General features: G+C 40.4%; 2 protein-coding genes across 3 annotated transcripts; both read right to left on the reverse strand.

The window, feature by feature from the left end:
• Positions 1-245: 245 nt before the first annotated feature.
• SGCA (sarcoglycan alpha) lies at positions 246-34,877 on the reverse strand. 2 transcript variants are annotated; one of them, XM_060780816.2, is made up of 10 exons: positions 34,824-34,877; positions 20,672-20,806; positions 19,384-19,538; positions 18,664-18,736; positions 17,829-18,027; positions 17,428-17,590; positions 17,139-17,341; positions 15,043-15,069; positions 3,896-4,112; positions 246-3,169 (listed from the first exon to the last, which is right to left on the reverse strand). In XM_060780816.2, exons 1-9 carry the CDS (start codon positions 34,861-34,863, stop codon positions 3,920-3,922), a joined length of 1,188 nt encoding a protein of 395 aa, XP_060636799.2. In that variant the 5' UTR covers positions 34,864-34,877; the 3' UTR covers positions 246-3,169; positions 3,896-3,919. The 2 variants fall into 2 exon arrangements, with proteins under 2 accessions (XP_060636799.2, XP_060636800.2); XM_060780817.2 differs by lacking the exon at positions 34,824-34,877 and adding an exon at positions 21,058-21,376.
• LOC132778143 (histone H1t-like) lies at positions 12,013-13,487 on the reverse strand. The gene has a single exon (XM_060780818.2). It carries the CDS (start codon positions 12,797-12,799, stop codon positions 12,128-12,130), a length of 672 nt encoding a protein of 223 aa, XP_060636801.2. The 5' UTR covers positions 12,800-13,487; the 3' UTR covers positions 12,013-12,127.
• Positions 34,878-59,244: the final 24,367 nt, after the last annotated feature.

Genomic DNA, 59,244 nt, shown 5'->3' on the forward strand with positions numbered 1-59,244 from the left:
GCCTCGGCTCAAGCCAGAGAAGCCAGTTTTAAACCAGAGAAGGAAGGGATTTCCTCCACTTGCTTTTCCCTGCTTCTGGAGTAAAACAATACTTTCAAAGTAAAGACCACCCAATGAAACAGGAAATAACACTTTCAAATCCATTAACAAAAGGATTCGGAAGTCTCAGAAGTTTCGAAAAGTTTTGAACATGTTTTTCTGTGAAAATAGGAATTGACTTTAGAATCGAACCACTACATCCAAAATTAGTTTTGAACTTTTTTTATTTTTATCAACCAAGCCTACAGACTCCTCCATTGTTGCCTTCACCTTCTTCCACAAAGGGATCTTCCTGTATAAGAGAAACCATATAACATGAACTTTTGTAATACGAGGGGTATTTTTTAAGTAAGGTCTGTTTTGTTGTAGACACTAGTAGTTTGTGCGCATACCACAACGAGCGCGTGCGTCGTGTACCGGCATGCCTCGGGAACAACTGTGCTCAGTTTCTGCTCTGTAGCTAACCTGTACGGTTCTGTTCTGTGCTTTAAAAATGTTTAAGACTATCAACTCACCCTCCGCATGTGAGGTTCGCTCAGTGATATGGTTTTTGTCAGCAAGGAACCTGCCTGCTGCAGAAATTCATTGACAGATTTGTGAAGTGTACGGTGATACTGTTATGAGTGAAAGCAAAGTGCGTAAGTGGGCACGACAATTCAAAGATGGCCGTGACAATGTCCATGATGAGGACCGCTCCGGTCGCCCTTCTTTGATTACAGACAATTTGGTGGCTTTTGGTGGTGCCAAGTTTTTATGAAGAGGGTATTTTAAAATTGGTTCAGAGGTATGATAAGGGTTTGAACAAACTTGGCAACTATGTCGAAAAATAGAGTGAAGTATGTACTTTTTGAAAATAAATTTACTTTTTTGAAATAAACTTTCGTTGTGTACTTATGTTCAAACGGACCTTACTTTAAAAATACCCCTCATACATAGGTCTACCTTATAACATTATGATAAGGCCCAAAGAGTTCTATGAAATGTTAAAACCTACTTACACAGATCAAAGTTTCTCCATTCAGTCCAAAACAATGATGCACGTCAAATTACTATAGATATTCAAGAATACAATTTTTTTTATTTGACAGTAGAAGCTGACCCGATCTAAACTTTGTAAGCAGCCAACATTCATAACACAATTATACATGAGATTTTTCACATTTCTGAAAGCTGCTTTAAATTTTACCAAAAGGACTCATAGAAATGGGTGCTTTGAAAATAAGTTTTAGAATGCACATGGTGAAAAACATTAAAATATGAATTCAGACATGTCTGCAATTTCAAATGTATATGTGGTTTTTCAAAAATGTAGATTAATGCAAAAGCAGGATGGAGTGAGCTTAGGAAAGACAACAGACAACACTGATATAATTGGATGGGGGCTGATTCTTTGGGATCAAAAAGTTAGGGGGTTTGGAGTTATGGTGATTAAAGGAAAAGGGTTCCATTATGTTCTGTTCAGCTGTGATGAGCAAACATAAGAAAGCAAATCTATGCATGAAAAGCATTTCATGTGTGAAACAGGAGTTCAGCTGGTATATAAACACAGAATGAACAAAATGTGGGACAGAGCTGAATCTTGTCTTACTTACATTCTACAACATTGAACTTTTCCAAACCCACTTTCAATCATTTCCACGCTGATTTATGAATGTGTTTAAAAAGCCTTAAAATACATATATATTCATATGCCATTGAAAATACACACTTGCAATTTCTCTGAATTCTACAAGCAGCTCTTTATACATAGTTATTCCTAAGGTTTTTAAATACAAATTTGGAGAAGTGCAAAAATCAAAAGTTAATTATTATTTTTATCAGTTTGGGAATTTAACAACAATAAGATTTTATCCCTGTTTCATGTATGTTTATGTTGCAACTATATACAGTTTGTTAAATTTTAAGAGATGACATGAAAACATTTCTTGAAAGCCATGATGGAAGTAGACATTATAGGCAAATAGGTTGGAGTATTGTTAGGATGCAGAGGATGAAGTTTCTGACTATTTGTTCAAAAATTCAACCAGAGAAGGTCTCTTAACAGCAAAACCAATGGCTATTTTACCTACAGACAAATAAACAGCACCTCTGTGAAGATAATAAGGAGTCCCCAGTAGCACAATGGGAAAGGACAGTGCTGGAAAGGACTGCTGACCAAAATGTTGGCGGTTCGAATCCAGGGAGTGCAGTGAGCTCCCATCTGTCAGCTCCAACTTCTTGTGCGGGGACATGCGGGAATCCTTGCACAGGATGGTAAAACATCCGAGCATCCCCTGGGCAACGTCCTTGCAGACGGCCAATTCTCTCACACCAGAAGCAACTTGCAGTTTCTCAAGTTGCTCCTGGCATGAAAAAAAGTGAAGATTAATATAGGGTTGGAGAAAGTGTGGGTAATGGAGAACATAGCCAGTTTAAGTCTCCTTTGTGGAGACAAAAAGCAGAGTGATGATGATGATGATGATAATAATAATAATTTTAAAAAAAATGTGGCCTACAACTCAATATTTGCAGCCTCCCAACTCTGTTGACATCCAGAGTCCATTTTTTTAAGAGCAGCATCAGCCACAGTGCCACGAACAGAGCCATTTTCCTTTTTGCACATTCAATCCCTTATTATTATTATTATTATTATTATTATTATTATTATTTTACTGACAAAAAAACACAGTATGCCATAGCAAATTAGATATATATGCTGGATTTCATATCACAAAATCACAAGTCAAACACTTCTCAAGCGTCTAGAGCTGTGTGATGTATTTTCGAATGATGCTTGCATTTTCAAGTAAGGTGGCCTTTTGCAGTGGACAGATCGTGATTTTGTCAATTTTTATTGTTTCCAAATGCTGGCTGAGGTCTTTTGGCACAGCACCCAGTGTGCTGCTATTATTATTATTATTATTATTATTATTATTATTATTATTATTATTATTAAATAATTTTATTACATACAAAAGACAAATAAATACAGATACTACAATTACAGCATCCTAACAAACCTTTTCCCTCCTTCCCCACACTGGTGAACGCACCACCAAAATCCACCATCACAGGCTTTGTATAAGCATCTCAGTATTGAGAAATGATGGCTTTGGCAGGAAAAGCTTCCTGAAATCAAACTGGATAGGATCTGTTGAAAAAAGAGAAAATATTTTTGAAAATATTTTTGAAAAGTTTTTTGAAAGCAAAAAAGAGTTCTGCAGGATAAATATGATCTTGTAAAGACACTGAGGCCAAATGGTCATCTGTTGGGGGTGCTTTGAATGCGATTTTCCTGCTCCTTGGCAGGTAGTTGGACTGGATGGCCCACAAGGTCTCTTCCAACTCTATGATTTATGATTCTATGCACAAAAGGTAGACTTTTTAAAGGGGGGGGGGCGTATGAAGATATCTGTAATATTTTCATTGTTTTTCCACCATTTTGAGCCCACATGGAAAAGTCTGTGGGAATCCTTGAGATTTGTTTCCATCTTTTTAAAGAGAATGAAAAGACAAACACATCGCACCATTTTCCTCCATCTTTGTTGGTTTTTTTGGGTTTTTTGCATTTTTTTCATAAAACCCCAAAAGTGAAAATGCACAGAAAAATATGCAGAATGTTTCAAAATTAACCTACAGGGATTTTTTAAAAAATCACTCACACATAAGAACAGCCAGTTTCTGTACAGCAGCAACTGCGTGCTAAGAGAGGATGCTGACTTAGTATTTTAGGCATTACAGATTCATACTATTTTAGAGTACTGTGCGGATTTGATATCATATGTTGTGCTACTTTATTCTGCATCTCATATGATAGAGAGGAATATAAATAAAGTTTAGGATTAAAATGGCCTACGATGTTCTCTTCCATACCTACCATTCTAGGGCTGTCCAGGTTTGTTCACTGCTGAGCCAAGATGAGAGGCACCTGGGCACTGTCATAGCGGCTGCTTTGCATGGGGTTGGTCCTCTCGCCTGTGCGGACGTTGAACATGGGCAAAGTGGAGAGGGGCCGGGGCACATCTCTGCTGCCTGCCATTTGCCTCAGTTCCTCTGTGTTATCATGAATTGTGTGATGATGCACCATCTGAATGCTGAAGGGGGGAAAAAAGTTGTTGAGAGATAGAGAAATAAAACATGAATTTCCCTGAGCTTCCTTAAAGGCATCTCATACACAAAAACTGGCATTTGCAAACTTTAAGCAATTTGGCAGATGACCACACTATCTTTCTCATTGAGCTCTAGTTCATGAAATCTTATATGAAAATCAGTGCTCGGAGAACACAAAGATTTCAGATTGATGTGTATTTTAGAGACCATAATACCACTCTTGTGAAAAATGTAAGAGCTTCCACTTTCCTTCTGAGACCAATTCAAGTCTCTTATATTGACCTACAGAGCCATAAATGATGTTGAACTGGAAGAAGACTACCATCTCTAATATAATTGTGCCAAAATGTGAGTTTTCTAAAGAAGCCCAATACTGTGTGCCCCAAGAGCACATGAAGTTAGTTCTCTACCTCTTTCTCATGAAGTAGCAATCCCTTAATAATAGCACTTCTAACCTAAGGAAATCTGGCTGGTCCCATCTCTTATAAGCTTCCAGTAGGTGGCCAAAACAGTGCTGTTCCACATGGCCTTGAATGTCTGAAATTGTTGGGTTGTAGGTTTTTTTAGGTTGTCCCACTCTGATCATTCCACAGATATATAAACCCCTTTTTTCCTGGTTCCAACAGACCTCACTACCTCTGAGAATGCTTGCCATAGATGCAGGTGAAACGTCAGGAGAGAATGCCTCTAGAACATGGCCATATAGCCCGAAAAAATTACAACAACCCAGTGATTCTGGCCATGAAAGCCTTCGACAATACTCTGAAATTGTTGTTTTAACTGTTCCAATATTGGGTTTGAGAAGTTATTCAATGCATTTTATGATTAAATATTTGTATTATTTTAATTGTTTTTATTTGTTTGTCACCTAATGAGTCCTTGTGGACTGGGAAGTGATACAGAAATACTTAAAATAAAACAAAATAATTGCTCCCTACCCAGCCACACTTCATTTCAGTCATTGTGATACATATTATACATGATTGGGGGGGTTTTGTGTAGTAAATGCTCCCATTTATTAGTTGAATGACTTTGAAAATATCTGGAGGAGAGGAAACATCCCAACCAAATCCAGAAAACGGGTGAGCAGGGATAGCAGTAAAACCTTGGAGATAAGTTACCATGACATCACAAAGCATCAAGCTCACATCACAGAACACTCAACTCTGTGCCCACGACAACCAACTAAACTAAAATACACAAAATATCTCTAACAGACATATTTCATTTGCCTTGCAGCAGAGTACCATCAACTTGTGATCTTCCACGCTCCCAGACGTCAATTTTTAAATATTGTTGGGAGAGGTTCAAAAGTGGGAGTAGGCGAGGAACACTCAAGCGAAAGCAGCGGTTCATTCAAGGCTAGAAGTGGGGTGTTGAATGAATAAACAAGTAAAGCTGTGAAGGTGAGAAGATCCTGAGAGCCACAAAATAATCTTCACAAACATTCAGAGCTGTGGATAATACAGACTGACAGGAGATAACCAAGGAGCATCTCCTGTGTTGATTTTCTTATCTGCAAAGGAAGGAAGAGGGGAGAGATACCCCGAACACGTTCCTTTCCAAATAGATACAGGGGCAGATCCAAACTGCCAGAAATAATTTACATCCAGGAGCTAAACTGAAGGCTTTATCCATCTGAACCCCATCATGGAGTCAAACCAATTTGCAGAGGTTCCATTGGTAGGTACATCTGACCCAAACTCAACCGATGAGCCCTCATCTGTAGCATCAGAAGATAATGAACCACCTGATATTTCCCAGAACATCCAATCAGAAGGTTCTTTGGAGGACCCTGCCACGCAGGATCCTCAGCTGGAGGGAGGTAAACAACATTCCAAGTCAAGGAAGGCCACAGATTCTCAACAGCTTAAGCAATCAAAAGCTGTACCCAAGATACCAACCACCAACCCTTCCTTATTGATCTTCACAGCCGTGGCCACCTGTCAGAGAAAGAATGGCCTTTCCATGCAAAATCTGAGGAAAATTGTGACCAACATGGGCTATGACATGAACAATAAGAAACAATATTTCTTGAGGTCCATCAAAACAATGGTGGCCAAAGGACTGCTCTTGCAAGTGAAAGGGAATGGAGCCATGGGCTCCTTCAAGATCAACCCTAACATGGAGAAGAAAAGACAGCAGACAAAGGTGAAAGCAAAAGGTCAGAAAGCAAAGGAGGCGACTAAGAAAAAAAATGTTCCTGCCAAGGCTAGAAATGGCAAGAACAATGCCAAGAAGCAAGGGAAAGTGGATTCCTCCAAGAGAGTGACCAAAAGAAGCAAAATCCCACCTCTTCAAGCAGGTCAAAGCCAGGTCAGAGTGTAAAGGATGTCTAACTTGTCCTCCAGAGTGACTTCTGCATCCTGACACAAATAAAGCAAACCCTGTATTTCAAATTCATCAGTGTCTGTATTTTTTTTTTATGAAAACAAGAATGTGGAATGCCAGGTGTAGTACTAAAAGTTGAGCTAAAAGTATTTATGTTGTGAGTGTGCATAAGAGAGAGTAAAGAGTATGTGGAGATAGTATTTGCACAATAAAGAGGTGAAATGCACTAGAAAAATAAGAATTAAGAAATAAGAATATAAATGCAAGAGATCGTGCAAAATGCACAGCTAAGATCTCAATTTTAGACAGAGGAAGTACAAGACTGAGATCGTGGTGCAGCTGGCTGAGTGTCAGCTGCATTAAGATCACTCTGACCAAAAGGTCATGAGTTCGAAGCCAGCCCGGGCTGGAGTGGGTGTCCAGCCATTGTGTAGCCTGTTGTTAACCTTTGCAACCCGAAAGACAGTTGCATCTGTCAAGTAGGAAAATAAGGTACCACCTTGTGTGGGAGGCTAAATTAACTAATTTATGAGGCCATAAAGAAAACTCCGGGATGTGGAATGTGGAAGAACTTCATTGGTGTCACTGATGGACGATGAAAGCAGCAGCTCCCCTGGCGGCCAGAAAAAAGTTAAATAGCCTCGGTGTATTTGCCTGTTAAATGTTGTTTGTCAAACTGGCATTGAATGTTTGCCATATATGTGTATACTGTAATCCGCCCTGAGTCCCCTGCGGGGTGAGAAGGGCGGAATATAAAAACTGTAAATAAATAAGACAAGCATAAAACCATCTAAAATAAAATGTCAGAAAAGGGAGAGAAAAATGTTTTGCCTAATTGAATTGAAACTAGGAAAAAATACTTATATTTTTAATGACAAGTCTCTATCCATTTACCAAGAAGCCAATAAAATGGTACCATCAGATAACAGAAATACAGGAGTCTTTCTACTATCTTAATTCAGTCTTCTCCATCGTATTTTCTACAGATATTGAACTACGTTTCCCCCAGCCCTAGCTAACGTCATCACAATGAGATGGATTCTTTGAGCTGAAGATCAAAATATCAAAAGGATCTAGGGTGAGGAAGGAGCAGGCTTAAGCCTGATGATTAAAGATTTTATGTCTGAAATCAGATGTTTTATATAATAAGCCTTTCAAACTAGGAACAAAGCCTGTTCCTAGTCCTGGTGACTAGCAATAGTTCCCAATTCTTTATCTATAGCAGGGGTCCTCGAACTTTTTAAGCAGAGGGCCAGGTCACCATCCCTCAAACTGTTGGAGGGCTGGATTATAATTTGAAAAAAAAAAAGATGAATGAATTCCTATGCACACTGCACATATTTGTAGTGCAAAAACACTTTAAAGCAATGCAATAATTAAAATGGACAATTATAACAAATATAAACTTAATAGTATTTCAATGGGAAGTGTGGACCTGCTTTTGGCTGATGAGATAGGATTGTTGATGTTGTGTGCTTTCAAGTCGTTTCAGACTTAGGTTGACCCTGAGCAAGGGCCGGGTAAATGACGTTGGAGGGCCGTATCTGGCCCTTGGGCCTTAGTTTGAGGATCCCTGATCTACTTCTTCCTTTATACAACCCACAAGAATGGTCAGATCCAGACAAGACATCTGAAATTAAAGATATTTCACACAAAGCATTAAAACTAGATTTAGACCAATTTTATTGGGCTGGCTAAGGCAAACCACCTCACTCATATCCTCCTCACAATAGCCTCCCCAGCTTTCTAATCATTCTGAGTCCCTGCTGGGAGACAGGGCAGGATATAAAGTATTATTATTACTATTACTATTATTATTTTACTGACACAAAAGCACAGTATGTAGCAAACAAGGCAAACCAGGTATATATGCTGGATTTTGTATCACAAAAACACAAGTTGAACACTTCCCAAGCATCTAGGACTGTGTGAAGTATTTTCGAATGATGTGCACATATCCAGGTAAGGTGGCATTTTGCAGTTGACAGATCGTGATTTTGTCAATGTTTATCGTTTCCAAATACCGGCTGAGATCTTTTGGCACAGCACCCAGTGTGCCCAAGACCACTGGGACCATCTGTACTGGTGTATGCCAGAGCCTTTGCAGTTCGATTTTGAGGTCTTGATAACACCTGAGTATTTTCTGTTGTTTTTCTTCAATGTGACTGTCACCCAGTATGGCGACATCAATAATCTTTTCCACAATTGTGATGTCTGGTGTATTGTGTTCCAGAACTTTGTCAGTCTGGATTCAAAAGTCTCACAGTATTTTTGTGTGTTCATTTTCCACTACCTTTGCAGGATTATTATTATTATTATTATTATTATTATTATTATTATTACATTGGATGGGAGATCCTACTGAATGAAGTGAGCTATGATATTAAGCAATCCACAACATTTGGACAGATGTGTCTTATGTCAAAAGTAACCTTCCACCACCCAAATGGCAAATGCTGACTCTAGCACAGCTTGGACAGAGTTTTGTTTTAACTATATATCCTCAAGAATCCACCAGCCAGCATTCCTACTGGCCATGGTGCTGAGTGAATTTCAATGGTTGTAGTAAAAATAATAATAATAATAATAATAACTCTTCTAAACTCTGGATGCAACTCATCACTTTCTACATTAGTGGTTCTCAACCTGTAGGTCCCCAGGTGTTTCGGCCTACAACTCCCAGAAATCCCAACTACTTTACCAGCTGTTAGAATTTCTGGGAGTTGAAGGCAAAAACATCTGGGGACCCTCAGGTTAAGAACCAGTGTTCTACAGATATAATTAATTTGGAAACATTTCCATCAGATGTGCATGACATTGACTTTAGTGTTGCCATATCATCAGCATCTGACTTCATAATGCCAATGCGTGTGTCACAATGGATTAGGTGGCATTGAGGCGTCATTGTATTCAATCTATGTCACAGTCATGCATTTTACCCATAAGTCTGTTCCAATCTACATTAATCGGCATTTTTCCAAAATACATATCACAAAATATATTTAATTATTAGAATCTGAAGCATGGATTTAGATGTGTATTTTCTTTTGAAATACTCATTTCAATACACAACTAGGGGCCCTTCCACACAACCCTATATCTCAGAATATCAAGCCAGAAAACCCCACAATATCTGCTTTGAATTGGGTTATCTGAGTCCATACTCAAATAATATGGGATTTTCTTAATATTCTGGAATATAGGGATGTGTGGAAGGGCCCTAGGTCACAACATTGACCAGAGAAGATATTGACCAGACGAGACACAAAAAAATATTTTTGGAATTCCGTTGTTCTGTTACTGCAACATAAACAACTGGAGGAATTTTCATCCAAATTTGATGTGGATATATGCGATGTGGCATTTATATCCAGGCAGTCCACAAGTTACGAACAAAATAGGTTCTGTACATTTGTTCTTAAGTTTAATTTGTTTGTAAGTCAGAATAGGTACTTTTTAAAGTGTAACTCTAGCCAGATAGTTAGTTAGATAGATGGATGGATAAAACAGGGAAGGGTTAACACACCCCTGTTGTGTTTGTTTTGCTATCTGTGCCCCTGTTCAAAAGATTTCACCTTCCTTTCTGTCCCTGCAATACTTGGACTTTGAGAAATTTGGCTTGTTGTGGAAACAAGTTTTGGTGATAAAGGTTCAGTGGAGACACCTTTCCCCCACAATAACTCTTTCAGGAGTGGATTCCCTTCCTAGGGATAGATTTCTCTCACTTCCTGTTGTCTCACTCACAATCTTAACAATGAGTCGTTGGATGTTTATAACTCGGGGACTGCCTGTAGTTCGCTTTTGGACATGCTATGGGCAGTTTTCCTATTTTCATTTAAAGCAAGGTGTGCTTGGTGGCTGACCCTTAAAGACTTGTTCTCTTAAGGGCAATTGAAAACAATGCATGTTATTAGGAATGTTAAAGAGATAGTATTTCTCCAGATCAACTGAAAGTGAACAGTTGTTAAGAATGGATAATGATTCTCCATGGCAATACTGAGTACTATAGCTGGTGAAATGCCTAGTTCCAGATAGTTCAGAGGGCAACTTCTTGATACTAAGTGGAGTGTCTTCAAAGGCTGCCCGATATGAAGCACATTAAAGAATTCTCACCTAAGCCATAAGCATTGATCATCCACTGAGCACTTGAGTGGTGAGATGACTTTATTTACAAAGCCATATCAAAGGTACCTGCAGGTATCCAGAGAAAAAACGGATAAAAATTGATTAAAAGTACAGTGTTGTTTTATTGTAATGTAAACTGGATTGAAAGACAAGGAGATGCCTATCCCTTTTTTATGCTGAGGCAAACCTAACGTGAGATTTTCCTGGCAAAAATTGTTCAGAAAGGTTTGCCATTGCCTTCCTCTGACGTTCAGGGAGGGCCCTTCCACATAGCCCTATACAGTGTTCCCTCACTACTTCGCGGTTCGCTTTTCGCAGACTCGCTGTTTCAAGGGGTTTTTGCATCCCAGTTTATTAATGGTTGCCGTTGTCCAGACCAGCATTCTAATCCCACCTCCTGACAACGATGGAACGTGGAAGGGGGTTTCACCCTCCCCCTCGGGCAAGAGGCAGCCAATCAAGAGAGATTGCAAAGCAAACCAGAGATAGCTAGCGAAAAAAAGATGTGCAGTGCCTTTAAATCTCTCCTCACTTCTGCCTCACCCTCAGAATGCGATATACATATATAGCGTCCCTACTTTGCAGATTTTCACTTTTTGCGGGTGGTCCGCAATAACTGAGGGAACACTGTATCCCAGAATATCAAAGCAGAAAATCCCACAATATCTGCTTTGAACTGAGTTATCTGAGTCCACACTCGGGTAATGTGGGATTTTCTGACTTGATTATTCTGGGATATAAGGCTGCGTGGAAGGGCCCGGAGTTACCCAGTGGCCCACGTCATACCACTAAGCCACACTGGTTCAACTGAAAGTAGATGGCAGGAGAGGAAATGTGTTGAATGTTCCTCCTTCACCCATTCTTCTGAGCCAACAAGGAGCCCATGTGGGTTTTGGATATTTATAGTGCTTTGACTTAACAGATAGGATTGCTATGCCTGAGTGCCTATGGGTTTCCTCTGTAACCATCTCTTGAGATCTTCCAGGGATTTGAACCCCGGTTTCCCAGGGTTCTAATCCAAGACTCAAACCACTATACTATGCTCACTCTGATCTGGCACCTACTCTAGAAGATCTCAAGAGATGGTTACAGAGGTCATTGCATTAGACAAAATACTACTTCAAGGGTCCATCTTCCAAAAGTGGTAGCCAGTTGATTGTTTCAGAAAATAATGTACAACGAACATACTAATGACATGAAGATAATTGTAGCTTTCAAAAAAACCTGTTGGGTCAAAAAGGAGTAAGGGAGAGAGTACTATTGGTACCCAATTCCAAACAAAACCATTCAAATTAGAGGCAGAAAGCCCTCTAGCTGAAGATTAAACAGATGAAACACATAATGAGACACATGCTCTCCTTGCGCTGCATCCCAGTATTTCAAAAGCTGAGACAAGTGCACACTCAGAAACTCTTTAATGTTTCTAATGTGTTCTTAATTGGCACCACTCTCACAGGTCTAAATAACAGGCACAAATATTTGACAGTTGAAATACGGCACTTTATTATTATTTTCCTTACACCCAGCTTCAGCTATGGGAACCTCAGGCCGTCACCATAGGACTGCACATATCAGGTAGGTCTGATTCGCTTAGTTTGGTCTTCTTCCCCTTTGAACTTCTCGGTTGCTTTCCTTTGGGAGTTTTTTTCTTCATAAGACTTGCCATTGCCTTTCTTTTTCTTCTCCTCCTCCCCCTCCTCTTCCTCTTCTTCTTCTTCCTCCTTCTCACTACTTTCAGCATCATCTCACTGATGGCATAGGAACCTGTCAGTCCATGGCCGGTCAATTTCCTCAATAAGCCCCTGGCCACCAGGGCCCTCAAGACCCTTTTGAAGTAGTTCTTTTTCTTCTCAAGGTCATAGCCTGTGGCAACAACACTCTTCTTCAAAGCCTGCAGAGATACCCCACTGCGCTTCTCAGTGGAAGCCACCACCTGGAAAATAAGTTTGGAGATGCCACGTTTGGGCAGAATATATTTCCAGGGGAAATGAGGTTTACATGCCTCTGGACCTTTGGATCTTGATTTGGAGTTGGGTTTTAACTGTAGGCCAGAACAAGATGGCCCAGATTCATCAAAGTCCACATTTTCCTGACGCTTCCCTGGGGCAAAGGAGTAGACTGGATCGGAATTCCCATCTGTTTCAGAATTCACTTCATCTGAGCATTCTGTACCTTCCAAGGAGAATTCCAGTGGAGTTTCACTTACAGTATCCATTACTCTTGAAACCTGACTTGGGTTGCTACTTCATCACCATGTTCCTTGTTTCAACTGCTTGCTTAGCTTATCTCCTTTCCTTCTTTGAAGTCCCCAAATACATTTGAGTTTGAGGCCTTTGAGTGAGATGTTTGTCCTGGGAGATCCAAGTCTGTGTGCCTCAAACAGCAAGGAAGATGTTAGATGAGATTCCTGTGCAAGGCAGTTATGAATAGGTCACCCACCTTTGTTACAAGTTATGATGTGGGTTGAACTAAATGGTTGCCATGAGAACACCTTGGTGAATTGTGGAGTCACAGTCACTCTGTAATCCCTTTGTGAGTGTGTATGCAAATGCTGTGTACATCTGCATAGCCATATCCTTGTGGATAGCCTTGTCCAGAGCATTCAAAATATCTTTTAAATCATCATTCCAAGAACCTTCCAGTTAGAATGCTTAAACAGAAAATGGATTTCCTGAATCACAAAGACACAAAACCACTACAAGCAGTAGTACAGCAATCACAGTAATTATGGTTTTTTACAACTTATATGCTACAATAACGGACATACAGTGTTCCCTTCCCGTTTCACGGTTCGCTTTCCGCAGACTCGCTGTTTTACGGTTCGCTTTCCGCAGACTTGCTGTTTTGCGGTTAGGGTTGAGAATTAATATTTTTAATATATTTTTATACATTTTGTGGTTTTAAAAGCACAAAATGTTTTAAAATATATTTAAAATATTGATTCTCAACCCTAACTGCAAAACAGCAAGTCCGCAGAAAGTGAACCACTGCTTGCAGGAGGCTTCTTCTTTCCAGAAGCCCCCTGAGCAGACGGGAAGTTTCCCGCCATTTGGCTGACCGGCCAACTGGGGGCAGGCCAGGGCCAGCTTCTAAACCTGGATTGGCAGGGCCAGGGCCAGCTTCTAAACCTCACCCCGGCAGCCTTTGGAGGGCTGCCCTGGGCTTTCGCAGGGCTCCTTCACAGTGCCCTTACTTTGCAGATTTTCACTTATTGTGGGAGGTCCTGGAACTGAACCCCTGCGGTAAGTGAGGGAATACTGTATATACAAAGAACATAGAACTATTGTAAACACAGAGTCTTGTCACAATGATTCCCTTCTGGAGGGCTGTGTAAAGATCATTTAAAAAGTCACAAGTTTATAACCATAACTACTTTAGAGAAGACTTCTCCCTGAGGGCGTGAATTCCTTACTCTCTTGTAGTAGAAATGTATAAATTCAAAAATCAATGAAAAGCTAATTCTCAAATGAAACTGTTATATGGAGCTTCTGCTTCCTTGAAGAGGATTCTCACGTCGAGGCTTTCCAATTACCAGAAGACTTAATTGACTATATTAAGTCTTCCTCCGGTGGAGAAATATGAAAATCACAGAATGCAATGGACATCAAGTTCTCCAAAATTAAATATTCCTCAGGTGGAAAAAGTATACAATTACAACAGTGAAGTGGACCTACAAGGAATATACAGAGGTGGCTAGAAAACATTCCAAAATATAAATATTTCCATGTATAATATACGTATGATGCATGAGATATAAAAGAATATAAATACTCACATCCCGTTCTCCTGAAAAGGTGCTCTGCATTTGTTTGATTCCATAGCAAGCACATGGTTAGCAGATAGAAGTCAGTGGTTTTTAACCTGTGGGTCCCCAGATGTTTTGGCCTTCAACAGAAATCCTAACAGTTGGTAAACAGGCTGGGATTTCTGGGAGTTGTAGACCAAAACACCTGGGGACCCACAGGTTAAGAACCACTGAGCTACATTAACTTCTTCATCTGGCCCTTTAAATGCTCTAATTTATATAGTAGCTTCTACCTGCTAACCATGTGACAAGACAAACTGTTTACAACAGTTTTATGTTCTTCGTATATATGTCCATTATTGTAGCATGTAAGTTTAGGTGTCCTGGGCTTGCCAGGGGCTTCTGAGAACTGCAGTATAAAAGAAAACTTTTATAGTTCGGTCACAGAATGAAGTTGACCAATTGGTCATAAGAGTTTGATCAACAGACAGAATCCATACATTCAATAACTTAGATTCATAACATTACATAACAGCAGAGCAGCCTTCTTCAATTTTAGTGTCTTTTCTATGGTTTAGCTTTCAACTCCCATTGGCCTAGCACACACAGCCATATTAAGTCTTAAAACAAAGTATTAGTGGAAGGCATGAGGAAACGGAATGGATTATAATGTCACATTTTCATAAAACCAAGGAATAAAAATGCCAACTTACTCTGAGGTCTTCATATCTCTTTTGTCCCTGCAATTAAAAAACAAAGCATGGGGTTAGATCCATGGGAACAAATTATTTTTCCCCTCAGTAGTACATCCAGAGCTATACATAACTGGCAAAGTTATTTTTAGAACTAGTACTTCTAGAATCCACTAACTAGAATGGCCAATGGTTTCTCCTGGCTACCAGATTATGAGAACTATCATCGCTCCAAAATTATTTGTTCCTATATCTGGACTAAGAACCAGATCAAGTCAGTGACTATTCCACTTACTGCAGCAAATATTTACAAAGTTACAGGTCCATTTCACTAGTAAATCAGTATTCTACATTTGCCTTTGCATTTTTTTTTTCATTTAACCAGTGGCATTTGAAAATAATGCATTTGTAGGTTGATAGATTTGCCTGGAAGGTGGAGAAAAGGAGATGAGGAAAGCAATCCACCCCTGATGTCACAGAAATGGAAGAGACCTATCACACTAACAGCAAGTGTAGCAAAATGGCAGGTGCACTTCCCAAGCAGTGACACTTCCCTACAAACAGGGCAGAAGAGTGCTGACTCCATTGGAGCCAGCATAACACAGGAAGGCACCCATGTTTTGGAGGAAAGCATCCAAGGACACTTTCACCCCAATTGGGGTTGGAGCCACAGGTGAAAGTCACACGACAGCATGGGGCTCCATCCCCAAAGAAGAGTCTAAGCATACTAGGACACTTATTTTAATCAATGTTATAAGGTGGTAAGACAGGCAGTGAAAACATTTCAAGACTAGGAGAGTTCCACACATGACTTTAACCCGAGCACATTTGGGTTTCTTAAACCCGATTGCATCCAGATTAAAGTTCACACACCTCCCCCCCCCCCAATACCCATTATTTCCTGGGGGTGGTGTCCAGAAGCCCTCCCAGAACCTTCCAGGAGAATAGGAAGACACTCACACCCCCTCCCCCAAACCCCTTAAAATGGGGGGAAAGGCAAAATAACTTTCCTGGCTGCCATTAAACTGCTGCCGGAACTCTCCTGGCACGTACAAATGACACGGCGGGGGGGGGGGGGGTAGAAGGAAAATTGCTTCTGCCCCCATCCCACCTTTCTCCTGACGTGTCACTTCTACATGCCAGGAGAGCTCCGGCAGCAGTTTAATGGTGGCCAGGTTAGTTATTTTACTTTTCCTCCTGTTTTTAAGGGGTTTCGGGAGGGGCAGTGAGCCCTCTTGGACATTCTGGGTTAATTCAGCCCAGAAAACATGAGAGGGCTGTGTGGATGGCCCCCTCTGAAGTCCCAGAACTTCCGAGGGGGCAGTCCAGACAGCAGCCATAGTGGGTTCGATCTGGGTTTTTCAGAAAGAACCGAGTCTTTCCAGTATCAAATTACTTTGGGGTAAAGCAGGGTTTTCCTGCTTTGTTCCGAATGCATTCATTTTTATGTGGGACATCCAAATCCTGGAGGGTGTGCATTTTAGGTGCTGTCTGGATGTGCCTGAAAGCTATTGATGGGTTTTATCCATTAATAGCTAGGAATAGAAAAATCATTGGGGGAGGAGAGGCAAACAGGTCATGGTTCACACAAAGGTGAACAAAGGTTCACACATCTATGAACCTTCATGGTGCTTTTTAAAATTAATTCAGATATTTTATGTTCACTGTTTTATGTTCACAGTTTATGTTCATTATAATTTTTGATAGATTATGTTTTATTTAAGTTATAGTCGTTATGTTTAAGATGTCTTTTATGTGGGATTATTCTAAGTTATTATATTTGTACTTGTTGTCATTGAGGCATTGAACATTTGCCTTTTTGTATGTTGGAATCTGCCCTGAGTCACCCAGGGGAGATAGGGAGGAATATAAATAAAGTTTTATTGTTATTATTATATTATTATTATTCTACATGGTGTCACATGAAAGGAACTATCCAAAACACCTGTCTAGCTGCCATGTCAATTTGCCTGCCTCATGTGATAAAGTCCTAAATCTACTAGGAGTTGCACTTGTCTGGAGAGCAACATAAGATACCTTTGTGGATCACCCATCTGCTCCCAAAGTTAACAAGCCATAGAATAATATACAGTGTCCAGGATTCGGGCTCAACTTACACGCCTTCTCGTCTGCAGCACATAATGTAGGCCAGGATGAGAGCGAGGAGAAGCCCCAAAAGGAATGGAAGGAGGAACGTCAACAAGAAGTCAGAGAAGAATTCCCGATCTGAGACATTGTCTGGAGGATTGAATTCACTGCCCTCCTCCAGGATCCCATCTCCATAGATAGGCACTGTGATGTTCTTAGTGGTGGGGCCTGTCTGAGGAAAGAAAACAAGGGGAAAAATTAAGGGAACAAGTCTTCTCATGCATCCCCATCCCCATTTTTTCCATCAACTTCTCTCACCAAGGTGAGGTTGCACCAGTCCACTTGGAATCGAGGGCTGAAGCTGTCATAACATGAAATGACGGGCTGCTGCTCCAATTTGCACCGGACAAGGTTGCTAGGGGACTTGGCCTCCATCAAGCACTCTGTGAAAGGATCCTTGGAACCCACCTTGATGTAAACACTGCAAGGAAGGAGGAATGAAGGAAAAACCAAAAAAGAAAATTTGAAGTTTTTCCTCTTGAATCTTGAAAAATTAATGAACAAGGTAAAGTGTTTTGAAGAAAATGCTTTTTGAACTACAATTTCCATTAATTCTGAGCACTGTAGACTGAAAAAATAACTGTTCCAACCTGATAGCATTAAACAAACTCATACTACCACACCTCCATTTCCATGGCAAAGATTCTTTAATATCTTACCCTTCCTTCCTGTTTTCAATTGGCAAAGGGACCCGGCCTCCTCGGTCCAAAGCTGAGGTAATGTTGACCACAGTTAAACCTTCTTGTTCCCACATGCTGTCCACAGCTTGCTGGAAAAGTTCCTGGGCATCAATGGGTAGCATTTCTTCCACATCCCAGTTCTTTACCAAAAAATCTGCTTGATATGGCATCTCTCCATCTACATAGAAACAAAGAACAACAGGACATGACAAAATAGAACTCCTTGGGTTTTTTTTTCTTCAATTTTTATACTATTTTTAGCTATGCCTTGTTTTAAATTGGATGTAAAACACAAGATAGGTAGGATATATTCCTGAGTATATTCCTGACATAAGACAACTCTATGAAATTTATGGAATTGCATGTTTACACTTTTCAAAACATAAAGTAGTCCAAAATCAAAAGGGGAGTTAGCGGCAGGAGAGACAAACTGGGACATGTTAAAGGCAGATTTAAAAAAACACAGGATGATAGAGGATTAGGAAGAATTGTCCCTGCCAAATTGGAATAGTTGGAGGAAGCGAAAGTAGAATTATAACTGTTTTTACTCTCTAGTGTGAAAGAGCCCTGGAGAGTCGGACAACAACAACAACAACAACAACAACAACAACAACAACAACAACATTTTATTTATATAGCGCTCTATCTCCCCAAGGGGACTCAGAGCGGTTTCCAAATAACATAATCAATACATCGCCTGATTTAAAACAAATCAGAAAGAATATCCCTACTAAAAGTAATAGAAACTGGAGACATGCAGAGACAAAGAAGGGTTAACATGCAGCATGGAGTGTGCGAAAGGTGAAAAATTTACCTGGAGATGATAAAATATTGATGATCATTGTTTGCCTCACGGTTTCATAGGTATACCTGTTATACGCCATCACCTGGACCAAAGAGGAGTAAAAGACTTTGTGTCAAACAAATAACAGGTTAATTTTCTTAATATATCCCATCATCCATTTCCAGAGATTATAAACACAAAGTTAAAATATTCTCCTCTGTAGACAAAATAACAGCCACTGAAGAAAGATTTACAAGCTGGGGGACCGAAAGCCAAACTCACAGAACTCTAATCCACTCCTCTTTGAAGATAGCCAAATATTCAGAATCAGAATATTTATGTATTCATGTATTTATTCAAGTTATATTCCATGTAAATTCCATGCTTTGAACTGAAGGTAAAGGTTTTCCCCTGACATTAAGTCCAGTCGTGTCCGACTCTGGGGTGTGGTGCTCATCTCCATTTCTAAGGCGAAGAGCCGGCGTTGTCCATAGAAGATCATGTGGCCAGCATGACTGCATGGACTGAACCTACTGTCAAAGAGAGAACCAATTTTTACAGCCCTTCAGAGGACAGTACTCCATAAAGTAAGATGTATAACTGTCCTACCAGATATATCCAAGGAAAAATGTGGCTCTGGGATAAACTGTGAAAGCTGCACCTAAACCTAGGCTGAGAACACTCTCAGGAAATGCCATGAGCAACATTTGCAGTCTTCCTGTCCAGTAGAGAAGTATAAAATGTACATACCTCAATTATTTCCACACCAACATCGTCACTTGTTGCTGACCCATAGAGATACCCCATTTCATATGGGGTGCGTTGAGTATATCGCAGCCACCGGGGCAAGTCAGGGTGATGCAGAAGATTGGCATGGAAGGTAATGGGAACTTCAGGAGGAAGGTCTGCAAAATGTCAGGCCCAGATTGATTTATTACCACCTTATCACACTGAGAAATTTCCCAGTAGTAGGAGACTTCAGCCTCTTTTCTAGCATAGAGAGGCATGGAGCTCATCACATGTTCCAGGGTTGAAAAGATTTGAGCAGAATCTAAACAAATACAATTTGAGCAGAACCTAAAATTTGAGCAGAACCTAAACAAATACAATTAATTCTAAGCTAATGTAAATGTATTTTCTGTTTACATTTGATGCTTCCTCCTTTTTCTTTCTCTATGTTTTTTTCTACTGTTGAATTTCGAGTGTCATTTCCTCACATCTATCATCATCCTTCTCATATACTGACAATGATGGTTTGGAGATGGACTTGATTATACTTAGAGATACTGAAATCACTTGGACTTCCACAGCAATTGATTAAGGATCTCATCATACTTATCCCCCCCCCCACCCCAATTTAATTCCATTTCATCGGCAATTGCCAGAAAAATGAAAGACGCACGTGGCACCTCCCGGCAACCCATGCCCCCTTTTTCCTTTCCTCATCACATGGGGGCATTAGACAAGGCACGTTGGTACCCATCGGAGAGGGGGAAAGGGCTAAAAGTATGGGTAGACCTCCATTATTACAAAAAGGATTTTGTTACAAGTAGCTGTTGTCTTCATTACTTTTTTCCCAGCTCTGAGTTGGATGCCAGCAAAGGAGAAAGAGAATAAGACAAGGATAAGACAACGTGTATAGATAACCCATCTACATGCACATTTACTGTGTTCCTTCAGCAGCAATGGGATAAAACCTCTCATCACTGTTTTTTTTTACTAGAAGAGTTCTATTATATGAGGAAAACTGAGAGAACATAACCACCAGGCAGAGTATGCAAAGCCCTTAGATTAGATAATATTGTAGATTGTATGTAATGTTTTCTGATATATAGAATGTAGTATAAGTATTGTACTTTTTTATTCTATAAAAAGTATTCTAGCTTTGTTTTTGTTTGTTTGTATATCAGTATATAGGTATTGTTTTAATTTGTCTAAATAAAAATTATTTTAAAAATTCTACATGCATAAGAAATGATTAAGAAGTAAAAGAGAGAGGGGAAATCAGAACAGTAACAATGACAGAAGAATGCCTAACCTTTATCATCCATGGTGGAAGGAAAGGCATCCTTGAAGCCCTCTTGTTCCAGTTCATGGACAAAGATCTCCCCAACCACAGCAGTGAGAGTCAGAACAGGGAGGGTGATAGCCAATCCATGGCTGAAAAGAAGTCCTGTTGGATAAAGCAGTGTGAGATTACTTCCAATATCCTGATTTAACCATATTAAAGAGAATCATAGACTGATAAAGCTGGAAGGGAACATATGTCAAGTCCTCTACCATGCAGTAATATACTGCTAAGTGGTCTAGACATATTGTCATCTAACCTCTGTTTGTCCATGGCTCTTTTGCTCAAGAGATGAGATATATATCCACCCAATAATAGTGTTCTCTGACAAGAAAACTTGGTTATTTCTTACTTACTTAGGCAATCCCTCGTAGTCCGAGGATGATGGTCCTCCAATTGTAGAGTCTTGGTGATGGGTCTCTAAGTGGCTGTGGAAAAATGCGATGTTGCATTTCAGTGTCAGTGTTGTCTTTTGTGGAGAGGTGGTTCCAAGGGAGAGTAAATGGTCAACATTTTCTAATGTTAAACCATTAAGCTGTACTTCTGGCATTGCAAAGGGATTGGCTGGTGACTGCTAGAAGAGCACTTTTGTTTTCTCAATGTTCAATGAGAGGCTGAGCTTCTCGTGTGCTTTTGCAAAGGTGTTTAGAGTGATTTATAGGTCTTATTTTAATTGTGCAGACGACGTTATCATTGGCATACTGGAGTTCTATAACAGATGTTGTGACCATAGTTTTGACTTTCGGTCTGCTGAGGTTAGATCGCTTGCCATCTGTCCAATATATGATTTCCACTCCAGTGGGAAGCTTCCCATCAACAAGATGAAGTATCATCACAATTAAGATGGAGAATAAGGTTGGGGCAATAACACATCCCTGTTTGATACCTGATTCCACCTTAAATGGGTCACTTTGAAAGCCATTGCTGTCCAAGACTGTTGCCATCATGTAATCGTGGAGGAGCCACAGGATGTTCACAAATTTGTCAGGGCAAATTTGGAGGATGGTCCAGAGAGCACTGCAATTCACTGTGCCGGATGTCTTTGCAAGGTCAATGAATGCCACGTACTGAGGTTGATTTTGTTCCCTGCATTTTTCTTGGAGCTGTTGTGCAATGAAGATCATGTCCACTGTTCCTCTGGAGGGGTAGAAGCCGTTCCAGGATTCTGGGAGGGTGCCTTCTGAAACAGGTAGAAGGCAGTTTGCAAGGATACTTGTGAGGGTTTTCCCAGCAGAGGTTAGAAGGAGATACCTCGATTTCTACACTGAGTGGCAGCAACATTCACTGTTACTTGGTTCAGTTGATGCACCCTAAGAGAACTTGGAATCCTACTGCACACATTCTAGTGTTTCTTTTGTTTTCAAAACCTAAGAGCATAACGGACATGTTATTGTTTTTGTTCTCCTTCTCTCTGCATTTTCTCTGTAATTTGTTACCTTTTGTTACAACAGCTGTTAGGTATGATCCCTGGTATTTTATGCCAGTGTTATCATGTAGCAAATTGCTTTAGGAGCTAACCTTGGATGAAAAATAAGATATAAATATTTTATCTAAATGTAGAAGTTGGTAAATGAATCCCTTTGTGCTGTCCAGGTAGCAGTGAAAAGCTGAACCAATTTTCCAAATTATACCGCGGCCAGAAAGAACTGGACTTCCGTTTTGTCAGTGTGTGCTTCTTTATTGCCTAGCTTTGCCAATGGAATGATTCATGCTTTCTGTTCTCTCTGTCCTTCTACCTATGAAAGGCTTTAGCATTAAGACCTTTTCTTACTCTGGCTTGCTATATTTATAGAGAGAGTATTCTTTTTCAAGATAATTTTCTCCTTAGAGAGTTTTTGTTCCTTGGTTGTATCTGCAGAAGGCTTATGTATTGTGCTGTTATTTGTGATCCAACTTAGGGGCTGACCAAGGGCAAGATGGATAGATGGCATCCTTGACGTGACTGACTTGACCTTGAAGGAGCTGGGGGTGGCCACGGCCGACAGGGAGCTCTGATGTGGGCTGGTCCATGAGGTCATGAAGAGTCAGAAGCAACTGAACGAATAAACAACAACATGGGTGAAAGATCTCAATAAACTCCAGTCATCAACTAACCTGATCCATCTTCAAACCCAGAAATGTGGTCTCTTTGATGGACTCAAACTACTTGTGATGTTGTCTACTTTTCCTACTGGTCTCCACTTTACTGTGCATTATTGCATTTTCCAGTGGATCGTGTTATTCCAGGATATGTCCAAAGTACAGCAGCTTCTGCTTAATCATCTTTCTTTTTAAGGGTGCATCTACACTGTAGAATTAATGCAGTTTGACACTTTAACATCTATGGCTTAATGCTGTGGAATCATGAGAGGTGTAGTTAAGTGAAGAATCAGAACTCTTTGACAGAGAAGGCTAAAGATCTTGCAGACCTACAATAGTCCTGATTCCATAGCATTTAGCCAAGGGCTGTATGAAGAGGTCCTTATAGTGATACCAAACTGTATTAATTCTACAGCTCTACAAGTGTCGCATTTTTCCAAATGAAGCAGAGAGTGTTTTAGGACAGGGACATCTGTAGGGATACCAAGGTGCTTGTTTCTAAAGCTGTTTTCCTCCCAACTCTGTTATACGCCTGTGAATCATGGACTGTCTACAGACGTCACACTCAACTCCTGGAATGATTCCATCAGCCTTGCCTCCAAAAAATCTCTTGGGAAGACAGGTGGTCAAATGTCAATGGGCTGGAAGAAGCAAAGACCACCAGAATTGAAGCAATGCTCCTACGCCATCAACTCCGCTGGACTGACCATGTTATCCAAATGCCCGATCACAGTCTCCCAAAGCAGTTACTATACTCTGAACTTAAGAACAGGAAACGGAATGTTGGTGGACAGAAAAAGAGATTTAAAGATAAGTTTAAAGCTAACCTTTAAAACTTTGACATAGATACTGAGAACTGGGAAACCCTGGCCCTTGAGCACTCTAACTGGAGGTCAGCTGTGATCAGCAGTGCTGCAGAATTTGAAGAGGCACAAATGGAGGGCGAATGGGAGAAACATGCCAAGAGGAAGGCACATCAAGCCAACCCTGACTGGGACTGCCTTCCACCTGGAAACCAATGCCCTCATTGTGGAAGAACATGCGGATCAAGAAAAGGGTTTGTTATGTCGCGCGCTGAGCCTGTAAATAGTTGTCTTTAAAACAGGACATGCAACCTTTGCCCAACGAGAAGCCTAAAGAGACATTTGCAGAGGTTTCCACCACAGTCTTTAGATGGTTTGAGAAGTACAACAAAGTCTTTTATTAATGAACGATCAAACAGAAACTTCTCTTGTCTTCAGTAAAGTTAAGTAAATGATTCCAAGCTTTTGGGCAACTGGTGAATTCCTAAACTTGCCCACGAAGGACAGGCAACTGTCTTCAATAACTTCTTCTTTAAAGGAAAATCCCCTTTTTAACTTCTCCCAGGCTGACTGAAACTTAAACCTAACTGATGTGGGCACCACTACTGGGTTGAACTGCGTCTCAAAGCACCGAGTGGACCTACCAGCAAGGCCTGTAGTCTCTTGAGCTGGAGTTCTTTGATCTTTAGGGCTGTTTCCCTGGAAATTCTCAAAGCTGTGGGGATGCTTCCCTGGAAATTCTCAAAGCTGTAGGGATGCTTCCCTGGAAATTCTTAAAGGTTGAAGCTTTTGTACAGGGAACGTTTACACATGTCCTGTAGATTGGCTAACCTAGCCGAGACTAACTAAAAAATGGCTCCCTTCCCTTCCCAATTGCCCTGAGCAAGGGGCGGGACCAAAACGTAACGATGATGGACAGGTGGCTTGCCCTATAACTGCAACCAAAAGAAGCCACCTATCTGCAGAGTCCCTGAAACCTAGGACTGCAAACAAACATTTAATGTAAAGCAAACAAAATTGGAGCTCCTGGTACAGCTGTACCAGAACAAGACTCCGCAGTAATCTGTGGACTCACTTGGAAGGTACTCAGATGTAAGTAAGTAATTCTACAGCTCATATGACTCTTAATAAAGATCAGAGTTTGCTTTAGGACTCATCGATTTGTCCATGGCAACTGAGGAATTCTCGCGCAACACAATTCAATTCAATTCTTTCTTTTCAACTTCCACAATTATATATAGAAAGAAACTTATAAAAGCTGGCATTTGTGGCTGCTTTGTTTTTGAAAGAAGCAAAATGTAATCCAACACCATCTGACCAAAATTTTGTCGATTTCCTTTCCCTTCTCACTTTAATTTCTAGCCTATTGCATCAAAGAAGCATCTGTCTCTGCAAATGCCTATGAGAGAAACACTGGAAGTCTGCATGGGCTATTTAAATCTGCTAACAACGTTTTTTTTTTTCCAAATAATTTTTATTAAACATTTTATAAATCAACACAGGGAAAGAGGGGGAACAATAACAAGAGGATAGAAAAGAAGGAAGGGTAGCACAAAAACACAACAACAAAAAACACCTAAACTAATCTAAAATGACCTCCACTCCAACCTCAGGATCTTCTCACTCTACTTCTCCAACTTACTTATCTATTCTTGTCCTCTAAAACTTTTATCTTTAAGTTTCTTTTCGTAGTCATAGAAAAAGGTCCAGTCTGTTCTCTTTAGCGATTTTCCAGTATTTCTTCTCATCAAAAAAGTTAGTTCATCCATGTCTCTTGTTTCTTTAACTTTCTCCAACCATTCTTCAATGGTCGGTATTTGGTCATTCTTCCAATATTTGGCAAAAACAATCCTTGCCGCTGTAGTGTAGTATGTAAATAATTTGTCTTCATTCTCATCCAGTTTAAAATCCGAATCTGTAAATCCCAATAAATAATACTCAGGTTTCTTTTTGAATCTCTTCTTCAACATCTTTTGTGTTTCCTCATGGACCGAAGCCCAAAACTTAGTTGTATCCTTACAAGTCCACCACATATGGTAGAATGTGCCTGTTTGTTCCCCACATTTCCAACATTTATCTGAGACATTTTGATACATATGACTAAGTTTATTCGGTGTCAAATACCATCTATAAAACATTTTATACCAATTTTCTTTCAGGTCCATGGCATATGTATATTTCAACTTTTTGTTCCATATTTGCTCCTATTCTCTAAACTGGATGGGTCGTCTTAAATTTTCGGCCCACTTAATCATACATGTTTTCACCTGTTCAGTTTCCGTTTGCCATTGGACCAATTTATTATAGAGTATTGTCACTGTTTTCTTTTGTATTCTTAATACTTTATCCCATGTGTTTTCTTCCCAGTCAAAACCAATTTTTTGATCTTGTTTGAAATATTCTTTAATTTGTAAATAATGTAACCAAGTTATATTGCCATAAGAGTTCTTGAGTTGTTCAAAAGATTTAATCTCCATTTTCCCTTTTACCAAGATGTCCTTATATCTTGGCCAAACCCTCCATCCTAATAATCTTCTTTGATGTGCCTCCATTGCTGAGACCCACAATAGTGTGTTTTTGTAAAAGAGAGCTTTATATCTCAGCCATGTCCTCAGTAGGGAGGCTCGCACAAAATGATTACCAAAATTTTTTTCTTTTAATTCTCTATTATACCAAACATATGAGTGCCATCCTACTCTCAGGTCATGACCTTCTAAATTTAAACACTTTTCTTTGTCTAACGTCATCCAGTCTCTTATCCATGACAGAGCACATGCCTCATGATAAGTCTTCAAATCAGGAAATCCCAACCCTCCTCTAGATTTTTTATCTATCAGATTTATGTAGTTTATTCTTGGCCTTTTTCCTTTCCAGACAAATTTCAATAAATCCTTCTTCCATTTTTTGAATAGGGTTTGATTTCTTATTATCGGAATATTTTGAAATAGAAATATAAGTTTTGGTAGAACATTCATCTTTATTAAAGATATCCGGCCAAGAAGTGATAGGTTTAAAGAGTTCCATTTTAGTAGATCTTTTTGAATTTTCTTCCAAACTATTTCGTAATTATTCTTCAGAAGTTGACCATTTCTCGCTGTAATCCAGACTCCGAGGTATCTAATTTTCTTAACACTCTCTATCCCCACTTGTTGTTGTATCTTTGCTTGTTTCTCCTTTTCCACATTCTTAAATAGGAGCTTTGTTTTCTTCATATTCATTTTAAAGCCTTCCACTTTTCCGAATTGTTCTATTTTAGTTATCCAATTTTGTAAATTTTTCTCCGGATCCTCAATTGTTCCTAATAGATCATCCGCAAACGCTCGTATCTTGTATTCAAATTTTCCAATTTTCGCTCCTTTTATCTTTTCATCTTCTCTAATTTTCTTCATTAGGATCTCCACTGCCATTATGAAAATCAATGGGGATAATGGGCACCCTTGCCTGGTACCCTTTGCTATTTCAAATTCTTGTGTCATTTGACCATTTATTTTCACTTTAGCTTTTTGAAATTCGTAGATCGCATTAATAGCATTATTAAATTTTTCCCCCATGTCCAATTCTTGTATTAGTATCTTGAAAAAATCCCAATTCAAATTATCAAAAGCTTTCTCTGCATCTATTGATAGAATAGCGAATTCTTTTTGATGGTTCATCTCATAATATTCCAAAAGATCTAGAACGTTGCGTATGTTTTCTTTCATATGTCTATTTGGCAGAAAACCTGTTTGCTCTTCTCCAATCCATTTATTTAAGAATAGTTTTAATCTTGTGGCCATGATGTTTGCAAATATTTTATAATCCGTGTTTAAGAGGGAAATTGGCCTATAATTTTTAATATCTGTTTCCGGGGAGCCTTCTTTGTGTATCACTGTGATCTCCGCTTCCTTCCAAGAATCTGGTACCTTCTGATATTTCATCGCTTCATTTACAATAACTTTAAGTGTTGGTAATAGCTGTTGTTTGAAGGATTTATAAAATCCCGCCGTAAACCCATCAGGTCCAGGGGCCTTATCTGCCTCCATTTTATTAATTGCTTTTTCAATTTCTTCCTCAGATATCTCTTTATTCAATGCTTCTCTATCTTCATCCGTTATTTTATCTAGCTTCATTTGGCCTATGTACTCCATAATGTCTTCTTTCATTATATTGTCCTTTGTATATAATTGAGTATAAAATCTCCTGAACTCCTCAATGATTTCTTTATCCGTCCTCAAGTCTTTGTCTGCAGTTGTTATTTTAGATATATAATTTATTTGTCTTTTTTTCCGGATTTGATTTGCTAACCATTTACCAGGTTTATTCGCATTTTCAAAAGTCTGTTGTTTTAAAAATTTCATTTGTCTTGACTGGAGTTCTAACTCCACATGGTTTTTCTCTTGTTTTAGTGCCAACAGTTGTCTCTCTATTCTTTTCGATGGTTTTCGTTTTGATTCCATTTCCTTGGCTGCTATTTCTGCTGCCAATTCCTTTATTCTTTTATTCCTTTCTCTATTCTTCCTTGATCCTTGTTGTATAAAATGTCCTCTCAGAACTGCTTTAAATGCATCCCACACCACTCGTGGCTCCATTTCATCCAATTTGTTTATTTGCAAAAAGTCTTGGATTATTTTATTGTAGTATTCTTTATCTTCTTCTGTTTTTATCAGGTTCTCATTTAATCTCCATTTTCTGAGACAGTTTTTGTGGTTAATAACAATTTCTAGAGGGCAGTGGTCAGACAGATCTCGTGGTAATATATTGATCTCCTTGACTTTTGCGGAGAGATTCCTAGTTATCCAAGCCATGTCTATCCTCGACCAAGATTGATGTCTATTTGAGAAGAAGGTATAGTCTTTTTTATCTTTATTTCTGTTTCTCCATATATCTTCTAAATCAAATTCTTTCTGAAGGTCTGTAAATTTTTGTGGAAGTTTGCCTTCCTTAGACTTTCTAGTCTTCAAGCTTTTGTCCATTTGGGAGTCCAATACCCCATTAAAATCTCCTACCAGAATCAATTCATCAAATTCCACTTCTTTCAGTTTAACATTTAAAAATTCAACAAATTTTATCTTGGGACCGTTAGGCGCGTAGATGTTACAAATCAAAATTTTAGAATCTCCAATTATCATCTTTACTGCAACACATCTTCCTTCTAAATCTCTAAAAGCCAATTCTGATTCTATTGTTTCCTTTACGTATGTAACTACTCCTCTCTTCTTTTTCTCGTATGACGAATGATATTCTTTTCCTAATTTTTTGTTCGGTAAGTGTGCTGTATGTCTATCACAGATGTGCGTCTCCTGGAGAGCTATTACGTCATAACTAGATTTCTTCAAACTATTCCAGACTTTCTTACGTTTTTGGGGGGAGTTCAATCCATTAATATTGTTAGAAAAACATTTTATTTGTCGCTCCATCTTGTTATTCATTCTGATCTAATCCCAGTCCTATGTCGCCTGAAGCCGTTTCCGCTGTTCCAGTTGTTGGTTGTTCCATACTCTGTCCTTCTTTTCCTTCTTTTTTTCGTGGTGTCATTCTCTGTGGTTTTGGATCTTTCGAGAGGTAACTATAATCCTTTGGTGATTTATATCTTGCTTTTTTAGCTTTAATTCCTTTTCTGGGGGTGGATAATCTTCTTTCTTCAGCTCCTTCAGCTCCTTCTGTTTCTTCTTCTTCTTCTTCTTCTTCTTCTTCTTCTTCCCCCCCTTCTCCCATCTCTTCTTCTCCCTCCTTTTGACTCATAAGTTTATCATAAAATACCTTTGCCTTATGTTCAGATGTCAACCAGAGTCTTTCTTCATTGTAAGTCACCATTATTCCTTCTCTTCTTTCCCACCTGAATCTTATCTCCCTCTTTTTCAGCTCCTCTGTTAGGAAAAAATATTTTCTTCTTCTTGCTAAAGTCATCTGCGGAAATTCCTTCAAGACCACAACTTTCTTTCCTTTATAACGGATTGGGTTTCTATTGCTATTATACAAGATGTCATCCCGTACCTTCTGTCTTGTAAACTTCACAATCACATCCCTATCCGTCTTATTTCTCCTTGAATAGAATGATGAGATCCTGTAAATTTGATCCACCTCTTGTTCCAATTCATCTTCCTCACACTCCAAACAACTTGCCAGCATTTTAATTACCATTTGTCTTATATCTTCTTTCTCCTCCTCCTAACAACATTTTTGTTCCATTTCTCAGAATCCTATCCACATTCTTTTTCTGAATCTCAAAGGTTTTTTTAATGTTTGTGTGCAGTTCCCGAAATACATATTTTACTCAATTATATTTGCTTGCATCTAGTGGAAAAGGAAAGGAAACTGGTGTACTTTTGATGAGCAATGAAAACATTTTCATTAATAGTCTCACAGATCATGAATAGTTTGTGAAAATTCCTTTTCAGTGTTTAGTGTCATATCATTGCATCTCATTATTCACTCACATGTCTTTTCTTTATTATAGAAAGTCCTTTTTTCCTCTTTTTTTAAAAAAATAATATTTTATTGAGAATTTTTCTTAAAATCAATTAAAAAATCCTTAAAAGGAAAGGAAAAGAAAGGAAAAGAAAAGAAAAAGAAGAAAAATGGGGGAAAGAAAAAGAAAAAAAAGTGGAAAATGGAAAAATAGAATATTTTGACTCCTGGGTATCTTCTTTGGGGTTTTCTCCTTTTCCTGCATTCTCTCTCTTTCTTCTCCCACCCTTTTTTTTCAGTCCCGGCATATAATCTTTTCCTCCTCATATCAATATTTTCTTTTTATTTGTTTTGAAGTATTCTGTGACTTGGTTCCAATTAGTTTTTTTCCTAGGATTTTCTTTGTTTTTGGAGATCAGAAATGTGAGTCTATCCATATTTCTTATATCCTGACCTTTTATCAACCAATCTTCCTCTTCCAGTATCTCTTTCCTTTTCCACAGTTTTGTGTAGCATATCCTTACTGCGGTGCAGGCCCGTAGCCAGGATTTCATTTCGGGGGGGGGGGGGGGCTAAAAAATTTCAGGGGGTTTTTTGGGGAGGGGCTGAGTTTCGGGGGGGGGCTGAGTCTGAGTGAAAGAGGGTCTAGCCTAGCAAACCTTTTGTATCATTACCCCAATACCCCCATGCATATGGGATATATTGAGAATAGTGATCAAATCATGATATTAATAAACATAACAGTTTAAATAATGCACCAGTAAGGCCTTTTCGCGAACCACCATGAGAATTTCGGGGGGGGCTGAAGCCCCCCGAGCCCCCCCCCCCCCCCCCCCCGGCTACATGCCTGCTGCGGTGGTTAGTAGAAATAATCATTTGTCCTTATTTTCGTCTATTTTTTTGTTCATGTATCCCCAATAGGAAAGTTTCTGGATTTAATGGTATCTTTGTCTCTAATGTTTCTTGAATATTTTTTGTATCTTTTTCCATTTTTTTTTTTTGCTTTACTGCACGTCCAACACATGTGGAAGTATGATCCTTCTATTTCTCCACACTTCCAGCATTTCAGATTTATGTTTTTATAATACTGTATATACTCGAATATAAGCCTAGTTTTTCAGCCGTTTTTATAGGCTGAAAAATGTTCCTCTCGGTTTATACTCGGATCAACGTTATTTAATATTTTACTCTGTTATTATTATTTTATTACATGTATTATTTTACTCTATTATTATTATTGCATTTATTATTTCACTCAATTATTATTATTACATTATTATTTTACTTTATTATTGTTATTATTACATGTATTATTTGACTATTTATTATTGTTATTATTACATTTATTATTTTACTCTATTATTACTATTATTATTACATTTCCATTATTTTACTCTATTATTATTATTATTATTACATTATGTTACTGTCTTTATTCTTATTGGAAGGATACATAAGCACATTTACGTTGAAGAAGGTTAGAATCAGAGTTGGACAGTCTTTTCTTAAATTACAGTGTTATGTAAATATTCAAAAACATTTAACCTTCTCATGCCTCAATTAATGTAATTTTATTGGTATCTGTTTTTATTTTGAAACTAACCAGTAGCTGCTGTATTTCCCACCCTAGGCTTATACTCGAGTCAATACATTTTCCCAGTTATTGTGGTAAAATTAGGTGGCACAGTTTAAATTCGGGTTGGCTTATACTCAAGTATTTCCCAAGTTTCTGTAGTGTTAAGTGCCACCTGTATGCTATCTTTATTCCATTTTCTTTCAAGTCTAGCACATAAGTGTATTTTAGTTTTTTCTTCCATATTTCTTCCCAATTTCCTTTCCTAATATTCCTTCCTATATTTTCTTTCCATCTTTTCATATATATATTTTTTCCAGAAAGCCCACTTTTCCTCTTAAGAGGACAAAAAGAGTGGGGCTGTGTCCACAGGGTTAACACCCTGAGCAGTCATTTTCCACCTTTTCTTTACACAGACAAAGTGTGATGTGAAGTGACATCTTAGGCAGACAAATCTAGCACAGGCACAGAATAACACATATTCACTATAGCCTGGGGCAAAGCAACTCTATGACCATTGCTGTGTGACTGCAGCTAACAGCAGTACAGGCAACAATGAGGAATGCTAGGAGTTGCAGTTTAGCACATGGAGTATTTCATGATTCCAATCCCTACATATACTTTTTGGAGGGTGTTTGATGAGGTTAGGTTGCAAGATCTCCATGAAATTTGAAAAACTGCATTTTTTTTAAAAAAAATGATTTTAAAAAGGAGAACATCTCTCTAACAATCTTCATGTCCTTTAGCGCAATTCAGTGATCATCTTCTTCTAACAGATCGGAGGTTCGAATCCAGGGAGAGCATAGATGAGCTCCCTCTGTCAGCTCCAGCTCTCTTTGCGAGGACATGAGAGAAGCCTCCCACAAAGATGGCAAAACATTAAAACATCTGGGCATCCCTTGGGCAACATCCTTGCAGATGGCCAATTCTCTCACACCAGAAGCGACTTGCAATTCCTCAAGTTGCTACTGGCACGAAAGAAAAAATCTTCCAGGGCACCTAGCAATTTCATGGAGACATTATGAGATAAGGTAAAACATATATTTCTCCAATTAAATTCTGATTTCCCCAATGGTTGCCTTTAGTTAAAAATGATATGAAAAAGATCCAATAATTCAATAAGCAGGTTGAACACTGTCTCTGGCCGTACTTTTCCACATATGTAGTTTGAAACTAAATTACTAATGCACCATTGAATATAATGTGTAGTTCAATTTTCAAAACCTTGGAACCAAAAAAAGAATTTATTTATTTATTTATTTATTTTATTTACTCTGTTTGTATCCCGCCTTTCTCTACCCTGAAGGGACGCAAGGCAGCTATACATATGGCAACTATTCAAAACCTTTGGACAGGTAAAGGTAAAGGTTTTCCCCTGACATTAAGCAAGTTAAAACGTGGCTATTCGAGCAAGCATTTACAAATACAGAGTAGCTAATATAGGAAATTGAATGACCTGACAATGTAATTGGACAATGCTTGGGAATAATGAGACACTGATGATGTTGCTTTTATTGCTTTTGTGATGTCTTATACTGTTTAATGTTTTTTTATCTATTATGTTTTATGTATACTGATTTATTGGAAACCGCCTTGAGTCGCCAATTGGCTGAGAAAGGCGGTATACAAATACAGTAAATAAATAAGTAAGCAGAAGAGCCGGTGTTGTTCATAGACACCTCCAAGATCATGTGGCCAGCATGACTACATGGAGCGCCATTACCTTCCCACCAAAGCGTTACCTATAGATCTACTCACATTTGAATGTTTTCGAACTGCTAAGTTGGCAGAAGATGTCCGAAAACATGCAAATGTGAGTAGATCAATAGGTACTGCTCCGGTGGGAAGGTAACGGCACTCCATGCAGTCATGCTGACCACATGACCTTGGAACATGAAAGGCACTGCAGACTACTTTAACCAGAGAAGTCAGCCATAGCAGAGCACCTGATGAACCAACCTGGACACAGCACATTATTTGAGAACACAGAAATGCTGGACCACTCTCACAACCATGTCAGACTACACAGAGAAGCCACTGAAATCCACAAGCATGTGGACAATTTCAACAGAAAGGAGGAAACCATGAAAATGAACAAAATCTGTCTACTAGTATTAAAAAACTCAAAAATTACAACAGCAAAACATCAGAGAGTAAACAATCAGGCACATCAAATCACTCTCAAAAGATTCCCCCCAGGCACTTCCAAGCCATTAAATGCTAATCAAGGTGGTCAGTTGAAACATTCACACCTAGCTCCAGCAGACAAAAGTCCTTTGTCCCATCCTGGTCATTCCACAGATATATAAACCCATTTTCCTACTTCCAACAGACCTCACTAACTCTGAGGATGCTTGCCATAGATGCAGGCGAAACGTCAGGAGAGAATGCCTCTAGAACATGGCCATATAGCCTAGAAAAACCTACAACAACCCCGTGATTCTGGCCATGAAAGCCTTCGACAATAAGTTGAGATATTGTGATGGCAGAAGATAAGTTAGGACAGCCCCTCCCAAACAAGAACACTTCAGACCCTTCCAGACAGTCCCTATATCCCAGGATCTGATCCCAGGTTTTCTGTTTATCCCAGATTATCTGACAGTGTAGACTCATATAATTCAGTTTAAAACAGAAAAACTGGGATCAGATTCAGGGATACAGGGCCTGTCTGGAAGGGCCCTTAGAGAGCATCTTACTGAAGACATTCTTTCTTCCATTTTGGCCCCTGCATTTTTGAATACACAACCCCTTCAGAGTTTTGTGTAACTACCGAGCATGTGTGTTCCTACATACATTTAATTTTAGCCACAAAATAAATGGTTATCTTGGTATTGTAATCTCCTTCTCCCTTCAACAAACATGGCAGCAGCTGTCTCTACTTCAAGCAGCCAACAAAAGAGACACTAAAATTAGAAGGTGGCAGAGAGTGCAATGAGAAAGCAGGCAAACCCACTGGCCCCTAAGACTGGGAAGCATTCCGTTCCTGCTTTTATAAGTTTCAAAAGAGATACAAGGGAATGACATTAGCATGCACTAGTTACTCCTGTGCTTTTGAACCGAGCATAGAGCTGTGTTGGCATTAAAAAAATTGAATCTTAAAAAAGCTCTCAGAGAAGTGTCTTCCCTGAGACATTCCCTTAGTTCATTGGGTTCTTAAAGTTAAATTCAGCACAACACAAAGTTTTCACCTCCATTTCCTACAAGTAGCTGTCACAGAGAAAAACACTCAAGCTTAAACCCTTGCCTTTTCTCCCATATAAACCTTACACACAAAACTTGCCTGCAAGGAAACAGTTCCCAATCAGGCGTGGTCCTGCCATCTTGCAAACTGAAAGATTTGATTGACAGAGGCAGGCTGGTATAAAAATCTATTTTTTGTCTTGCATGGAGGTTAAGACAATATAGATGAGTCCAAAGTTTAAGGCCCTTGAATTACCACGAGAGGGCACTGTAGGCCTGCCAAAATACAGATTTCTCATAGTAAATGAATGGATTTATCCACCCAGAGGAAAAGTGTTCTTGCCATACATCAAGGGAACCACTGACGGCATAGGGAAGCTGATGAGGAAACACAACACGCAAACTATCTACAGACCCACCAAGAAAATCCAACAAATGCTACATTCAGCAAAGGACAAGAGGGATCCTCTCACTTCTGCAGGAGTCTACCGTGTACCATGCAGCTGTGGACAAGTCTACATAGGGACCACCAAACGCAGCGTTGCCCAAACACGAAGGAACATGAAAGGCACTGCAGACTAATTCAACCAGAGAAGTCAGCCATAGCAGAGCACCAAATGAACCAACCTGGACACAGCATATTATTTGAGAACACAGAAATGCTGGACCACTCTCACAACCACCATGTCAGACTACACAGAGAAGCCATTGAAATCCACAAACATGTGGACAATTTCAACAGAAAGGAGGAAACCTGGCTACCAGTATTAAAAAAAAACTCTAAAATTACAACAGCACAACAACAGAGAGGTAACAAACAAGGACATCTAATCACCTCTCAACAAAAGTTTGCTCTAGGCACTGCCAAGCCATTATATGTTAATCAAGGTGGTCAGTTGAAACATTCACACCTAGCTCCAGCAGACAAGAGTCCTTTGTCTCGCCCTGGTCATTCCACAGATACATAAACCCCTTTTTCCTAGTTCCAACAGAACTCACTACCTCTGAGGATGCTTGCCATAGATGAAGGCGAAACGTCAGGAGAGAATGCCTCTAGACCATGGCCATATAGCCCGAAAAAACCTGCAACAACCCAATGGATGAATTAGTTCAGAGGTTGCTACAGGATGGGAACATCCTGATGGATTAAATAAAGAGATATAGGACCATTAAAATAAAAATGTGTAATGGTATAATTCTTGCTGTTGCGCGCCTTCCACTCATTTCCGTGATACTATTATAGCATTTTCTGAGGCCTTTTTCCCATATCAGGAACGACTTGAGAAACTGCAAGTCACTTTTGGTGTGAAAGAATTGTCCGTCTGCAAGGACGTTGCCTAGGGGACGCCTGGATGTTTTTGATGTTTTACCATCCTTATGGGAGGCTTCTCTCATGTCTCCGCATGGGGAGCTGGAGCTGACAGAGGGAGCTCAACTCGCTCTCCCCAGATTCAAACCGCCAAGCTGTCAGTCAGCAGTCCTGCCAACTCATTGTGCCACCGGGAGCTCCCGAGGCTGAGAGTGTGTGACTCACCCAAATGGTGTTTCATGGCTGAACAAGGAATCAAATCCTAGGTTCCAGACTTGTAGTCCTATGCTTAAACTCCATATTGACTCATATTATAATTATTGTGGATGTTATATTGTCATCATGCAAGATAATTTAGGCAGGGCCAACTTGTCTGCTTGTTAGTACTTCCGTCATGGAGCCAGCATGGTAGAGTGGTTTGAGTGTTGAACTATGACAGCCCAGTCTATTTAGATAAAGGCTACTCCTCTTCACTTATTTTGTTTGTTTAGATGTGGCATATGCTGTGTGTGGCAGAACAATGACCACAAGAGGCAACATGGCTTGGAACAATATGCCATGGAGCAGGGAAAGCCAGAACTTTAATTGGTTACAGCTTTAGACTTCATTGTTGGAATTCTGCAATGCACTGTACATAGGGTTATTACTTCTGTCCCAAGCTGGGAAGCCTCAATTAGTTCAAAACACAGCATCCAGATTGGTTACAGGAGCATCTAGGAGTGAGCATATTACATCCATATTAAAGTCACTCCACTGGTTGCTAGTTAGTTTCCAGACTAAAGTACAAAGTGTTGGTTTTGACTTTTAAAGACCAACATAGTTTGGATCCAGGTTACCTACAAGATCACCTCCTCCTGCACAATTCACCCTTTAGGACACTTAGGTCCTCTGGTGGACACTTACTCCAACCAGTCAGAACCCAACCAGTCAGAACCTGTCACCCATACAATGTTTTCATCGGCTGCCCCAAGGAATTATTACTGATGCATTCTATTTAATGCAATTTTCTGAATCAACACCTTAAATAACCTAATGCTTACTTTGCGTAATGGGTTGAGCCGTCCCTGGGCATATGGAGTATTCGTGCCAAGTTTGGTCTAGATCCATCATTGTTTGAATCCACAGTGCTCTCTGGATCTAGGTGAACTACAACTCCAGAACTCAAGGTCAATGCCCACTAAACCCTTCCAGTATTTTCTGTTAGTCATGGGAGTTCTGTGTGCCAAGTTTGGTTCAATTCCATTGTTGGTGAGTTCAGAATGCTCTTTTGATTGTAGGTGAACTATAAATCCCAGCAACTACAACTCCCAAATGATAAAATCAATCCCCACCCCAACCCTACCAGTATTCAACTTTGGCTGTGTTGGGTAATTGTGCCAAATGTGATCCAGTGAACGAAAATCGTCCTGCATATCAGATATTTACATTACGATGCATAACAGTAGCAAAATTACAGTTATGAAGTAGCAACAAAAATAATGTTATGGTTGGGGGTCACCACAACATGAGGTCCTGTATTAACGGGCCACAGCATTAGGAAGGTTGAGAACCACTGCACTAGAAGGTACTTATCTGCAAGCACACAGAAATAGATCTCTGCCAGATCTTTGAAAATGTACACTTTGAAATAAAGTACATTTCCTAGCAAACACACACACACATATATCCTGTAAAAAGTGAGATGGTTTGAAGAGAAAGCAGCATCTAGCTGTGGTTTCAGAGGGTAAGCTGTAGTTTCCTATAGCCATTAGAAAAGGTTGCTGGCAAATCCAACTGAACAAAAAGCATGCATTGAAAGGAAGGGGAAAATGGGGACATTTCAAGGGTAATGAGGAGCAAGGGGAGGAGTTGAGCAGAACTGGTGCAAATCTGGGACAGCCCTGGCAATGAAGGTCACCTGAATGGGATACCTCAGAGAGAGAGAAAGCGAGAGCTGCATTTTCACATCGCTTTGCTTTCAGATGCTGTAACTCCCAGTGTGCCTTGGGAGCAGAGGCCACAGCCGGCTTTTCTTGCTTCTCCTCCTGAAATGGATATCACATGCCCTAAATACTCAAGTATCAAGTCTAGTTTTTTTTAAAAGATGGACCTGAACCTTGGGATCTTTTGAGATCTTTCAAAGCTGTGAGAGCAGAGGAGCTCTTTGGTAGCCAGGGAAAGGAATTCTGTGCATGCTCAGAGGCACATTTCCCCCTGTGCATGCCTCTGAGTTCAGATGGTCGTATGTCCGAATTGACAGATATATTCTGCCCAAAGGTCTGTTAGAGATCGTTCCTGTATTTGAAGATATCCTCTGCTTGAAAGGCTAGCCGGTCCAAATCCAATTTAAAGATAAAGGACTGTAAGAAGGGCAAACAGGGGACCATCATTAGAGAGCAGCTCACCTGCACACAGTGCTATGTGTTATCATGAAATGCTTGGTTCTTTAAATTTCAGAAACAGCTATGCTTTATTTAAGTGTATAATTAGCATTGTAGGCAAATCTTTGTTGTTAATTTGTTCAGTCGTTTCCGACTCTTTGTGACTTCATGGACCATTCCACGCCAGAGCTCCCTGTTGGTCATCACCACCCCCAGCTCCTTCAATGTCAATCCAGTCACTTCAAGGATACCATCCATCCATCTTGCCCTTAGTCGGCCCCTCTTCCTTTTTCCTTCCTTTTTCCCTAGCATCATACTCTTCTCTAAGCTTTCCTTTCTTCTCATGATGTGGCCAAAGTACTTCATCTTGGCCTCTACTATCCTTCCCTCCAATGAGCAGTCAGGCTTTATTTCTTGAATTAGCATTGTAGGCAAATCTACAAACTCTTTTTTCCCTTTCTACAGAAAAACCCTATTTTCTTCTCTTTCCAGAAGCCAGACATGAAAGGAGAAGCCTCTACCTTTGTTTGTGTTTTGTCTGTCCCATTGTTTATTATTGTAAAGGCATGGAAATGCTGTAATCCACTCTGAGTCCCTTAGGGGAGAAGGATGGAATATAAATAAAGTGCATTATTGGGTTGTTGTAAATTTTTCAGGCTATATGGCCATGTTCCAGAAGCATTCTCTCCTGACGTTTCACCTGCATCTATGGCAGGCATCCTCAGAGGTTATGAGGTCTATCAACCTCTGAGGATGCCTGCCATAGATGCCAGTGAAACATCAGGAGAGGATGCTTCTGGAACATGGCCATACAGTTTGAAAAACTTACAACAACCCAGTGATTCCAGCCATGAAAGACTTCAACAAAACAAAGTGCATTATTATTATTATTATTATTATTATTATTATTATTATTATTAGATACACAACAAGCTTAGTACACAGCAAACAAGATCATTCTGCTGGCTGTTATATTGGATCACACGTCGGACACTTTCCAAGTGTCTAGGACTGTGTGATGTATTGGCGAATAATGTGTGCAGATCATAGAATCATAGAATGATAGAGTTGGAAGAGACCTCGTGGGCCATCCAGTCCAACCCCCTGCCAAGACGCAGGAAAATCACATTCAAAGCACCCCCAACAGATCCCAGTAAGGTGGCCTTTTGCAGCTAGCAGATGGTAATTTTGTCAGCTCTGATTATGTTTAAATGCAGGCCAAGGTCCTTAGGCACTGCACCCAATGTACCGATCACCACTGGGAGCATCTTTACTGCATCATCATCATCATCATCATCATTATTCAATCTCAATCTTTTTTAGTTGCATACGTGACTCCTTTTTCCTGAGTTTTTTTATATTAAATGCATTGGCTTCTGGTTGAAATCAATTCATATCATGTATACAAAAGTCTATGTGCATCCCCTAGACAAATTGCCAAGCATGGTGCCACTGTCAAATATATCTGAGCATGTACAAAGTGCTTTTTGTTCAGTGTAGCATAAGAACAACCCCTATTCCAACAGCTGGAGAGAGGGAAGAATTATAAATACTGTTCGCAAATACTGCCTTGTAGAAAGAGCATGGAAGAGTACAACTCCAGAATCCCCCACTCCTGATTGTGGCCCTGGCAGTTGGAGGATTCTGGGGGTTGCAATATAAATACTGAATATTTTCCCATTTTTGAAATAATTTTTACTTACAGCTTGAGAAGAATTAAAACTTGTGCACCAGCTGCGCCCATACCTTGGGAAGTCAGACTTGGCCACGGTGGTCCACGCGCTTGTTACATCCTGAATAGATTACTGCAATGTGCTCTATATGGAGTTGCCTTTGAAGACTGTTCAAAAACTTCAGTAGGTCCAATGGGCAGCAGCCAGGTGTACACAGAGCACACAATCCCCCTGTTACACCAGCTCTACTGGCTGCCAGTATGCTACCAATAAACATAAAGTAATAACTATGAAACATTTCGGAGATTAAGATCATCTGGGGAGGCCCTGCTCTCGGACCCACCTTCCTCACAAGCGCAACTGGAATGGACAAGAGACTGGGGCTTCTCAGTGGTGGCCCCTCGGATATGGAACTCCCTCTCCAGTGGCATTAGATCAGCCCCCTCCCTCCTAGCCTTCAGAAGGAAAGTAAAAACTTGGTCTTGGGATCAGGCTGTCAGAAAATAGTGCACTGCAATAACAGATTTGGACTTGAGAAATTGCAAGTCGCTTCTGGTATGAGAGAATTGGCCGTCTGTAAGGACGTTGCCCAGGGGGTGCGTGGAAGTTTTTGATATTTTACCATCCTTTTGGGGAGGCTTCTCTCATGTCCCTGCATGGGGAGCTGGAGCTGACAGAGGGAGCTCATCTGCGCTCTCCGTGGATTTGGACCTGTGACCTGTTGGTCTTCAATCCAGCCAGCACAGGGGTTTTACCCACTGTGCCACTGGGGGCTTGACAATAATGAATGCAATGTTTTAATAATGAATGTAACCAAAAGGTTGCAGGTTCAAATCCGGGGAGTGGCGTGAGCTCCCACTGTCAGCCCCAGCTTTGCCAACCTAGCCGTTCGAAAACATGTAAATGTGAGCAGATCAATAGATACCATTCTGGCAGGAAGGTAATGGTGCTCCATCCATGCAGTCATGCCAGCACATGACTTTGGAGATGTCGGACACGACTGGACTTAATGTCAGGGGAAAACCTTTACCTTTACCTAATGTTTTCAAATGTTTAATATGTATTCATTTTAATTTGATTTATTTAAGCTTCGGGATAGAGAAAGGCGGTGTATAAATAGGATAAATAAAATAAAATAAATACCTGGTTAGTGGGGTGTATGGAGCAGCTGATTTTCTGGTTAGGGATTCTAGCTCAAAAATAAAAAGACAAAATAGACAAAGAAAGGGGGAAGGAATCTCATGGGGTGTAGAGTCCAAGGCTGGGTGGAGAAGGAGGAGGCTATGTTCAAATTTATTAGATTTTGCTGTGCATATATACATGTTCTCTCGCCTCCACCTTCCAGTCACACCTCTCCCAGCAAAAATCACAGTCTCTAACCCACCCCCAGTCTCCTTTGCACCTTCCCTTTCCACAAGCCATCTATATTTAGGTCAGCAAATTTTCCTCCCATCCCTTAAGGAGGAATGCTGTCACGGCCTCGTGCAACCAGGACGCCGCCAGGAATTGTCAATCTACCTTTACAGGAAGAGAGGGATGTGGGGGGAGTGCTGGTTTCCTCTCACTGTCTGTAAGCAAGTGAACTGATCTGCCAGTGAGCCAAAAAAGGGAGGTGGGTGGGCAGAGAAATACCAACGATCCTGCCAATGTCCTCTTCTGGACACCGGAAGGCACTGCGAGTGAATCACACATCAGGCTTTGTGGAGTTCCCACAAGGCATCCGCTTTGCTATACTGACACATTTAACAAAACATATTGCTAATGTGCCAAACCAGACATGTGTTGTGTTACGGCACAGTATTAAGATGCCCCAAAGCAAAGCAGGCTCTCACTGCTGTTTTTAAATCCAACTATTGTGATGACCAAAAGGTAGACAGAGGCAAAGTCCTTTGGCACCCAAAGACACAAATCTCCGTCTTGGCCATAAATGCGAGTAAGGACAGGTGGGAATTTTATTTGGTTTGCATCCTGGTGACAGCTTTTCTAATGTCCTGAGTTCTTTCATCAATCCAATGGTTGATTAAGTTGTGATTTAATCACTTTACAAGTACAGAAGTGCAAAACTGTACTTTTGATTCTTTCATTCTTAAAAGCTTGGGTTTGGATCTTGCAGTGTCCAGTTACTATTGTGATGATGAATTAGAGTCACCACATCTTCTGATCTTTTTTTACCTTTATTGGCTAATGCCCGGTTATTTGAAAAAGGCATTGTTTGTTTTTGGATGTTAGGTAATATCAGTTTAAAGGTAAACTGATATTAAGTCTAGTCATGTTCTTTCGCCGCTGGACCTGAAATGAAGTGCCTTTAAGAGAGGATGTATGGCTTGGATCCAGCGGGAAGCCAGGGTCCCCGAAAAGAAGTCTTTAGAGAAATTTCCCTCATTAAACAGTCTTTATAAGGCTTGAGCTTAAATATAACAGTCTTTTATTGATGAACAAACAGGAATTGTAAAACTTTCTTAACAATCTCTTGGCTCTTGCAATCTTGTTCACAGGGAACAGGCACTATCTTCAAAAACCTTGTTTAAAAGAAAATTCCCCTTTCTAGCTCCTCCCAGGCTGCTGTGAACCTAAACCTTATTGATGTGGATTCACTACCGGGCTGAACTACATCTCAACGCCGAGCGAACCTATCAAAAGGCTTGTAATCACTTAGCTGCTTTGATGGTTAGAGAAGCTGGGGGCTAACAGTCGGAGCTGACCCCGCTCCTGGATTTGAACCAGGTCACCAGTTTAACCCACTGTGCCACCAGGGGGCCCATAATATCAGGTAATTTGTTCAGTTACGTAATATCAGTTGGTAATTTTTAATGCTATTTATTAGGAAAAGGCCAGTCTTTGCCTTTGTTTTTTATTAATGCTCCCATTAGAAAATGCGTAAGGATGTGGGTGAACTACCATTCCCAAAATCGTGGATGAATTGAAATGGGGGCATTCCCTTTCCATGCTTTTCATCTCTTTCATTTCAGGAAAATGGATGAAATACATCTAGTTTTCAGGTTGGAGGGTTGCAGAAAAAGTATGGAGGGCAATCAGGGAAGATCAGGGAAGGCAAACAGCCACATTTAAAATATTTATAGGGTCCTGGGGGCTGCAGGGGCCCCCACATGTCTCATTTTTCCTAGCCTTGTAGAAAATGATTGTCCCAATAAGGCTTTGCAAAAAAGGTTAACAAGACAATATAAAAGATAAAATATGGCATATTAGCTACATTAGGTGGAGCCCCCGGTGGTGCAGTGGGTTAAACTCCTGTGCCGGCAGGAATGAAGACCGACAGGTTGCAGGTTTGAATCCAGGGAGAGGCGGATGAGCTCCCTCTATCAGCTCCATCTCCTCATGCGGTGACATGAGAGAAGCCTCCCACAAGGATGATAAAACATCAAAACATCCGGGCGTTCCCTGGGCAACGTCCTTGCAGATGGCCAATTCTCTCACACCAGAAGCAACTTGCAGTTTCTCAAGTCGCTCCTGACATGACAAAATTAAAAAGCTACATTAGGTGAAGTGGCCCTTTGAAGTGGTATGTTTTTAGGCAATGTGGATGTCCGGAATACAAGACAAATGCTACTAGACCAAGTGACAGATGCAAAGGTTGGGAGGAGCAGAAATGTTTTCAAAGCCACAACTTTTATGGGCCAGCAACTCAAGAAGGACTCTTAGGGTGAGAGAGGGGAAGAAGAGAGACAAGATAAGAAGCTCCAGTCAAAGCTAGAAGAGCCTATGGGTCCTCACTTGGAAGCTGAGTCTGGACCACATCAGGATTCAGATTATGAGCCACTTCAAGTAGACTGAAATGCTAGGTGCAAAAGAGCAGGAAAATCATTGGCTTGCCTTTAATGGTACACACTGAGAAAATTAGGCCAGCTGTGTTGATTTACAACAGCCGAGTCCATTTGTTCCTTGGAAACAAGAGATCCAAAATATCCATCCAGCATAGTTTGCTATTCCTTGCACACATGTTTCCTGAACTTCAACTTGATCCTAGATTATTCTTTTCTCTGACTGGCCTGAATAGCACTATACCCTGCTGAGACTGCCTTCCATGCTTTCATGCTTTGACCTTGGAGTGTCTCAACGGGACAGAAATAAGATTCTTCTGCCAGTCCAATCACCTTCTACATGGGATGGAATAACCACTATTTTGTTCTTTGCTTCACTCTTGGGGAAGCCTTGAAGAGCAAATTCTTTACTCAACGCCACAGTTTGCTATTTATTTTAAGGAGTCATATGAGGCCAAAATATTTGGCTATCATGCTTAATGGCATTTAAGAAGGCTTTTGACAAAGGTCAAAAAAAGCCTTACTGTGGTGTATTATTCTTTCGTGCCTACCTTGTCGCCCTGTCCTATGCTTCCATCATGCTGTAATCCTACTCCCAAACACCATACACACATGTATCCAGACAAACAACCAAACAAGTGTTTAAAAACCTAAATCTCTTGAAGCAAATTTAAATTATTTCTTTATTTATGGTTTAGCTGAAACATTATATAATTGGCGTGGAATAGGTAACAATAGGAATACTGTGTGTGCATGCAAAACTTGAAGCACTTATTTATTTTCTACTTTTTTGTATTCTGTTTTGTGAAACAAGTATGCTTCAGGGCTCTCCTGTTCCTCTTTTCTCCATTGACCTGAACCATTTTTTTTCATCAAGAGGAAAAGAATCCAGGAAATGAAGAATTCCAAAAGCAATTGATTCCACAGGAGGAATTTGAGCAAGTTGCAGACCTGAGTCTTTCATGTAAAGGTCACCAAACCAAAAAGCTCTGTATTTGGAACATCAGAAAGAAATCTTTTTCTTTCGTCTGCTTCTGACTTTTTCTATGTGCATGCAAATATATTAAGCTATACTTAGTTAAAGCACAGTACCTCAGGGAATTTCATTAATCCATGTTGCCTTACAGTTGAGGTATAAGAGGAAAGCATAGGGAAAAGGTAAAGGTTTCCCCTGACTTTAAATCTAGTCATGTCTCCCACAAAGATGATAAAACATCAAAAATATCATTGCAGAAAGCCAATTCTCTCACACCAAAAGCAACTTGCAGTTTCTCAAGTTGCACCTGACATGAAAAAAGGGGGTATCCTTAGACAAGGAGTAGTCAGTGGTGGTTTTGCCAGTTCCTTTCTCTTAAATATTGCCTACAGCACCTGGTATATGTTGGCAGTCTCTCATCCAAGAACTAGCAAGTGCTGACCCTGCTTAACTTCCAAAATCAGATGGGATCTGGTAACTTTGGGGCACTTGGGCTAATTTGAAATGTGATGCTGGAGAAGTGTTCTCGGGTTACCTTGGACTGCTAGAAAGACAAATTAATGTGTCTTAGAGCAAATTAAAACTGAGATCATCGCACTAGAAGTGAAGATGACTAGTTTTAAGTTGAACCTATCATGACATATGAGACTCTCTGAAAAAGACAGTAATACTTGGCAAAGTAGAAGGCAGTAGGAAAAGAGAGAGTGTATAATACAAGTGGAGTTATTCAGTTAAGAAAGCCATGGCCCTGAGTATACAAGACCTGAGCAGAACGATTGATGATCAGTGCTCTTGCCGGCTTCTCATTCATAAAGGTAAAGATAGAGGTTTTCCCCTGACATTAAGTCCAGTTGTGTCCGACTCTGGGGGTTGGTGCTTATCTCCATTTCTAAGCTGAAGAGCAGGCCTTGTCCATAGACATCTCCAAGGTCATGTGGCCAGCATGACTGATGGCGTGCTGTTACCTTCCTGCTGGAGCAGTACCTATTGATCTACTCATTTACATGTTTTCGAACTGCTAGGTTGGCAGAAGCTGGAGCTAACAGAGGAAGTTCACACCGCTCCCCGGGTTAGAACCTGTGAACTTTTGGTCAGCAAGTTCAGCAGCTCAGCTCTTTAACCCACTGAGCCATCGGGGACTCCACAGAGTTGGCATAAGTTGACGCTGACGTGACAGCAAATAATTATAACCGCAAAATAAAGCCATCTGTACATGTTTTTGTTATGTGCCTTTGAGTTGTATCCCTAAGCAGGGAGTTCCACAGCCGAGGGGCCACCACAGAGAAGGCCCTGTCTCTCGTCCCTGCCAGACATGCCTGTGAAGCGGGATTGAGAGCAGGGCCTCCTCAGACGATCTCAAGTTCCTGGAAGGCTCATAGGGAGAGATGCGTTCGGATAGATAAGCTGGGCCGGAACCATTTAAGGCTTATACCTCCAACAAAACACACATAATGAAATTGTCATCTGTAAGGACAGAGCACATGAGTACATGTGATCATAACGTTCCTCCGCATATGTAGGGAAACTGTTGCTTTGTGAAGCAGCCTTCAGAGGTGTTGGAGCAACCTCTAGCCCTCTGTCTATCTATATCCTTGTCTGCTCAGCACACTTACTGTGTTGCCTAAAGGGGAAACCGCTTAGGTAGTGTGCTTCGGAAATGGGTATTACAATTACAGTAGAAGGAGCAGGGAGTGAGTCTGTGTGTGCAGCGAGGCAGAGATTTCATTGATGAGTGGGCACAAAATGCTGGCAGCTGCAAGCTAGAAGGGCAGAGAAAGAAGAAATGGGGGGGAGAGAGAGCACTTTCCTGTACTCTGTAATTGTGAGCCATAGTCCTGAGCTACTAGACAGAAGGAGACTGAAAGCAAGATGAAAGGGAGGTGAAACTGTGATCTTATATTAGAAACCTTTCTTGGGTTCTTCTGATCCCACACTTTTGACTCCCATGGCGGTTATTATGAGTCTGTCCACCTTCTTCCTATTTCTAGAACCTGGAAAATGTCATGCCTCTTGAATTCTTGCACAGACTGAGTGAAATGTGTCTAAATCACAGAATTGCTTTTATAACCTCCAGAGTGATAAGTAATACCTTGCAAGTTTTCATTTGCCTTTTGAATTGTGACAAACAGCTCAGTTATGTTCTGTATGAACAATAAAAAGTTAACCATCTGTGTGAGTCGAGCACCAGATCCTTCTTGTTAAAAACACAATATATATCTAGCCAGGTATCCCTTATCTGTAATGCTCGGGACGAGATGTATTTTGATTTGTTTCAGAGGTATCTTGGAGATGGCACAAAATTCATTTATGTTTCATATACACTTTATACAAGGGAGCTGAAGATACATTTATACACAATATTTTAAATAATTTTGTGCATGAAACAAAGTTGGTGTATATTGAACCAGCAGTGAGTAAAGGTGTCACTAGCTCAACTGAACATTTTGGATTTCAGATTTCTAGATAAGGGATACTCAATCTCTGTGGTTGTATGTGTGTCTATTAATTATCTCCTTTCACACCTCCCTCCAACAGACAAGAGTTCTTTCTCCCACCCTGTTCATTCCATAGATATATAAACCCAATTTTCCTAGTTCCAACAGACCTCACAACCTCTGAGGATGCTTGCCACAGATACAGGCAAAACGTCAGGAGAGAATGCTTCCAGAGCATGGACATATAGCCCAAAAAAACTACAACAACCCAGTGATTCCAGCCATGAAAGCCTTCAACAATACAATTCTCTCCTCTCTCTCTCTTTCACTTTCTCTCCGCTTTCTCTTTTTTTCTCAAATTCTCCCCTTCCGTGTGTCATGAAATAGGGAAGTCCATACACTAGAATTCAAAATAATATGTTAACTTTTAGATAGGCTTGTCTGCTTTCCCATTTGCATAGCTCTCCCTCCCTCCATCAATGGCTGATATCCTCTTAATTGGTTATAATGTATTAACCAATTATGTGAGCAGCCCATCAACAAAAGATGCTGTAAACAGAAGCAGGGACCCTGTGGATATTCATCATAAGCCTTTACCGCAAAATTGCTCACTTTCTGGGATGCTGATATCAATGTTGTGTAGTCTCAACCACTGAGGCCACCAAACAATAATAAAGATGGACAATTTTTATTAATGTTACTTTCTTGAACTTTTTATGACCTGCAAACCATTTCTTAAGGGGTATGAACTTGGTGTGGAACAGTGGATCCCAACCTTTTTTTTTTTTAACCGGGGACCATTTGACCAGGGACCACTCTCCAACATTAGTACCAAAAGGGTTATGATTCAGTTTTTGGTCAAATTTAGATTTGGTTTGGTTTGGTTATTTGGGGTGCTGATTCAGAAAATTGCATTGGACAGACCACATCAGCTCTAGTTTCTGATACAGAACATATGTCATCCAGTTGTTGCCATCTGCTTGTCCACAGAAAACCATATTTAATAATCTAGAGCTGATGTAGTCGCAGTAATCTTTCCTGGGTAGTCAGCCTCTCCCCTCCCAACATTGCAGTTGCCCTCAGCCCTATAAGAGGGTTTCACGAGACCAGTTGCTCTCGTTGCCACATTGTTTTGATGCAACAGTGTAGTAAAGGTGAGACTGCGGACCATATTTTCATTCTTGCAGACGACTGGTGGTCCACAGACAACAGGTTAGGAACCAGTGGTGTAAAATAAGCTGAAGCACTGGCCATCCAAGACCTATTCCTCCGCTAACTTGGGCAAAACACCTGGATTCCTGGATGTAATCAAACTGTATTGTTTCCAGGGCTCAGGGGAATGGAATGTATAATTCTGCTCCAAGTCCAGAGGATTTATTCGGGCCAGAACTTCACCCACTCAAGGCCATTTCCGTTCACCCTCACCTTGGTTGTTTAAACCACAGGTGAGGGTTCCCGTTCCTGGCCTACACCACAATGGATGTATACCAAGACATGAACCCATCCCTGATTTCCGCAGGATAGCCTATTTAAAACCCACGTACACCAATTAGCTCATGAAGAACAGTATAGGCTAGGTGAAATATATCCCCTAGAACATAGGGGAGAAATTCCTATCCAGTCCTAGAGGTAATACAACAAGTACACTGTTAGTAGATGGGAGGATGGGTCAGTGCCAGATCGAAGAATGAGCTTCTGGGGCAGAGCTGTTTGGATAGGTTAGCTCCACCTACAGAAAAATATTCTTAACTGGGACTATTTCTCAAGTCTCTTTGCTGGAGGGTGGCAAATTGCCCTCCCATCCAACCATCAGGGAGGGGAAAGCTAATTCGAAATGCACTACTTAGCAGCAGTACAGTCTCCTGTTACTCCAGAGAGCAGACTGGTTTTTAAGATTATTATTTATTATTATTATCTACCCCGCCCTTCTCAATCCCTGAGGGGGGACTCAAGGCGGCTAATACTGGCAGCAATTCAATGCCGCAAATCACAATATAACAACAATATAAAACCATAAATACATAATAGATTAAAAACAATAACATTAGTTATACAATCATATAGCCATTTCCATTTTTATACCAATCATATGGTCCAGTTCAGTGTCCAAAGTGCCGTTATACCTGCTAGCTAAAGGCCTGGTTCCAAAATTTCAGGTTTTTCCTAAAGGAAAGGAGGGAGGACACTGATCTAATCTCGCTGGGGAGGGAGTTCCACAAAAAAGATGGGAGAGAGAAGGTATAGGTTAAAACCGAAATAGCAACCTCATGAGTTTCATGGATCAAATGAGGAGTTAAAATTTTAGCTGTGATATTGTGGCTATGTGTTTGATTCATGATTTTGGCCCTCCTTTCTTTTCTTTTCTTTTCTTTTTCTCATAGCCAATGACCTTTGGAGCTCATCATGACTGTTTGTCAATTCAGAAATCATATCAAATTGACATTGGAACAAACCATGATTTGCAAAAGTATGTCTAAGAAGTCCTTGGGTGGATTGCAAAGGACGTTTTGATGCTATGTGAGTTGTTGGCTTTGATGCTGTTTACACTGATAGGCTTTGGAAACTGATGGTTCAGTCATTTCCGTCTTTTTTGTGTTCACTCCTTGATCCAGTCTTTCCTTTCCTAGCCTGTCACAAAGCAGCTGCCTTGGGCAGTTAAATCAGAGTGTTATGAAGGAAAGCAGATTATTAGCTATTTAATTCACTGTTATATTCTTACTGTCAGATGAGGGAGTGGGGAAGGCTTATGGGATTTTCTGACTCAGTTACCAAAAATATCTTTTACCTTGACTTGGTGGATGGAGTGCCAAGCCTGTCCTCCCATCTCCCCTTGATGCTGGTGTTCGCTCGCCAATACAAGAGATCCAGAATTTAGGAATGTTACTTTTGGACTGCAAACTCCATAATCTCCAGCCACCATTCCTACTACTAAAGGTGCCTTTTCTAGAGCTTGGGAGGAACCTGTTACCATACAATTCCTGCTGCTGCTGGACTGTGTAATTGAAATGGGAGCTGAGGTACATCTACATTATAGAATTAACTCAGATTGACACCACTGTTCACTACCATTGCTCAATGCTGTGGAAATGTAGTATTTGTAGCTTGGTGAGCACCTGCACTCTTTCGCAGAGAAAGCTAAAGTCAATTGTCAAATGTCAATTTCCAAAATCCCAGAGCATCAAGCCATGGCAGTTAAAGTGGTGTCAGACTGCATTAATTCTACACTATAGATGTATCCTTGATTTTGGTTTGTAGTCAAATGTTCTAATCTTGATAGCTGTCAATGGAACAATTTCTTGATTTCACAAAGCAAAGAATCAAAATACATTCTCAACTAGTAAGAAGCAAACATTTGATCAAATGTTGTAGGATGAGGAGTAGAATTAATTTAAGGAGGCTTTCCATATGCAAAGTGGAACTTCCCAGCATCCCTGGGGTAAGTGGGTGGGGTAACCATTGTGGCAAAGAAGCAATTGAAGCTATTAATAACTCAATGAATAATTAATTCTGGGCTGCTGCTGTTTCTCTTGGCCCTGTCATCTTGACATTTCCTCCACCCCCCAGCTGTCTCAATGCATTGTTTTGTGTCCAATCCTCATGAGTAGCGATAGGGCCAATAGTTAGTGCAGTGCTTTCTCCCACATTCATATTTTGCTCATTTTCATGAATTTTGACTTTTAAAAGGTACTGAAACAAAATTCTTGCCCAATCCCTGTTGGTGTTGTTGTTGTAGTAGTAGTAGTTGTTGTTGTTGTGTGCCCTCGACTCATTTCTCACTCATGGTGACCCTATCATAGGTTTTTCTTCGCAAAAGTTGTTGAAAGGGAGGTTTGCTTTTGCCTTCCTCTGAGGTTGTGAGAGTGTGACTTGCCCAAAGTCACTCAGTGGGTTTCGATGGCTAAAGAAAGATTTGAATCCTTGTCTCCAGAGTCCTAAAGCAAAACACAAACCACTACGCCATGCCGAGTCTCTCATTCCCATTCTTGAACAAAGCTCCGTAATGTTGCTTTTCGGACTACAGCCCGCATCTGGTGCCTGATGGGGGACTATGAGACCTGTAATCCCCCCCCCCCCAAAAAAAAGACTCCTTGTGGCTCTGCTTTTTCATATCTCTCTCCAAAACCCACAGGAATCTTTCCATCTTTGTTTGGTTGATAGATAAAGTTACATTTAACTTCCAATAATTTATCAGTAATGCCAGTGGGAGGGGAAACTTTTTTGCTTTCTAAATGGGGTTTCTGGAATCAAGAAAGCTTTGGGGAATACAGATTAAATTTGAATGTGAAAGGATTTTGAAGTGAACTCTGGTTCTTGTACTGAGTAGGGATGATTCAATACATTTTCCTGAGACGAAAGCACTATCTCTGCTTTGTGTATGAAAGGTTGTTTCACTGGCAATTGAACTTTGCATTAGCAAGGACAGTGGAACCCGGGACCTGAAAGCAACATAGATTGCCAGTAACTACTTACTTATATAGTTTGAGTATCTCTTATTCAATGCTTGAGACCAGATGCATTTGGGAATTCTATTATTATTATTATTATTATTATTATTATTATTATTATTTGATACATAACAATATTAGTACACAGCAAACAAGATCACTATGCTGGCTTTTGCATTTGATCACATGTCGGACACTTCTCTAGTGTCTAGGACTATGTGATGTACCGGCAAATAATGCATGCAGATCCGAGTAGGGTGCCTGATGGGGGACTATAAGACCTGTAATCCAAAATAAATAAATAAATAAAGACTTCTTGTGGCTCTGCTTTTTCATACCTCTCTCCAAAGCCCACAGGAATCTTTCCGTCTTTGATTGGATGATAGATAAAGTTACATTTAACTTTCAATAATTTATCAGTAATGCCAGTGGAAGGGGAAACTTTTTTGCTTTCTAAATGGGGTTTCTGGAATCAAGAATGCATGCAGATCCGAGTAGGGTGGCCTTTTGCAGCTAACAGATGGTAATTTTATCAAATGGCAATTGTTTTTAAATGCAGGCCAAGGTCTTTAAGCACTGCATGCAGTGTACCGATTATTATTATTATTTTACTGACACAAAAACACAGTATGTCACAGTAAATGAGATCTATATGCTGGATTTTGTATCACAAAATCACAAGTCGAACACTTCTCAAGCATCTAGGACTGTGTGATGTATGATGATGATGATTGTTGTTGTTGTTGTTGTTATAATTATTATTATGGACTATAGTACCTAAGTATTCTAGACCTCCAAAAGAAGTAGAGCCCATCATTCTCCAAGACAATCTATGCCACCACTGAAAAGTTATTATGATCAGGAATGTCCTAATGTTTAGGTGGAATCTCTTTTGTGATTTGAATCCACTAGTTCAGCTGAATAGCAGAGGGAAAAGATTGGCTCAGGCAGAAGCTCTAAGGCTCCTTCTACACAGCTGTATAGAATCTACATTGAACTGGATTACATGGTAGTGTGGACCCAGGTAATCCAGTTCAAAGAAGATATTGTGGATTATCTGCCTTGATTTCTGGGTCATATGGCTGTGTAGAAGCAACCTGAGATGTCATGACAGGAAAACAAGTTGCTTCTTAATGAATTTATTCTCCTTGTTTGTGGATTGCCAGGGATGGGGATTTGTGGGCTTTTTTCTGCCTCAAGATCCGAAATCATGGCTGGCTTTAGGTACAATGTACTTTAATTTGAGTGGGTAGGAGGGATGCCATCTGTTCCACTATGGGCCCTTCCACACAGCCATATAACCCAGAATATGAAGACAGAAAATCCCACAATATCTGCTTTGAACTGGGTTATCTGAGTCCACATTGCCATATATTTCAGTTCAAAACAGAAAATGTGGGATTTTATTAAGCTGTGAGGAAAGGGCTTATGTTAAGCAGCAAGATATTTTAGGTCTAGCATACCATTTGTATACTGATAATTCTTTCCTTTGCATCCCATCGTTTTAAAACCCTTTCAAGCAAAAACTTTTCAGTATTAGTTGAACACAGCGGAAACAAAATCATATGACTAGGTTGTTGCTCTCTATCCCAGGACCTTTCCACACAGCTAAATAAAATCCCACATTTTCTGCTTTGAAGTAAAATATATGGCAGTGAGGACTCAGGGCACTTCCAGACAGCCTTTTATCCCAGGAGCATCCGTGTTTAAAAAACACGGATGTTCCTGGGGGGCTGCCTACACCCACCCCAGAAAGCAGTGGGTGTCCAGATGTTGTACTGGGACTTCCCAGTACAACATCAGGACACTAACACCTCCTCCCTGGGAGAGCTGCCAGGGTTCACTTAGTGTGTACAAATGACGTGCCAGGAGAAAGGAGGGGGAGAGAATGATTTTCTCTCCCTCCCCTTTTCTCCTGGTACGTCATTTGTATGAGCCAGGAGAACTCCGGCAGCCTTCCCAGGGAGGCCAGGTGAGTTCTTTTTTTTTTCTTTTTTTTACTGAGTTTAGGGGGGCTTCTGGGGAGGGGGGGTTGGAATTCCAACAGTTTTCCGGAATTTAGCCCGAAAAACTGTAGGAATACTGTCTGGACTGCAGTATTCTGCAGTCCAGAACCAGAAATAGTGGGTTTATCCTGTGCCTTCCAAGAAAGCGTGGAATAAACCCACTATCTAATTAATTTGCTACAAACCAGGGTTTTCCTGGTTTAAGGTGAATTAATTCAGGGCTGTCCAGAACACCATCTGGGCAGCCCCTTCTTTATTGTGGGAGTTACCCCAATAACTGTCTAGATCCGCCCCCAGATAACCCAGTTCAAAGCAGATATTGTGGGATTTTCTGCCTCAATATTCTGGGTTATATGGCTGTGTAGAATAGCCCCCAGTTACATAGTGGCCAATGTACAACATTTTTAGCATATTTGTGGCAAGGAATTTTCTGCACATGGGACCTCTGTAGAATAGAAGCGCTCTAAGTGCATGCAAATTTTGCACATCTGGAACTTAAAATTCAGCTGCAGGGACCTGCTCTCTGACATGGGTTCGATTCCATGAATGAAAGCAACTGTTTTCAATCCATAATGAATGCCTGTGGTATAATTGTGCAATATTTTACAGCAAATACTTTTGTTTTGCTAAAATTGCATTTCATCTGTGTGGTGATGCAAAGCAGAAGCACAGTTTGTTCCATTCATAGCCATTGAAGATACGCTTCTGTAAAACACAGGGAGAGGAATCCATATTTAGTCATACCTTAGGAATTACGTTGCAATGAGTAATGACCAAGGTGAGACATAAGGTTGCCAGCTCTTATGGTCTGACCCTATTTCTCATTTTCATGGGTCATTTCCAGGTCAGAGATTAGTACAAATTCTCCAGTTTTCAGATCCAGACATAAGGAAAGGGCTGAGAGCAAATTTCCAGTTCACCTACTATAGCAGCAGTTTGCTACTCTTTTCAAGGTTTAATTGATTTGTTGGAAAGGCTCTTCAGATGTTCTAAGTTTCTCTTTCGTTAGGTTCAAGAAGCCGGGGGAACAGTGGGGGAAACCGAGAGGCAGCGTAAGTCTTCATCCCCTTACTTCCTGTAGTTGGGGAATCCAATCCTCTGATGTTTCTGTGCTGTCCTGGCTTTCTCCCGCCTCCTCCCCGGCTTCTTGTATGAGAAGTTGGATATACCCAAGTCCTCTGGGCTCCACGTCTCAGTGCTGCCAACACGGAGATCAGCAGACCCCACTGGAAGTAGGTTTGCGTGATTTGATGGGCTACGGGGGACTCTGTGCCGGCACTGTGCCAGCAGCACCAAGAAGTAGAGAAAAACATCAATGTGACGAGGTGATAAATGTCTCGTGTTTGGCCTCTGAAAACTCAGGGCCTGGAACAATGCTGAACCAACATCCTGGTTAGACCTGACCAATTTCAGTCCTATTGATCGCTTTGGGTCTGTTCATCATCAAACCAGGACCAGGTCAGGGTTTTGGGAATATTTCTTATAAGGCAACCGTTTATGCTATGGCACATTGATGGTCTAACAAAAGTTTTCCTTTTCTATTTCCTTTTCTATTTTCTAAATTTATTTTAGTGTGCACAAGAAACAAAACAGACAACAGGAAAAAAAGATATACAAAATAGCAAGCAAGTTTACAGAACTGTATACATTCATCACTCATTAAACATATGTAAAATCAAATTATTATACCTTAGCGTTTATTGTCCCTCTAACCCCACACTTGTGAACCCGACCCCCATGACCTTCGACACCCATCAATATGGATCACATTACTAACCCACAACTATTCACATGTCTTCTATCATTAAATCCCCTTTATGACGACCTTCAAATCTACTTTTGTCTTCTTTTCCAGATACCCAAGTGCCAATCTCCATTTTTTTTTTTTTTTTGCAAATTCTTCATTATTTCCTCCTCTGCTGCTATTTGTCAGTTTGGCCATTTGGATATAATCTACTAATTTGTCTCTCCAATCTTTAATAGTTAACTCTTTCCCCCCCTTTCGTCTTTTGGCTATTATTAGTCTTGCAGCAACAAAGCAATATTAACAAATTTCTTCATCTCCTAGGCTTTTTTTTTTTATTTGGTAGTGTCGGGAGCAACTTGAGAAACTGCAAGTCGCTTCTGGTGTGAGAGAATTGGCCGTCTGCAAGGACATTGCCCAGGGGACACCTGGATGAATTGATGTTTTTATCATCCTTTGTGGGAGGCTTCTCTCATGTCCTCGCATGAGGAGCTGGAGCTGATAGAGGGAGCTCATCTGCCTCTCCCCGGATTCGAACCTGCCACCTGTCGGTCTTCAGTCCTGCCAGCACAGGGCTTTAACCCACTGCGCCACCGGGGGCTCCCATCTCCTAGACTAAAACACCTTCTAAATATTCCTAATAAACCCATTTCTGGGTTTTTCTTGACCTTTTTTGTTAATTATATTGTTTATTTCTTTCACCACTTTTTTCCAGAATTCTTGAACTATATTACAGGTCCACCATACGTGGAAAAAAGATCCTTTCAACTTCTTACATCTCCAGCAAGCCCCTTGTCCTGTTTTCTCTATTTTAGCCAATAACTTTGGAGTTATGTAGGTTCTGTAAAAACATTTCAAACATATTTTATCTAATTGGGCTGGCCATTTTTCTAAAGCGAGTTAGCAAATGGGTTTCTTCAAAAGAAGCAATTGTGTGAAGGAGTCTAATGTCACCATTTTCTATGCATGTTTAGTTAATTAATTACCATATTTATACCCCACCCTTCTCACCCTGCAAGGGACTCATGTTAGCTGATTTATTTAGGCAGCATTTCGATGCCATAAGAACATATTCTATATAAATAAAAATGTAATGTTTGTTTGTGGGATTAACATAACTCAAAAACCACAAGACGAATTGCTGCCAAATCTAGCCACAAGACACCTACTAACCCAAGGAGTCATTTGGGAGTTGTAGTTGCTGGGATTTATAGCTCATCTACAATCAAAGAGCATTCTGAACTCCACCAATTATGGAATTGAACCAAATGGGGCATACAGGACTCCCATGACCAACAGAAAATCCTAGAAGGGTTTGGTGGACATTGACCTTGAGTTTGGGAGTTGTAGTTCACCAGCATCCAGACAGCACTGTGGACTCAAACAATGATGGATCTGGACCAAACTTGGCACAAATATTCCATAAGCCCAAATATGAACACATGGAGTTTGGGGAAAATAGACCTTGACATTTGGGAGTTGTAATTAGTGGGATTTATTTTTGTTCTTGGGGACCATTGGTGGTCCACGGACCGCAGGTTGGGAACCACTGCTCTGCAGCAAGCTCCAACACTAGACGGACTTTGAATGTGAGGGTTTCAGGACTGAATCTGCTAGCAAATATTTGAAGTCAGGTGGACTTATTGTGCTCCACCCTAAAGCTGGATCCAGGTGGTGGGTAACACTGCTCATTAGCTAAGGTTTCCAATGACTGGCAAGGTCTCCAGCTCCTGAATGTCCCAGGTAAGGGCTTGGCCTAATGGTGCCATGAGAAACCACCATCACCACCACCCATGGATCTTGGACACAGCCTTGTCCAGCTCCTTCCACAACATACAGATCTCATTGAAACCATGAGCATTCTACAAATCCTCAACATCTTAAAATAATGATGCTTTGCCTGGCACAGCTTGTGCAAAAAGCTCCATGGAGACATTTCCCTCCCCCTGCCTTCTTTTTTTATGTCTGTCCCCAAGGCAGATGGCTTCAGCAACTGAATGTGAACAGTGTGTACTCTGAACAAGAACTTGGGTTGTGGGTGATTCTGGGAGAACCTTGTTCTTCTTTTCTCAGCCCCACTCCTCCTTCTTACACTTCCTTGACTAGAATATATCTCTGGGAAGTTACTGCTTAGGAAGAAACTGTAGTCCCCTAAAGGAACTTTCCCAAGGTCTACTCTGGGAAATATGGAAGCACCATTTCCAGGCTGGAACACCAGCTTATCTAGAACTCTCACAGTACTTCATCTCAGACTCAAAGGAAAGCCATGACAAATCCCCTCTGAAAAGATCATGCCAAGAAACTCCCATGATAGGTCTGCCTTAGCATTGCAAAACATCGGAGGTATCTTGAAGGCACACAAGAACAACAACTTAGATGTCTCACTAACTGGGAAAAAGTAATTAAGTAGAAGTAGTACAATAACTTAGATATAGTGTTGTTTACCACTATATCTTCCCAAGCTCTGATTTCTGATACAAGTTACTGAACACCTCTTGGTGCTGTATTCGTATTGAAAGAAACTACAGCTGGAAAAAAGTTATATCTAGACTACAAGTCTTAGACTCCCCTGCAGCATGACACCTGGTAGGAAGTTTGGGGCACTGTAGTCTGTTACTGAGCTCTGGGAGAATTTCACTTTGTCCTGAACAATATTTGAAGAGGGTTTGTTTACTCAACTCCAGTCTCACTAATTTATTCTGTTCCTTTCAGTATTCATTTTTGAATATTTAAATACATAATGTGGTTATTACTTACTTTAAGAAGAGCTCAGAATTTTTCTTCCCAGAACCACCCAGCCAGCGAGCTCCCATTTAAATGTTTGCACTGTAAGCATTCCTGAGTGGGAATAACCTTTAAATACAAATCTATATCCATAACAAAAGCGAAAATATGTATGTGTGTGACGCTGGGGTGCCCACTTTCACAGACAGGCTCCCACTTCACAAATAGCTATAATCCCCATCTATTGGGAGCCACTAAAGGCCCTCCCTCCAATGACACTGCAGGTTATAGCGAGTGCCATGAAAATGTACAACCCCTGCCCGCGTCCTCCACAAACACAAGATTTCCCACCACCCACGTGAAGGCTTTCATTTGGGGACAATTTCATTCTAGATTTTATGTGTTTCCTTCACCACAGACATCTTAATGTTTCTGACTCTCTCCATTGGTGTGGAATTTGCATGATCCCGCCCACTGCCTCTTCCATAAACCTTCCCTACTTTTTTCTATGGTACACAGCAAAGAGAGCAGAATTGATCAGCAACTGAACATACTGGAGGGTTTTGGGGACTGACTCAAAATGATGGAAGTTCTGGTTTACCCTGCATCAAAACAGAGCACTGTGACCCCCACTGACGATGGACCTGGACCACATCTGGCACACAGAACCCCCATAACTAATGAAAAATACTGGAGAGGTTTGGGAAGAACAGACCTTGATTTATGGGAGTTGGCGTTCACATCCAGAGAGCACTGTGAACCGAAAGAACGATGGATTTGGACAAAACTTGGCATGAATATTCAATATACCCAAATTTGTATACTGGTGGGGGGGTTTTGGGGGGTGTTGCCCTTGACATTTGGGAGCTGTAGGTACTGAGATTTAAAGTTCACCTGCAATCAAAAAGCACTTTGAATCTCACCAAAGATGGACCTGGGCCTAGCTTGGCAAACAGAACCCCATGACCAGCAAAAAAAACCTGGAAGGTTTTCAGGGAATTTATTAATTTACTATATATTTACTATATTCAAACCCTCCCCTTCTCACCATGAAGGGGACCCACCTTGAT

The sequence above is a fragment of the Anolis sagrei genome, chromosome 6 (assembly GCF_037176765.1).
Source record: "Anolis sagrei isolate rAnoSag1 chromosome 6, rAnoSag1.mat, whole genome shotgun sequence".
In the NCBI taxonomy this organism is placed as follows: Eukaryota; Metazoa; Chordata; class Lepidosauria; order Squamata; family Dactyloidae; genus Anolis; species Anolis sagrei.

Bases quoted from the DNA above. Each gene is read 5' to 3' on its own strand.
- LOC132778143 (XM_060780818.2), bottom strand. From the start codon at position 12,799: ATGGATACTGTAAGTGAAACTCCACTGGAATTCTCCTTGGAAGGTACA.
- SGCA (XM_060780816.2), bottom strand. From the start codon at position 34,863: ATGGCAGGACCACGCCTGATTGGGAACTGTTTCCTTGCAG. The intron at 18,028-18,663 runs GTAAATTTTTCA...GTTTCTATGTAG, and splicing joins CAATATTTTATCATCTCCAG to ATGGAGAGATGCCATATCAA. The intron at 15,070-17,138 runs GTAAGTTGAGCC...TTTTAATTGCAG, and splicing joins TGCTGCAGACGAGAAGGCGT to GGACAAAAGAGATATGAAGA.